This window comes from Rhododendron vialii, chromosome 6a, assembly GCF_030253575.1.
Source record: "Rhododendron vialii isolate Sample 1 chromosome 6a, ASM3025357v1".
Taxonomy (NCBI): Eukaryota; Viridiplantae; Streptophyta; class Magnoliopsida; order Ericales; family Ericaceae; genus Rhododendron; species Rhododendron vialii.
In genome coordinates, this window is record NC_080562.1 from 9,653,412 (window position 1) to 9,714,359 (window position 60,948).

The 60,948-nt window shown below is 39.6% G+C and overlaps 5 protein-coding genes and 2 long non-coding RNA genes across 7 annotated transcripts; 3 read left to right on the forward strand and 4 right to left on the reverse strand.

Annotated features, from left to right (window-relative positions):
• Positions 1–7,444: 7,444 nt before the first annotated feature.
• Positions 7,445–14,197, forward strand: LOC131328370 (uncharacterized). The gene is made up of 8 exons (XM_058361319.1): positions 7,445–7,562; positions 8,205–8,295; positions 8,428–8,544; positions 8,843–8,930; positions 10,676–10,761; positions 11,822–11,998; positions 12,868–13,511; positions 13,605–14,197. Exons 1-8 carry the CDS (start codon positions 7,445–7,447, stop codon positions 14,195–14,197), a joined length of 1,914 nt encoding a protein of 637 aa, XP_058217302.1.
• A 2,363-nt stretch (positions 14,198–16,560) lies between these two features.
• Positions 16,561–19,234, reverse strand: LOC131328371 (uncharacterized). The gene is made up of 3 exons (XM_058361320.1): positions 18,473–19,234; positions 17,757–18,357; positions 16,561–17,573 (listed from the first exon to the last, which is right to left on the reverse strand). Exons 1-3 carry the CDS (start codon positions 19,232–19,234, stop codon positions 16,561–16,563), a joined length of 2,376 nt encoding a protein of 791 aa, XP_058217303.1.
• A 322-nt stretch (positions 19,235–19,556) lies between these two features.
• LOC131328372 (serine/threonine-protein phosphatase 7 long form homolog) lies at positions 19,557–23,131 on the reverse strand. The gene is made up of 5 exons (XM_058361321.1): positions 22,625–23,131; positions 22,031–22,538; positions 20,504–20,750; positions 20,292–20,379; positions 19,557–20,075 (listed from the first exon to the last, which is right to left on the reverse strand). Exons 1-5 carry the CDS (start codon positions 22,730–22,732, stop codon positions 19,557–19,559), a joined length of 1,470 nt encoding a protein of 489 aa, XP_058217304.1. The 5' UTR covers positions 22,733–23,131.
• Positions 23,132–24,658: 1,527 nt separating this feature from the next.
• Positions 24,659–25,185, forward strand: LOC131330741 (uncharacterized). The gene is made up of 2 exons (XR_009201193.1): positions 24,659–24,812; positions 24,856–25,185. It is a non-coding gene; the product is annotated as an uncharacterized LOC131330741 (long non-coding RNA).
• LOC131330740 (uncharacterized) lies at positions 24,878–25,716 on the reverse strand. Its single transcript, XR_009201192.1, has 2 exons — positions 25,007–25,716; positions 24,878–24,957 (listed from the first exon to the last, which is right to left on the reverse strand). It is a non-coding gene; the product is annotated as an uncharacterized LOC131330740 (long non-coding RNA).
• Positions 25,717–34,400: 8,684 nt separating this feature from the next.
• LOC131330742 (glutamyl-tRNA reductase 1, chloroplastic-like) lies at positions 34,401–40,161 on the forward strand. Its single transcript, XM_058364423.1, has 3 exons — positions 34,401–35,379; positions 37,924–38,165; positions 38,645–40,161. The coding sequence occupies exons 1-3, from the start codon at positions 35,094–35,096 to the stop codon at positions 39,773–39,775; spliced, it is 1,659 nt and encodes a 552-aa protein (XP_058220406.1). The 5' UTR covers positions 34,401–35,093; the 3' UTR covers positions 39,776–40,161.
• Positions 40,162–48,482: 8,321 nt separating this feature from the next.
• LOC131330743 (E3 ubiquitin-protein ligase WAV3) lies at positions 48,483–52,170 on the reverse strand. The gene is made up of 2 exons (XM_058364424.1): positions 51,338–52,170; positions 48,483–50,725 (listed from the first exon to the last, which is right to left on the reverse strand). The coding sequence occupies exons 1-2, from the start codon at positions 51,707–51,709 to the stop codon at positions 48,842–48,844; spliced, it is 2,256 nt and encodes a 751-aa protein (XP_058220407.1). The 5' UTR covers positions 51,710–52,170; the 3' UTR covers positions 48,483–48,841.
• Positions 52,171–60,948: the final 8,778 nt, after the last annotated feature.

The following is a 60,948-nucleotide window of genomic DNA, read 5'->3' on the forward strand; positions in this document are numbered from 1 at the left end:
TGCCGTGTGTCACACATGTGGCAAGTGAGTCACACGGAGCGGTTCCGATCGGGTGCAACTCGAGCCTACGGGTGCGTTGGTTCATGGAGTTGCGATCTCAGCCATTGACCACGAATGGGCACGATCCAACGGATTGGATCAAATTCGATTTGATGTGAATGAAACAGTACACCAGTTCAGTATAACTGGGTGTGACTGTTCGATCAAGACCGTAGGATCTGATCCAACGGTCAGACTAGATCGGGTGCGTATCCATTCACAATAGGTGCGTAGTGGCCTATAAATAGACCACTACTTGACAGAATCCATACACACATTATGCCGAATTTCTCCCACATCTCTCTCTATATTTTCTAGCATTCATTCTGCATTTTGTTTTGCTGCAGAAAATAGAATTCAGTGGTTCTCGGTTCTTATATTTGTTCAGCAGGTATTCTGTCCGTTTCGTCAGTGCAAATGCAAATGGAAAGAACTTCGAGTTCGGGCTTCGATTTATCTTGAAGGCAGGTTTGCTATAACCCTTTGCATACCAACTGGTGGGGGCTGACTCGAAGCGTTTTTCAGCATTTGTGGAGGATTCACCAACAGTTCAGTATTTGCAGCAATCAATTTTCCAACAATCTAAAGACAGTATTTTGCAATGGCGATGTCTCTACAAAAGATGACGCAGGACTTTCTGAAATTGGAGCGGTTTGAAAGTGGGAATTTCAGGCGTTGGGAGAAGAAGATGCACTTCTTGCTAACCACCCTGAAAATGGTTTATGTGCTGACTACTCCGAGTTCGGTGATATCGGAGGAGCCAGATGATGAAACTATGGAGCAGGCTCGTGAAAGGGGCAAATGGGAGAATGATGACTACATCTGTAGGGGACACATCCTCAATGCGCTGTCAGATTCACTATTCGACATCTATCAGAATTCAATGACGGCGAAGGAACTTTGCGATGCACTCAACGATAAGTATCTTTCTGATGATGCTACAAGTAAGAAGTTTTTTGTTAGTCAGTTTATGAATTATCGCATGGTTGATACAAAGCCAGTCATTGATCAGTTGCATGAGATTCAGTATATCCTCAATCAGTTTAAGGTTAAGAATATGCATATGGATGAATCTATTGTTGTCTCCTCTGTTATTGACAAACTGCCTGCATCTTGGAAAGATTACAGAAAGGAACTCAAACATAAGACCGAGGAACTTACCCTTGAACAGTTAGCCCAACACCTTCGGGTGGAGGAAGAGACAAGGCGTCAGGAGGGTAAGGATAATTCTACTTCCAAAGTTCATGTGGTGGAAGAAAGTTCCAACAAGAAACGCAAGAACAAGAGTGGTGATAAGTCTTCTGGTAAGTGGAAGAAGCAGAAACTGGATCCTACCGATACTGGTTGCTGGCATTGCGGCAAACTTGGGCATCTTAAGAAAGATTGCCGATCCCTGAAAAGGAAGAACTCTGGTGGAAATCCAGGAGCATCTGGGGCAAAGAATTCTAAATTCATTGCTGTTGTTTCTGAGGTGAATATCCTCGATGATGTTGGAGATTGGTGGCTTGATTCTGGTGCAACAAAGCATGTCTGCAATGACAAGAGATTTTTTACTGACTATAATCCAGTTGCAGATGGCACCGTTCTGTTCATGGAAAATGCATCAACTGCACCAGTTAAGGGTAAAGACAAAGTGGATTTGGAGTTCACTTCTGCCAAGACGCTGACTCTTACTGATGTGTATCATGTACCGGAAGTTAGGAAGAATCTCGTGTCTGAAATGTATCAACTGCACCAGTTAAGGGTAAAGGCAAAGTGGATTTGGAGTTCACTTCTGGCAAGACGCTGACTCTTACTGATGTGTATCATGTACCGGAAGTTAGGAAGAATCTCGTGTCTGCAAGTCTACTTAATAAGTATGGTTTTAAGGTAGTGTTTGAGTCGGGCAAAATTGTTGTGTCCAAGTGTGGTGTGTTTGTTGGCAAAGGCTATGTAACCGAGGGGATGTTTAAGCTTAATATCAATAACACAGTTGTTTCTGCTTATATGTTTGATTCTTTTTCTTTATAGCATACTCGTTTAGGACATATCAGTACAAGGAAAATGGATTGCATGGTTAAATCAGGACTAATTCCAAAATCTGATAATGATATGGTTGATAAATGCAAGATTTGTTTGGAATCAAAGATAACCAGATTGCCATTTCCTAAAATCGAGCGGACTTCTTCATTACTTGAATTGATTCATAGTGATGTATGTGATTTTCATAGCACTCCTACTAGAGGCGGTAAACTTTATATGGCAACATTCATAGATGATTATTCCAAATTTTGCTATGTCGATTTGCTTCATTCCAAAGATGAAGTGCTTGATAAATTTGTTGCTTATAAGACTGAAGTTGAAAATCAATGTGGTTTGAAGATAAAACGTCTTAGGTTTGACAGGGGTGGTGAATATCACTTCCCTGATTATTGTGAATCAGTAGGGATAATTCATGAAGTAACTGCACCACCACAACAGAATGGAGTGGCCGAAAGGAAGAATAGAACTTTATCTGAGATAATGGTTGCTATGCTAAGCAATGCAGGATTAAGTAAAGGTTTGTGGAGTGAAACCATACTTACCGCTACTTATATCTTGAATAGAGTACCTCTCAAAAAGTCTAACATTACTCCATATGAGCTTTGGTCAAAAAGGAAACCAAACCTTAGTTATTTTAAGACTTGGGGGTGTAGGGCGATTGTGAGATTGCCTGGACCTAAAAGGAAGAAATTAGGTCCAAAAGGAATCGAGTATGTATTCCTTGGATATGCTTTACACAGTAAAGCATATAGGTTTCTAGTGGCTGAGCCTAATGATGTTGTGTCCATCAACACCATCATTGAATCTCGAGATGCAGTGTTTTATGAAAACAAATTTGACAGAATTTCCAGGTTAAAATCTAGTAAGGATTTGGAATCTAATAAAGATTCGGAAGAGTTTCCATCGATGTCCGAAGAGGACAGTGAGCCTTTAGAGGTTCCGGTTGAAGGAAATGAACATGAGGAACAAGTTGAATTGAGAAGGAGCAAACGAGTTCGGACAAAGAAAACGTTTGGTCCTGATTTCATAGTTTTTCTTGTTGAAGGCACTAGAGAGACTTCATGTGCTCACAATGTATTTTCACTTCACGTGGAAAATAATCCTTTGACGTTTGATGAAGCAATGAAATCGCAAGACATGACTTTCTGGAAAGAGGCTATCCAAGATGAGATGGACTCTATTATGGGTAATAATACATGGGTTTTGGCAGATTTACCACCTGGTTCTAAACCAATTGCTTATAAATAGATTTTCAAAAAGAAAATGAAAATTGATGGAACCATTGATAAGTTCAAGGCCAGACTTGTAGCCAAAGGTTTTACCCAGAAAGAGGGTATTGATTACTTTGATACCTATACCCCGGTTGCTAGAATCTCAACAATTAGAGTTTTAATTGCTCTTGCTTCTATATACAAGTTTGAGATACACCAAATGGATGTCAAGACTGCATTCCTTAATGGTGAGTTAGATGAGAAAATCTATATGAAGCAACCAGAGGGGTTCGTTGTGCGAGATTATGAGCACAAAGTTTGCAAGCTTATAAAGTCTCTTTACGGACTTAAGCAAGCGCCTAAGCAATGGCACGAGAAGTTTAACAAAGTGATTGTGTCAAATGGTTTTACAATACACCAATCTGATAAATGCGTGTATAGTAAATTTAATGGCAAATGAGGAGTCATCATCTGTTTGTATTAGACGATATGCTCATTTTTGGTACAGACCAAGAGAGCGTTCAGAGTACAAAAGATTTTCTTTCAGCTAACTTTAGTATGAAAGATATGGATGTTGCTGATGTAATATTGGGTATAAGAATTAAAAGAAGTGGTAGTCATTTAATTCTATCCCAGGAACATTACATTGAGAAGATTTTAAAGAAGTTTAATTACTTTGAAAGCAAATCGGTGTCTACTCCGTATGACTCTCAATTGCCATTAGATCATAATGAGGGGAGAACGGTGTCACAACTAGAGTATTCTAGGGTGATTGTCAGTTTGATGTATGCCATGACAAGCACAAGACCGGACATTGCATATGCGGTAAGGAGGCTTAGTAGGTATACGAATAATCCTGGGCATGTGCATTGGTACGCGGTACATAGAGTACTGCGATACCTCAAAGGTACTATAGATTATGGAATAGTCTATAGTGGTTATCCTTCGGTTCTAGAAGGATACACTAACGCTAGTTGGATTACTGAGCGAAATGATCACTCGTCAACGAGTGGTTGGGTGTTTACACTTGGTGGAGGGTCAATCTCTTGGGGATCTAAGAAGCAAACACTTATTACAGACTCGACCATGGCAGCCGAGTTTGTAGCATTAGCTTCTGGTAGTAAAGAGACAGAATGGCTGAGAAATCTGTTGCTAGAAATTCCAGTGTGGCCTAAGCCTATGCCACCTGTATCGCTGCATTGTGATAGTCAAGCTACGTTGTCGCAAGCGTATAACCAAGTGTATAATGGAAAGTCCAGGCATATAGAACTAAGGCATAGCTATGTGAGACAATTGATTGTTAATGGGGTGATAACCATTGATTTTGTTAAGTCAAGTCAAAACTTGGCGAATCCTTTTACGAAAGGCCTTACAAGGGATTTGGTGTTGAAAACATCAAGGGGAATAGGACTTTTGCCCAATTAGTTTAATCACTCCTGGCGGAAACTTAATTCAACTGGTTGATACTCTCAATCTCTTGAGTTCAATGAGAAACTACACCATATGTCGTTATTGGAAACACTTTAAAGCTATTTTATACATTCTAAGGTAAAGTGTTTTGTACCTATAATGTGAATACAAAGGAGGTTGAACTACTTAGTTCTTAATAGATTGTTTTGTGCTAATGTTATAGGAGCACGGATAGCGATCTACCTATGTGAATGTGGAGGTGGTGCCGCTTCCTATAGGTCACAGGGGCTAGACCTTAGAGCATTCATGAATTCAAGATAGAAGACCCAAGGCCAGTTCACGGGTCAACCGATTGGGATATCTGCATTATTTGGAGGATTATGTGTGAGACACGTCCGGTTGGTCGACAGAGGACAACTAGTTCAAAGACACGTCTATTATGCTGCCCTGACCAGCTTTGATATGTTTTCACTAAGTGAATAGTTGAAGTTGCAAGACACTATTTATGTATGCATAAACCTTGTAATAAGAACTGAGAATATTTTATTTGTATTTCGAAAATGGTGGGGGATTGTTAGAGATTTTCAAAATAAAAGAGTTGTCATTTTGGTTTTGTAAAATTTCCTTATTTTCTTAGAATGCTTGTTTTTCCTCTTTGTGAGCTTTGCCCCACATTGGTTAGTTGAGAGATGATGGAGTGGTATATATTAGAGAACATTCATAATATGAGTAATTAATGATCTAGTGTGGTGCAGCTCTATGGTGCTTCGCACCATACCGGCAGAACCGGTGCACCAGTACACACCCACACGCGCATGCGTGCGCGGCGTGGGCTGTGGTGCATTGTGGCGCTTTAGCGGCGTACTTTGCACGTCAGCGCTAGGCGCCTTGTAGGCGCCATTTCTTATTGCGAGTTGGCAGTAAGGTGGCGCTGACGTGGATGCCGCGTGTCACACACGGAGCGGTTCCGATCGGGTGCAACTCGAGCCTAAGGGTGCGTTGGTTCGTGAAGTTGCGATCTCAGCCATTGACCATGAATGGGCACGATCCAACGGATTGGATCAAATTCGATTCGATGTGAATGAAACAGTACACCAGTTCGGTGTAACTGGGTGTGACTGTTCGATCAAGACCGTAGGATCTGATCCAACAGTCAGACTAGATCGGGTGCGTATCCATTCACAATGGGTGCATAGTGGCCTATAAATAGACCACTACTTGACAATATCCATACACACATTATGCCGAATTTCTCCCACATCTCTCTCTATATTTTCTAGCATTTATTCTGCATTCTGTTTTGCTGCAGAAAACAGAATTCAGTGGTTCTCGGTTCTTATGTTCGTTCAGTAGGTATTCTATCCGTTTCGTCAGTGCAAATGCAAACGGAAAGAACTTCGAGTTCGGGCTTCGATTTATCTTGAAGGCAGGTTTGCTGTAACCCTTTGCATACCAACTGGTGGGGGCAAATACTGTTTTTAGGAAAGCGACATTGTCGTGACTCGAAGCGTTTTTCAGCATTTGTGGAGGATTCGCCAACAGTTCAGTATTTGCAGCAATCAATTTTCCAACAAAAATTGTCTATGCCACTACATATTTCTTTTTTAGCTGAATATGATCGAGCTATTCATTCTTAAAATGGCCTATTTTGTAGCTAGGAATTGGAAAAGCGACGTGCAACACAATACAAAGAAGCTGAAGTGATTGTTATAATGGATGGTGAAGGGGCCGGGGGTGGTTACTTAATGATACTATTAGGAATAACATCCCTAGTGATGATTTACCAAAAAAATAAAAAATAAAAACATCCCCAGTGATGCTATCACGGATATATAAGCTACTAAAACATCTTTGACAACTTATAGTGATAAACCTACTTGGGCCGACAAATCTAAAGGCCTATGACCTCATTGAGAAAGAAGATTTTGGGTGCTCTGATCATACTAGTTCTTGGCATTGGCTTTGGAAAAACTCAATTTCCCACAAAAATTATGGTCGGCAGCCCAAGACAGAGATTAATTGCTCAGTAACTCTGTCAGGTTTATTAGAGAAATGACCAAAAACTGTAATTGCGAAATATGTAACTGTGCACCTGAGATTTACCTACATAATTGGAGGGATTACCGTCATGCTTGGAAGTTTGCGAGAAATATATTCCTCGCTCTAATTGGGCTGTCCACAAAGGTTCTACCCTTTGGGGATGGTTTGTGAGGACTGTAAGGGTTCACAAGGATGGTAGTGGCATTCCTTGTGGAATTCTTTTTGCATCGGTGGCTTGGTTTGTATGGAAGGAGAGGAAAACCTAGGTGTTCAATGGCAAAGCTACTAATAGCTATGTCCTTCATAGAAACATTGCATAGTTTGTCTTGTCACTGAGATCAAGCAAGCTTTTTACGCAGTTGAGGTGTCCGTGACAAGCAAGAAGGTTAATCTAATTTATTGGCGTTTTCCTCTGCAGGTATAATAGAACTTAATACTGATGGCGATGGTTGTGCCGAAGGAATTGCTGGGCTTGCGGGATTTGGAGGAATTTCAAAACTAACCAAGGGAAGTGGTTATGCAGCTTCATGGGGAGAATTGCTGGGGCCACATGCTGATGCCAGCGGTATTATGACGGGGCTAATCAGGCATCATGAATACAAGGAAGTCATCATCGAATCCAATCCTGCCGTCGCGATTAATTTGATCAATGAGAGGTGTGTTCAAGAGCACGGCTAATTAAAGAGCTCTTCTAGAGGATATTCGCTTCTTAATGCGAAGGCATGACCGCTCTGTCGTTTGCAATCACACTCTATGTTACCTGGAACGTGGATCGTTCTGGTACGAGGAACGAGAATGGAAACGCAATACGCCACATGCTTAAATTGTGGTACGATAGAGGTAAGCTTCTATAGATAACAAAAATAGAATTTACTCTTCCAAGCGATAAACATCAAGTGAAACTAAATATTGTTGGTTAAATTATTCATACAAAACACATTTCTATGAGCTTAACGACTGGACTTTTTACAATTTATCCCACCGAAATTTCATTCTCTCTCTATTTTGACCATAATAAGTTGACATTTTGGGAAAAAACTAAGGGGATCACTTTGGATCGCTAGTATTACCGTTTTGAAATGGTAGTATACCATGTTTCGGAACATATTCGTACCAAAACGTAATTCGCTAGGGTAGTAGCGTTTTCTGGTAACATAGATCACACCTACAGAGAAGGGAATCGCTGCCTGGCTGGACTTCAAAGGAGCCCAGACCGGAAAAAAGTGATATATTTGGAGCAATCATTCTACAACTATAAACACTTATACAAACTCACTCACATTCACATTGGAGCTCACACACACTACATCTCCAGTTTGTGGGGCCTATCAAAAAATGTAAGTGTGTATGTAAAGTATTTGTGGTTATATAAATATTGTATTTGGAGACTGCTCCTACGAAGTTGCAGGTGCTGGTGGCTATTGAGAGAATAACTAGTTTAGTTCTGCGGCTTCTGCCTTTGTTTTGTTTTATTCTTTCCAGTCAACCGCAAAAGAAAAGAAAAGCAAAGCAAAGAAAAGGAGACCCCATTACGTGGAATGGTGAATGGGGCTGGCACTACCCCATTTGAGAGGTACTTTTTTTTTTTTTTTTGGGGGGGGGTGGGGAACGTCGGAAATCCGAGAGGTACTTTTGCTACTTCATCAAAACCATCAATCACCATCTGTTTTCACATGTCAGTTCTTAAAGCTTGGCTTTGGACAAGGGCATTACAACAATGCGGTTTTGGAACAAAGGTTTTAGATAGACTTGAGCTTTCTCTACTCATTGATCAATGCAACCAATTTGAACATCGTGGAGCTGGGTCGAAACTGATTCGGAGGTGTATGTGTTGCCTGGATCAATTTGCAATTTCTCTACCAGTTTCACAGACTTATTGGTTGACTTTTAAATGAGATTGGTGGGTGTTAGAATCCTTGCATATACTAAATAATATCATGATCATATCGTAATATTGAGATCGTGATTTTATTGTAATTTATTACAATTTCATTATAATTGGGATGATTACCTTTCATAGTTAGGCTCCTTCTCCTTATATAAATAAATGACTCATTCTACGGTTTCATTGTCAAATTCAAATAAATATCTGGCCAATCTTAAGCATTTTATCGTTTCAGAGGTAAAATTCCTGCTAATATTGGGAAGTTTCAGGAGGTGCACTTTCTGGGGAATGACTTCGGTGTCTCCACCCATTTTGGAGACATCGTAATTTTTGGCAAAATAAAATCATTATGAGCATAACCAAAATCATTACAAGCATAATCAAAATCATTACAAACATAACTAGAACCATAACAAGTTATGCCTTGTTATGGTTCTGTTATGCTTATAATGGTTTTGGTTATGCTTGTAATGGTTCCGTTACATCAAAAATTACGGTGTCTCCAAAAGGGGTGGAGACACCGAAGTCATTCCCAACTTTCTGACTCTCTCCAATAATAATTTACTGAGGATGGTTATGGTACACAACCGGTACAAGTGTATAACTAAAAATGTTATGCCTCTTAATGATTAATGTTATGTCTTTCAATGATTAAAGGTTATATGCCATCTCATTGGTTAAGGCTTTGCCTCTCAATGGTTAGTTATGTCTCTCAATGGTTTTGATGCATACGGTATGCACGATTACGCCTATGTTACGCCTCTCAACGGTTTTGGTTACACCTATATTGTTACACGCATGTTTCGTCTCTCAATGGTTTAGTTATGTGGGTGCGTATGGTACTTGTGATATAATGAAGGAGTTTCAAACCTATTTTCAAGGTATCTTTTCAGCAAGAGCAGATTTAGACATGGCGGACACCATTGTTAGCCCAAAGATTTCTATGAAAACCTTATTGATTTTGATGATAACAAAGTAAATTTTATTGAAGAGAAATACAATTAATATTATTTGCTATTGATTTGAATAATATTTATTTTGTAGGACTTGATTGAGTTACACAAGGAAAGACTCTACATCAAAACTCCTATCTCTAATAGTCAAGATTGAAATTAGAAGGAAGAAGATTAAGAACAAATCTTCTCCTAATTTGTGATTGGCTATGAGGACTTCTATGGAAAGCAAATATTAATCAAGGAGGACAATTGAATACTACTTGGAGCTTTATATTATTTCGGCAAATTGAAGGCTTGATTGTAGTTGATGTTGCTCAAGATGGAAGATGCAAACGTTTGGAAAAGAAAAGGATTGGAGTTCAATATTCCAACGGCTAGTGGAGCTTCCACATGTCTGAAGTCTTATTCTCCAAGAATAAATACAGTAGAAGAATGAAGACAATAGAAGAGATCTCCGGAGAAATAATTTAGTGAGCTTTTTGAATTGCAAATCTCTATCAAACTCTACGCTTACATCTTGAATATCTACACTAGCTTGAGTGTTGTTTCTTGAACCTTGTTGTAAAAGGGACTGTACACCCTTATTCATACTCTTGTGAGAGTTAATCTTTTTGTGAGTGATTTTGGAGAGAAAATCACTTGAGAGTTAGGTGTTACTAGCACCGGAGTCAAAACTAGTTGGGTTAGGTGTGACTACCACCGGAGTCAAAATTAGTCAGAGTGATTGGTGATAGATTGCTCGTTGTAAAGGTTGTCTAACACCCACGAAGCTAGAAGGATTGTAACTATTGGAGATAGTGCAGCAAATCCTGAGTTGGACACTTGGGGAGTGGATTAGGCCGTGAAGTTGCGGACTAAACCACTATAAATCCTTGCGTTCGATTCTCTCTTCCCTACTCTCTTTACTTTCAGTTTTGCATATCTATATCACATGAGTAAATTGATATATTATTGAATAATGAGTTGTGGTAGAATATCTTGAATAATTAGTCAATTAGTTTTTAAATTTCTCGTTATATTTGAGATACCCAATTCACCCCCCTCTTGGGTTGCTATTTGGACCAACAACCATTGATGGTATACCTCGCAAGATCTCTGATAAAATGAATCAGTCTCTCACAAGACCAGTTACGGCTGTGGAGGTCCATGATGCTCTTATATATGGGAATGCATCCATCCAAAGCACCGGGAATAGACGGTATGAGGGCTCAGTTTTTTCAATCCTGTTGGCATATTGTCGGCCCTGATGCAGTAAAGGCTGTGCAAAGTTTTTTCCATAGTTCGCACCTGTTACGCAACCTTAACCATGCAAAAGCTTATCGCACTAAACCCTCACATTTTCCACCCATAAGCTTGTGTAAATGTTATTTACAAACTGATCACCAAGATTCTTGCTAATCGTCTCCGACATATCCTTGTTGGTTTTAATTTAATATTTTACTTTAATGTTAATATTAATGTCGTGGGTTTATTTATAAAAGAGGTAATATATGTAGTTAAAGATCGATAAAGGAGTGTAAATACCTTTGAAGTGGTCTCCTTGTTTTACTCCTAATTATTAGTAGCATGTGTTGCATACCAACGGCAGGACAAACCCACTTCAGCTTGATTATCTCCTATTTCTTCTCCTATATACCAGAGTAGTTGGTTGCGTATATTATATATAAATCTAATACATACCAGTCGGCTAATATACAACTAACAGACTCTACCTCTGTTAAAAACACAACAGTGCCTACATAATTATACAGTGCTCTTCTTACCTTTCATACAACAGCTACTTTTGTTCGATCGAGTATTTGGTCATCTTTTATCACAAAAATTTGGTACTGTATTTATACGGATTTTGAGTGTCGGGAAACTACATGGTTCGTGAGTTTAATTCGCTGTACCGAAGAGAATTTGAAGGTCGTTGTATCTTAGGGAAAGAACGCCATCCAACCCCGTGCAGAAGGGGATGCATCATTCCTTAGGAGGGCGCCGTCATGTGCTTCGACCACCCCACAGGCTATTCTTATCTTTTCTCTAATAATATCTAGTTGCCTTATTTGGTTGATTATTGTTCTTATCTAGTTGCCTTATCAGTAATTTGGAGGACGCCAAATTACTGATAATGTTTTAATTTTCCACAAGATTATGCATAATCTAAAAAACAGGCGCCAAGGTCGTAAGGGCTGGTTTGCTCTTAAATTGGACATGGCTAAGGCTTATGATAGATTAATTTTCCACCAGTGCTCTTGCGTTCGTGGCTAAACAAGGGTGGCGCAGTTGATTCGAGGGAACTCGAGCTTATTCCAGAAGTTGTTCAAAGGGAAGTACTTTCCAAATTCTTCCTTTTGGGATGCGCCGTGCCCAGGGACAGTGTCGTGGGCTTGGCGTAAAATTACGTCGGCAGAGCAGTACTTAAAGAGGGTGGCGTTGGCGCGTTGGAAATGGTGAGTCAATCAATATCTGGACTGACCCAGAGGCGGCTCTATGTAGGGCATTGCATGGTCAATTGAACACCCAAACAAATTTTTTTTTTTGCTTAGAATATATGTAAAAATTATTTGTTAAACTTTTTTTGAACACCCAACTTGAATATTATTGAACACCCAATTCTAATAGTCTTGAACATCTAACCCAAAAAAATTGAACACCCAACCCAAAACTAGTTGAACACTCAATCACAACCCAATTATAGCCCATTAATCTATATAATTTGAACACCTAACACATTACCTCAAATAAAGCTCCTAATCATAATTAAAACATTGAAAAAAGAAAGAGAAAATGAAGAATTTATAGGTGTAAGTGTTATGTTTTTTTTTTTTGGTCTAGTTAGCTTATAGAATTACAAACAAAACTTTAAAAAAGCTCAACTACATTGCAAACCCCGTTAACTTGAATAATATTTTTCAAATTTAAGACTGCGATAGAAAATCTCATCATGTCATCATAAAGAACAACAATTTCGAGAAGGTCAGTCTCAACATACTCGCTATAATTTCTTTCAAAAGGTTTTTAGTAGATTAAAATGGTTCAATGTCGGCACAAAATATGAAAACTCATATAGAACAACTGTAAAATTTTACCCCCTCTATTCTCGAAACACTGTCTACTACGCAATACAACTACTTTCAAAAAAAATAATTGTTAAAAAAATAGTATATATTTTTAAGTTCTCATTTCGCTTGGTAGTTAATTTTTTTAGAATAGAGGTTATGTTTTTTTACCTCACACTATTTATACATGTATCATTGGTTAATAGATCAATTGATAGAGTTAAGGTAAATCGTGAACACTTTACTTTAAATTCCTGAAGCCGCCACTGGACTGACCCGTGGCTGCCTCACACACTTTCCTTTACCGTGCTTAGAAGACCACAGGTATCTAATCGGGCGGATTACCAGGTTGAACGAGTGACAGATCTTATTGACTGGGCTTCACATTCCTGGAAAGAGGATTTAGTGAAGGAAATATTTGGGGCTATTGATACGGAGGCTATTCTATCCATTCCTATTAGTTATCACGGGGTACCGGACAAAGGCATTTGGCACCACACGAGTGATGGTATTTTTACAGTTCGCTCTGCATACCATGCGGGTACGTCACTGAATCTGGCTGGTCGGACAAAGGAGAAGGGTGAATCTAGTTCGGGTAGTACACGCAATTTGGGCTGGAAAATTTCGGCTTCTAATAAAGTTGAGTTTTTCATCTGGCGTTGCTTGCATAATGCTATTGCAACTAGTAATAATTTACATCACAGGCAAATGGATGTTAATCCCTACTGTCCAGTGTGCCATAAGGAACGTGAAACAACTGAACATTTGCTATTTGGATGTAAGGGATCAAAGGAAGTTTGGTGCCTAGCTGGCCGCTTTTTCCAGCCCTCATGTGACTGGAAATCGATGGATTTTCCTTCGTGGTGGACATCATTATCACAGGGACAACAAATTGCAGTTCAAAGTGAGTAGCTACAAGCCTTGGCGGCCTATATTTGCTGGTTCATTTGGAAAGGGAGAAACGCAGCTGTGTTCGAACAACAATAGTGGGATCCAGTCTTGATATTTGAAAAGGCCCATGCCGCTTGGGAGGAATACCTTTCGGTTCTTGAAAGAAAAAGGGGTGAGCTTCACGTTGCCCAGCCCAATCAAGCTCAAAAATGGGAGCCTCCACCCACTGGTGTTACCAAACTTAATGTGGATGGTGCTATGAATAAAGACAGTGGCTTATGTGAAATGGGTATGGTTGCTCGTAAATCGGAAGGGATAATTGTTGGTGCTGCTTCTCAGTCTATGTATGGACAATTTCCCCCGCGAGTTATCGAAACCATGGGATTTAGATTTGCATTAACAGAGGCCTTGAATCATAACCTCACACGGATTGAAGTAGAAGGGGATGCCAAACATGTGGTTCAAGCTATCAAGGGTGAGAAGGCTTTTGCAGATTGTGATTCTATTATTTTGGATTGTATTAAGCTTGCTTCCCAATTTACTATATGTGTTTTTTCACCTGTGAAGCATGGTTATAATAGGGTCGCCGATTCTACGGCGAAGCATTTTCTACTTAGAGCTGATACAGAAAGTTGGAGGGAGGATGTTCCATCTTGGCTTGTAAGGACTATCGGGTCATTGGCCCCCTTTGACTTTTAGCAATAAAACCTCTCCTTTTCGAGTTAGGAGTTAAAAAAAAAAGAAGATTAGAAAACAAGATATTGATGATTGATGAGAGTTAAAAAAGAATGGGGAACTTAAATAGGGGTCCTTTTCCATAAAATACTTAAGTCCTCATCCTAATGGGTCTAAAAACTTATCTTTCCATCCTCAAATTTAAATAAATCCTAAACTACCCTTTCTCTCTTCTAATATTTATAATCTTTCACTCTCCTTATCTTTCCTAATTTATCTCATTCTTTCTCCAGTCTTTTTCACTCCTAATCTTCTCTCTCCAATTTTCTCACCTAAAATCTAAAAACAACATTTAAAAATAGAACTAACATCTACCAAACTTGAAAATGAATATTTATAAAGAAGAACGTATATTCGTACAATGACAATAAATAATCATGACATATTTCTGTATAAATATCATCATAAAATTTCATGTTATATTACCTAAAATCCTTCATGAATTTGTCATGAATACGTATTATAAAATTTCCTCCCCTACGAAACTACATTAAACAAAAATTATGACAAAATTTGAGAAATCAAAACACCGATACTGAAATCCTGACAAAATTTTTGAAATCACCATGAAACAAAAAAATCATGAATATATATCATAAAATTGTGCCGATGAAACTACACTAAATCGAAATAATGTCAAAATTCAGAAAAACTGAAACACACATATCAAAATAATGACAAAATTTATAAAATCACCATAAAACATAAAAAATGATGAACACGTATTGTAAAATCGTTCCGACGTGTCATCCCTAGATCTTTATCACCAATACGTGTCAATCCAAAGTCCAATGCTAGGATTTTATCGGAAAGTGAGACTGGTTTGGCATTTTATATATCTCAATTTGATCCAAGGATTTTATCGGAAAGTGGGACTGGTTTGGCATTTTATATATCTCAATTTGATCCAAAAAGAAATGCAATCCCCAATGTGCACATATGTAGAGTTTTTCTGTAATGTCTCGGGGTCATTTCTTCCACAGTCGTTTCATATGCTTCCGCATGTAATGTCTCGGGGTCATTTCTTCCACAGTCGTTTCATATGCTTCCGCATGTGGGTGAGATAGTTTCAAGAATTACTGGTAAATATAATCCAATATGATACATTAGGAAAAAGCGAACCCGTAATTTTCAGGCAAAGAGAACTTTAGTCAACCCGTGGAGGAGGTTGCCGTATGTAGAATCTTAAACGTGTACTAGTATTATATGGGAGCTGATTTCAGCGCTCCAAATATGTCCACCGGCGCTCCAATTTTTGTCCCCATTATCTGGAAATTCCTAATTTACCCTCAGCAGGCCCCATTAACCCCCAAAACACACACCCACTCTCTCTCTCTCTCTCTAACTTTACCCTCTCCGCCTCTGCATCTCAATCCCAAAACCGAGATTTTTATCGAACTAATCCTTTTTTTAGAACTATTAGCCTGATACTCTCGTTTTCAAACTATTTTTAAAACTGCTCGGTAGAGCCACTTCAACAAGCGCTACTTGAGTAGCGTCATTACAATTGGCGCTATTTGCCATGTGGCGCTCTGTCATGTGCTGTGTTGGTTATATGACGTGGACTAGCGCCACTTGAAGCTGCTCTACCTAATCAGGTAGCGCCACTTGAAGTTGCTCTACCTAATCAGGTAGCGCCATTTCAAGTGGCTCTACCTAAATCAGGTAGCGCCTTTTCAACTGGCTCTACCTTATTGAAACATCTTCCCATTAATTTGATCACTTTGTCTTGGTCATGGTGAAAACGAAAGTAAAATCGTTAAAATAAAAATTGCGAACCACTTAGTGTAGAATATTTGGTCATTACAACATGAATAGCGGAAACTATTGTATTTTATGCTTAAGAAAAGATAGATTGACAATAACTACTTTACTTAAAATTGAAAAACAAATGATTGTCCAAAATATAACTAATATAGAACAATGTTGATGGCACTTTAATTCGCTTTAGGGTTTTTATTAACTTCACTAGAAAAAAATTTATTTATATTTTCAGCTTTATTTTTCTACATATCGTGTATATTTATTTTGCTACTGAAGAATTCTAAATATAGTTAACTTTCTCTAATTTATTTTGAAAACCTCATTACAATGTTAACTGTCTTTAATTATGTGGTATTGATTTTGTTATTTTAAACGACAATTTAACAGTTGACACTAAAGCACTACAAAAACTAATAACCATCATAACTTCGCATTATATAGCTCTAACAACAATACTTATTCTCCAACTTCCATGAAAGAAAATAAAAACTAAACATTGCAAGTTACAGATCCATTTTAGCAATTGAAAAGTCAAACATATACATAATTTTAAACATTACAAGTTACATATTTGGTACCGAAGATGACGCTTCTCCCCTCTTTGAACATTTTCGCTTGTTATGCCCATGTCCACCACACAAGGTACAAGACTGTTTGTGTGATGGTTGTGCCTCAAGCCAGTCGTCCATCATATCCATCTCATTTCGAAATCGATTTACTTGTGGACGTCCTCGACCCCTAAGACGTTCTTCATCAGGATGAATTATTGGCCCATTGTAGGGAGGCCAATATGATTTGTCATGCAGCGGTACGAACGTTTCAGAGCTATATATGGCTATGTTTGAGTCAAGCCTCCAAACATTGCTTATGAATCGTGTAGGGTCCATGGCCATTCTATTACACACTGCAATCACATGCGAGCACGGCATCCTCCATTGTTGCATCTTGTTGCAAGTACATGTCTGCTCATTGAAGTGTACTGTGTGCCTGTGATTTCCTTTATATGGGCTAGTTGGATTCATTGGAGTTCGCACCTCGTAGATTCCCGTCTCTCTGTCAAACTCAAGCACTTCGTGCCTTCTTGCTCTCATCCTCCATTCATCGTACTTTTCCGTTGCGAATTTGCTAAATGTTTTACCTGATTCGATCCCCTCCCTTGCTTTGACGGCATAGTTGTTGAAATACGTAACACATTTATAGAATGTCGTCCTAATTGTGGCCACTATGGGGAGGTGTCTGGCTTCCTTGAGGACCCCATTAAAGCTCTCAGATAGGTTTGTAGTACGCGATCCGTATCGCCTACCCCCATCGTGTGCATAGGACCACTTACGTAGGGGTAGCTCTTCAAGATCCTTATTTACTGCACCGTTGGAAAACCTTTGAAGTTTTTGTAGCTCAATCTCAAACTTTCGAACTTGTATTTCACAGGCTGCTAGTTTTACTTGGTCGCCCACAGTTTTATTGTACCTTCGTGTGTAGTTTACCCCCAAGTGGCGGGCGCAGTATCTGTGGTATGTCGCCGGGAGTCTCCATTGTGGAGCATCTTTGAGATATGAAAGAAGACCTGAGTGCCTGTCTAAAATGAGACACAAGCCTTGACGTTGAGTAACATAAAATTTTATGCAATCAAGGAACCACCCCCAATTTTCCTTGTTCTCCTTCTAGACGATAGCGAATGCAATAGGAAAGATTTGATTCTCAGCATCTTGACTTACAGCAACAAGCAACGTTCCCTTGTATTTTCCTGTCAAAAAAGTACCATCAACACTAATTACTGGGCGACAATGCTTGAATCCTTCAATGGCTGGTCCGAAAGCCCAAAACACAGCATCAAATATAACATGTCCCGGCCTGCCTGTCTCCTTTGTTATGATATGGGTTTGAGTACCCGGATTCCTTTCTTTAATAGCTTCCAGGTATTGAGGGAATTCAGCAAATGAGTCTTCCCAGTCACCGTAAATGGCTGCTATAGCCATTTGCTTTGCAGCCCATGTCTTTGCATACGATGGGTAGTAACCGTCGCACTTATCTTTTACCATTGCTTGAAAAGCCTTGACCTTCGTACTTGGAGATGCTTCCACGGTTGACATAATCATATTTGCAATGTAGCGAGCGTCGAGCATCTGATGATCTGTGGTGACATTGAAAGCCAAGCAGCTGTGGGGTCCTGCATATCTCGTAATTTTCCAGACATCCTGATCCGGCTTCCTTATTGCTCGAAGTCGCCACGAGCATGGGTTTTGGTTTGCGCATTTGTAGACCAACAAACGGGTTGTGGACTGTTCTGTCTTTGCCACATAATTTCTGTCCATGCTATATTTTTTCACTGTATTTTTAACCTCAAGCTTCGAAAAGAACATCTGCGGAAAAAAAATCGATACATGTAAGAGAATGCAATGTTTTCAATGAATACCACATTTTGCCTATGAATTGTATGCTGGAATATAGAGTGGGAGAGTTCTCTTTTAAAAATACCTGTCCCTCGAAAAGCTCAGACCTCCCGTCCCACCTAGCGTGACTACTCGTTGGCATTGGTGGACTAGGGTCAACGAGGTTGGTCCATGTGTCTTGTGTCATCATGGTGGATGACTTTTCGAACATCCTTATTGGGTCTTGTTCACCTTCGTCGGCCTCTAATCCTGCATCAACATCTTCCTCCGAGCTCTGTGAGGCCTCATCAATGTCTCTGATATGCATGCCAAATGCTTCGATGTCTGTAATGTCATCATGTACTTCCTCATGTATGATAGGTTCCTCGGCAACGTCTTCCAAATTCTCCTCGTTTTCAATGAAAGTGTTGTCATTTCGTCGGTGTTGCGAAATATTTGGCTGCGATTGTCGTTGTGATCGATGACTCGAACGATGGTGAACGACACTTTCATTTGCTTGGCTACCTATGGCACCCATCGTTTCTGCGAACAAAACGGGGGTGTAGCCGGTGATTTTATCAGATATATCAAACATCATTCCGATGCTACTATCATCCACGACATCAACTGCGGCGTATTGGTATGTTGCATGAGGATAGCTCATAATTGGGAATGGGTAGGTTATTTTCATCATTGTTGCCGGCATACCCGCTGCATTCCAAATCATCTCTTGCAAGTCATTAAGAGTTATCCCTCTCACAATTGATAAGGGGATTGTCCTACCACCGACGTAGGACGGGCCGTTTGGTTGTTGGACAACATGCCCACATATGTAAACCAATACGTACATAGGGTTTGAATCGCTCATTTTTAATGGAAGATGAAAATTGTAGTTCACGTTGTGTCTATATTTACTTTGGAGTTGACATAAATGATTTATAGGGACTTGGATTTATAGGGGACTTGGCATTTTGTTCAGTCAAGTAAAGCCTATCTAAGTAGCTTTACTGAAGTCATTGGTCATGCAGATTGATGGCTGGCAAGATTCCAGTCAAACTGGATCGATCTGTGCATGGGACCCAGTCAGGGTAGCGCCACTTGAAATGGCTCTTCTTAAGTAGCGCCACTTGAAATGGCTCTACCGGTATGGCCTACACAAGATTCTATCGGGAGCTAAAGCTAGCGCCACCTTAAGTGGCGCTACTCCATAAGAATAGCGCCACTTCAAATGGCTCTACCATGTTATGTGATGAATTTCGTAGTGACGTACATATGGAAAGGATAAAGTTGAAGTTAATTGTTCTTACCACTCCATCTACGCCACAACCAACACGGCTAATACAACGCCTGGTAATCCTGTCATACCAAGTCACGTAAGGGTCGTCGAAGGGGTATTCAACTAAGTCGATATCACCCGGCGGTACAACTAGATTAAGTCTATTATTCCAAACTTCTATAATTGTCCGGTACTTCAAGGCCCAATCTAACGCACCACTTTGAAGGGTTTTGCCGTGCGGCGGATCTAAAGAGCGAGACGGTGGTGGGATGCATTGGCGGAAACCAAATTGGCGCATGACTCGCTCGGGCTGGTGATATTGACAAGTAGCATAGTAAATTAGGGGAACAGTAGCCCGCCAAACAGCTCTGCCAGCCCGACAATATTCTGGTAGAGACTCAAGGAGCTCCTCACTGTATGGGGTCCAAATGACCTACAAAAATATATGTTCAAAAAATACATCGAAGCAATTCAATGCAATCAACATGTTTTGTACAGAAGGGAGAAACATGGTCATGAAAACAATTAAGAGTAAAGGTATTAATTTTTAAGCAGTTCAATGCAATCAACATGTTTTATAAAGAAGGGAGACAGATGGTCATGAAAATAGTTAAAGAGTAGAGGTATTGAAGCAAACTTGCGTACGTACCTCATCCGGTCTCTGGATGTCAAGGTGGTACCTGTAAGAGCCTACGAGATGGGTCGCCAAGTCAGGGGAATGAAATATATCGTCCCACCTGAGAATTGTACAAGTTCAACATAAAGAAAGAACAGAATATCCAACAAAAATAACCTAAATGTTAAGTTTTGAACAAAATTATTTTTTTAACTCTTTTGTGCTTAAATTTGAAGTGAACTTACCGTCCAATAAGTGGAGCACCAGCCTTCGGAGCACGTTTCCCTAATCGTCCAGGGGCAAGGTAGGGCAACCGCTCCCAAGCCCAAACCTGCAATAGTATGAAGCAACCAGTAATCTGTTTTGTGCCAGCCTTACAACCATGGCATAGGTTATGGTAGAGATTGGCAAGAGCACCACTGCCCCAACTGTACGTCCCAGCTTCATCAAAGTTCTCCAAACGTTCTAGGTTAGCGAAGTGCACATATCCCCCTGTGTGGAAGATGAACACACAATTAGAGAAAATAATCTCAGAAACTGCAGTTCCATAAACTTTAACGCAAAAACTGACTTTGTACAAGAATAACTAAGACATGATCTTCATGCATTTTTTTAGATCTACGAGTCTAGGTTCAAAATCAGAAATCGGATCGCAATTTCATCACCCAACCTCAAAATTATGGCCGTTTCCCTAACACGTGTCTGTGCAATCAGCACAGTCCAAAAACTGCGCGCTACATGGTCACGAATTTTTACAGAATTCAATACTTCAAATCCGATTGCGAAATTTTTACCATAGATAAAGGACTCATAGAGGAACTCTCTATAAAAATCTCATAATTTTTGGAGTCTAGGAACTGCCTCAAAAAAAATCCACAAAATCAGGACAGATACCAAATTTCTCAATTCTGCAGTTTTCCAGAAAATTACCCACTGTTCTTCCTGTGATTTTCGACTCTTAAACCCATCCAAACTACTTCCTAGAACATTCAATCAAATGGAAACATGTTTAGACAATACTCAATGATTCTATTTATGCTCAATACAATGCCCTAAAAGTGTTTAAGTTCAATTCAATCCAAATAAATCATAACTAATTCAACTAAAACTCAAAAAGAGTAAGATCAAGACACAAAGATAGCTAGCTCACATTTGTATTCGTAGGAAAACATTAGAGATCAACCCTCCAACTAGATTCATCTCAAGAAAGCAAACCAATATTATTTTTCAGCAAGAAGCTTCACAGGACAGCCCAACTTTGAAACATCGCTATAAATTGTGCTTTTTACTTTTTTTAGTGATTCTAGTGCCGAAAGTTGCGTAACAGGATGTACTACAAAAGTTGTGAAGGAACCCAAGTCAGATTCGAACCTAAAGGATGGAAAAATGAGTAAATACTGTTGGTTCGCGAATCTGTCAGGAAACAGATTTCCTGGTTTCAACCCAGATTTCGGAAAATCACTATAAATTGAATTCTCAACGGTTTTGGGCAATTCCAGCGGCAAAAGAACAAGCTTTAAGTCTAGTTTCTAACTTGTGAAGGAACCAATACCTAATTCAAAGTTTTACAAATGAGAAATTACGTAAAAACTGAGACCCAGTTTGCTGTCAGAAAACTGCTATGTACACATGCTACATACACGAAATTCTACTACTCAAATCTAACAAAATTCATCAACTAAACATGAAATACAACTACTAAAGCGTGGAATTCAACATAAAAGCCCTACGTTGAACATTTGAAATATTTTCTACAAACGATTGCAACATACCTGAGTGGTCAGCAAATATAGTCTCCCCCATAAGCAACAACAAGTAGCCGCGCGCCTGGCGCGCAACAACCTCTGGGTCTGCCCCTTCCTCTACTTGGCCAGTGAACCTATCACTTAACCAGCTAGCCTTGACCTTCATCCCGTTTATGTCCGACTCTTCTGTAGGTTGTTCCCCCAATAGATGCCTACATAAATCATTAGGCTTCAAATTTGTATTTCCAGTCACAGGTTTACCGTCAACTGGAATGCCTAACAAAACCTCAACATCTTGTAGCGTGATTGTGGACTCACCGGGCCGCAAGTGAAACGTGTGTGTCTCAGGCCGCCATCGCTCTAAAAGTGCTGTAATGAGACCCCAATCCACGGACACAAAAGGCAATGAACAAAGGCCCTCTAAACGGGCACGCCGTATCAACTCTAAAACAGGGGGTGATGGCCATGGCAATGCTCGTATACCTTTCTTCGCACTACGAACTCTGACTTTTTTTGAATCCACAGGCCGTGTGCGCTAAAATAAATTGTTAATTCATGGATTAGATTGACAAATTTACACTAAAGTTTATGAAGTACGTACATTATCCAAATGTCACTTACATCAGCTTCCCAGACTTCTCGAGAGCGGTGCTGATGTTGTAAACATAGAATCGACCCATCTCTGGGCCCCGGGTCAGGCCTACGAAGCGCATTAAGGTTGAGGTCCATAGTATGACCTATATTTTAGATTAATTGTCAATTTCGACATATTATCCACATTGCTAAACAAAATATAGGCAAATTTATAAAGACTTGAACATGGGTTTTTGCACCTACACAATTTAAGGTGATTTCCAATTTTCCTTGACGTACACTAGCCAAGGTAAAATAATGCGTATAATGAATAGGAAGTGTATATCTTGCCATTCCATACCTATTGTATTATGTTTAAGAAAAGATGGATTGACAATAACTACTTTGCTTAAAATTGAACAAAATAAAACGATTGCCCATAATATAACTAATGACCAACAATTCATAAATTTGCATTACATAGATCAAACAATAATACTTCACTAAGAACTTTCTTTAAAAAAAAATACAACAGATTTATGAGTCATAAGTGGCTAGCTTTCCATTTTGCTTGAACTAAGCCAAAAAACTATCCTATCCTCCAATCACAAAAGATTGAAGACAAAAAAAATTAAATTCTTTTATGAACTTTCAAGATTGTAAAAGATTTTGAAGCATTAGTTTTATTTTGATTGGCACATGGTATGTCGAAGACAAAGCTAGAACATAAGAAAAAGATATGTAAATAGCATGCAGTAACAAACAAAGCTGTTTGAAAACAAATCCACTTTAAGCCCAAAGAACTTGATGATAATGATTTAGGGTGGAGCACGATTCAGAAAAGGAATTTTATATCCAAGTAGAGTTCTACTGTTGTTGACTGGACCTAAGTTCTACGTATTTTTCCCTTTCCCCAAAGCCTCACCGCCATTTTCTCATGCTCCTCCTCACTGCAGACTCCACTCTCCTACCAGGTAAAAAAGCCATAAACCCACTTCAAAGTCAGAAAATTGATTACTAGCCTTTATGTGAACAACTTGGGTGTATAAAGTGCTAAATTGCTCTGGACAAACAAATACTTGCCATATTGTTGTGGGTGTGAGTTGCATTGCAACATTTGGGTAGTTTAGCCAGCAACATGAGAGAAATGAACCCTATGCGAGGGGTGAAAATAGGTAAACGACCACAAACCCACTTCAGAAAGTCACTAGATACACATACATTCATAATCTTGGGGTGCATAATGTGCATGAGGAGAGTTATGGTTCCGATTTCACGATAGGATTCATACCAGAAAAACAGCCCCAAACCCATTTCAGACAATTCCCTAAAATCTAGAGATGTGCTTATAAAGTGGTGTATGAAGTGCTAAACTTTTATGGGTTTGAATGTAAAATTTGCAGAGATTAAGCAGCAACGGAAGAGGGATGAACCCTTTGTGGGTGTAAACCTAGGCACGGATGTGTCGAATTTCCTCTCTCCTACCGATTTGGTCGCTTTCTTACACCTACAGAAGACCACCCATCTCGCGTGTGGACTGGGCCCATGGATTTTCTTCCTTACTCCTCTCCATAAATGCTCGTAATCAGAATAGTAGAGAGTAGAGAATGCAAAGAAAGCACAGAGAAAGCCGAAGAGAGAGAGATACATACGGTGAACAGCCAGCAAGTCAGTGACGATTGTTGCCGGTTTTTGACGGCGTCCGTCGAGCGGTCTCGGCTAGCACGAGGGTGGGTATCGCAGAGAGGGAAGGGAGCAGAGCAGAGGAGAGGAGAGAGGGAGAAGAAGCGCCGTTGGAATTAGATACAAAAGCCCTAGAGCCGGATCAAAAAAAAATAAAGAAAGAGCTAGAGCCAGTTCAAGTGGCTCTACTAATTTGAGTAGAGCTATTTCAAATGGCGTTTGTCCACGTCATACAGCCGCGTGGCACAGGTGTAATTCCATAGCGCCAATCGGAATAGCGCTACTCAGGTAGCGCTTGTTGAAGTGGCTCTACCGAGCAGTTTTAAAAATAGTTTGAAAACGAGAGTATTCAGGCTAATAGTTCTAAAAAAAGGATTAGTTCGATAAAAATCTCCCCAAAACCTCTCAACAAAGGCCGACCTCATCCTCTCCCTAACCGCCCTGTCCACCACCATCGCCGCCGACATCGCCACCAGACAAACCCTAACTGCCCCGAACAACCTCTCCGGCGACTCCTCCTCCGCCTGCGCTGAGTAGAAAGTGAAAAGTGGGAGTTTTTCCTCCGCCTGCGCTGAGTAGAAAGTGAAAAGTGGGAGTTTTTCTTTATGGTCAAACGGAAGATAAAACTGAGTTTTTCATTCAATCCATATCACAAACAGTTGGTGTCCATTATTACTTGTACTCACATCTCTCTCTCTCTCTCTCTCTCTCTCTCTCTGGAATACACGTATACAAGTTCACATACACCTCAGCAGAGAAACACAGCACTACCTCACAAACTAACTTCTAACAAACTCAACGGAATATAATCTAGTGCTTAGTCAGACTCATAATAGTCGGTGTGCCTAACATGCGCCTCCACCACGAACCCCATGTCCACCGTCATCGCCGTCCAACACCGCGTTCGCAATCACCGAGCTTCCAATATCCACCTCGATATCCAAGTAATTTTCCCCACGGGCCACGGGCCCACGGTAATACCGACACGTCAGCGCTTTACCCAACAAACACGCCGAGTAATTCCCCACGGCGCCCTTCGCGATCCACAGGCCCTTCACGATCCGGTTCAAGCTGTTGCGGAAATGATCCTCTCCGTCGATAAACTCCCTCTCTCATTTCGACCGTAAGTTTAACGCTCCTGTCAACTCCTTCATCGTTCACATCACCACTGTCGCCAACCGTACAGCCACCGGTGACGTCGCAGACAGTGAGATCGACACAGAGAGAGGAGTGAGATTGTTGTGAGGGTTACATGGCCTGAGGGTTTGATCGACAACGAGGTTTCAACGAAAGAGGATTCGATCGAGAGTGGGAGAGGGTGGAGGGGTGATTTTGCCGGTGCGAGAGAGGGTGAGGGTGAGGTTGTCCTTTGTTCGGAGGTTTAGTGGTTGGGGCTGAGATGCAGAGGCGGGAGGGTAAAGTGAGAGAGAGAGAGAGAGAGAGAGAGAGAGAGAGAGTGTGTGTTTTGGAGGTTACTGGGGTCTGCGGTCCTCTGAGGGTAAATTAGGAACTTGCAACTAATGGGACAAAAATTGGAGCGCCTGTGGACATATTAGGAGCGCCAAAATCAGCTCCTTTTTTTTTTTTTTTTGTTAAAAGTGAGAAGATTGTATTGATAAACGTCCAACGGCACTTACAAAACGGAGATTATTATAAAGAATTTGGACAAAGCCAGACTAATCGTCTAACAAATAAAAAATGAGTAAATCACAAGGCAATCAATGTCTTTCATCTTAACTCAGACATGGCCTGACACAATAACAATACTTTTAGACTGCTTAACATTTAATTAAGAGTCTCAAACGAGACAAAGTGCAAAGTTAAGGACAAAAGACACTAAATACCCAGACGATCAGATACACTCCAACTAAGTATGAACGCACCAATGAACTCCCAAGAACTACAGATCTGCCAAGTCGTCACAAGTTGCTCTGTCAAAGACATCGTGTAGGGATAGAACGCTGAAGTATTAATATCATTGTGAAGCAACCTCGATTGAGAGAACCTGTTTGTCTATTTTTTCTTACAGTCGACGAATCGACTAAGAGTTGTTAAGCATGCTGGAAATGTGAGTGTTTGTGGTGATGGGGTTTGGTTCCTTGCCGTATTTCAGGACTTCTCTGGAAGCAAACTTAATGAAGTGAATGGAGATAAAAGAAGAACAACAAAATGGACTTTATTATTCCTCGAGGTAGAAGTCAATCGACTATGAGAACACAATCGAACAGACAGTTACGTTACAAGCTACTCCTAGAGCAAGAAATGTAAAGTACAGATAAAAGTAGAAGCCTTTGGGCGATTGATTGGGGGTTCTAAATGTCTTCTTTTCTTGTATTTATAGGCTGTCATCGACTTGAAATTCAAATCAGATGGAATTCCCTCCTTCGATTTGAATTAAGTGGTTCCATGCTCCCTACTCTTGCTCCACTATCTGCACGAAGCGGTTACCTTTCCATGATCTCACATGTTCCCAATGTTGTAATTGCTTCAACTGCCTGCTTGCATTAACTGTCTTACCCACGATCTACACGTAATGCATGTTCTGAAACGTGTTATGGAGTTTGAATACTAACCGTCGATCAGTCCACTTGATTTTCCTTAATAGGCTTACATTAATTAGTCTAAACGTGCTGACACGTGTAATATTTTGACCCAATCGATTACATTAGACTAAATTACTAAATTATGGTGTAAACAAAACCCAATCTGTATAGAAAATTCGTTTACAGACGAAACTAACAACTTCCGTAAAACGAGAGACAAAACTCTCATAGATCAAGCGACAAATCGTTGATCTGGAGAGCCGGAAGAAAAAAAAAGAAAAAACAAAAAAAGAGAGTCAGAATAGTATACCATGACCTTCACCTCCCGCTGCCGCATATGGGTATAACCCACGAGTAAGGGGAAGGAAGAAGAGGAGTTGTGGTAGCTAGGATTGAGAGAGAGGGTCGGCTAGGGTTGCCCTCATCTCCCAAAGAGAAGATTGCGTCATTGTTCCGACCCTCATTTTTGGGATTAAAATCCGGGAAATGTTCAATACGTTAATTATTGCTAAATCATTTGGGGGAGTTAGTTATCATTTGCTGGTTTTTGTTCATATACTTGAATCAGAATCTAGTAATAAGTCTTGATCTGGACTCTAATCTGCAAGGGGGAGACTTGACTAAGACACGACCGTTTTTAGTTTCATGTTCTTGCAAATTGCAACTTTCAATTGATTAAGGCCTCTTTGATTCAGGAATTCAAACACGGCATACTATTTTAACGGTGGGGTTTGTTTTAATTTTTTGGTACATCAAAAATTTTATTAAAGAAGTCATGCGATATATATCTACGAAAGGAATCCATAATAGAAATAAAGGAAAGAGCCTCATAACGTGGGTTAGTGAGGAATTAGTAGGTTGGTTCATATGGGGTTTCAAAAGCTATTCATAACCCTTAATCTCAAATGTCCACGATAGTGTTCAAACTCTGGCCTTTCACATGAAAAGACCATGAGATGTCAACTGGACTAAAGACCATGAGATGCCAACTGGGCTAAAGCCATTGGCGAGACTAAGAAATTGGCGGAATTCAGGCCTCTTTTTATATCTTCAGAGAATGATCGTTTCCACAATGGGACACACATTCGACTGGGCCAATATTGAATCCACCCCAAAGCCTCACGTCTGAATCCAGATATTTGGAGTGCAAATGTCTATTTAAGTTAAGGGTTGAGCTATTTGCAACCACAAATTTTCTATACGTAATCTGTTCTAAACCTAACCCATGAATCTTATAATAATTTCTTAAATGCAACCTAACAAATATCCCTAAAATTCCAAAAATACACTCTCCTTCCCCCTTCACCACTAATAAATGTCTATTTATCTCTTCCGTTTCTCTCTTTTCTTCTCCCCTGCACCACTAACAAACTCCATAACCGCCGTTGGAGTTCATCAAGAACTCACCGGCAACGTCACTAACACCACTGCAACCACCATTTTGCCCTTCTCCCTCTCTCCCCGTTTCTCTCTTCTCTGTCAGTTCACTACCACCACACAAGCCAACACTACCAACACCAGCAGCAACAAATGCTTCCTCCACCACATCCGTCGGCCACTGCTTCGCCGTATGTCACACCCTCGATTTTCAACATAAATATAAAAGGGTTTTCCACAATAAAATCTCACGATTAACCGTACCATGCCCCAAAAGGGTTTGACATTTCCATTCCCATAAATTACATTTCCTTGTCCAAATGTTTACAGAAAGTACATCATCGGCTCAACAGCCCCCAAAATATACAAAAGTGTCAAATGGAGTTACAAGTACATCTTCCAAAAATAGGTTTACAAAGATGGCTAAGTAACTCTTCAATGTTAGCTTTCAAAACCGTGTCCACATCCAAGCACTCCAAACATGTTGCTACTGCCCTGTGTTAGTACCTGAAAATGATGGAGGGTCTGAGCTACACTAGCCCAGTAGAAAGCTCTAATCTAACAACGTATGCATATGAAATGTAGGAGTAGTCACGAGATGAACAATGGCAGCAAGATCAAACGAATGGACAATAATAGCAATTTGAATCCAACACTCCATTTCAAACCAATCGTGAGTCTTATCGAACAAGCTTTGAAAAACACCATAAGTCAAGACGTGTCTCGTACATGTGTCATGAGCCGAAGCTCTAACTGGGCCAATTAAAGGACCCCAATGTCCTCTGCCAGGCTCTTTACCCTTTCGGGATGTCCTAAAATATCAATTATGAGCTTATAACTCATACCGGGCCAATTAAAGGACCCCGATGTCCTCTGCCAGGCTCTTTACCCTTTCGGGATGTCCTGATATGTTCTCGTCGTGTCCGCAAGGTTTCAAAATCCATTTTCCATCACGTTTATACCGTTCAACCCAACTTTGATTCATAAAACAATTTTCGTAAAATCATGTCCAAACGAACATTTGAGTCATGGGAATGTTCAATGAGGTCCACGGATACAAATGATCAAGTTAGGGATCGTTTGGGAGGTGTTTGAATGGGTTGAAAGTGATGGGAACCCAAAACGATGAAGTACGAAGCAAAACAGAAAATGCTGGAGATAAGCAACAGGTATCGATACCAAGGGACATGGTATCGATACCATTTGGTCCAGAATCATTCCAGAAGCAAGGGTATCGATTACAAGGGCCCAAAGGTATCGATAACAATAGATTTTCTGGGTTTTGGAGTTCAAAGATATCGATACTTATGAAAATGGTATCGATGACAACGGGTTTTCTAGGCGTGGTAACGTAAAGGTATCGATAACGATTACCAAAGGTATCGATAACATAGCTGTTCGAGCAGATTTTCTACAGATTTCAGTGGGTTTTTCAACAACAACCACAACAATATCAACAACGATCAATGGCAAGAATCAAGCTACAAGAAACAAGTCATAAACATATATTGATAGTTAGAACTCCCTACCTCAAGATTGAATAACGAATTTAAAGGGTTTTCCAAGCCCTAGCCACAATTCTTGAAACCGAAAGGAATACGTCTCCACCGAGCTCAAACCGGCGATATAAGGACGAAAATACGCGAAGGAGGTGAAGGATTTAAGGTTGCTTTGTTGGGGTTTTGGGTTGTTTGGGTGAATTTTGGAGGGAGTGTAAGAGAGAGAGATGGGAGCCAAGAGAGGGAGAGGGGACGGGAGAGTGAGAGAGTGGAGGTTGGGGAATTTTATTCCCTATGCTCACACACACATATATTATACACACTTAGCACAAATCACACACTCACCCTTCAAATGCAACACTTTAACACATTGACCCCAATCCTCAATTTTCCAAATCATTTTCCTCCTTTTATTTCTCGTAAAATATTTAAATCAATTTTACGAATTTACGGGTCTTCACACCGTAACCTAACCTCTTGGAAAGGTTCACACCCTAAGCGTAGGGCTAGGTCGTTGAAAGCATAATAACCGGTAAAATCGGAATTGTTCCCACAGAGAAATCTTCTTTAGCAAATTTGGATTAGATGTTGCGCAGAGAGTTGTGGCATTCAAGCGGCCAACTTTGGTATTTGATTTGAATAATGAAATTTAAACTTGAAATTGAACTAGATTAGAGATGGTCAAGTCAAAGGGATCGATTACCCACGACTTAGCCGTCAAACGGTTCCTTCATCTAACTCATGAGTGGACCGAAACCGTCCGGATTCCACTAGAAGAATTAAAAGCTGAAGACTACTTATGACTTAATTCAAAGCTCTAATTCAAATTGAACTCATTTAACGCAAGTGAGAGGCGAAAACGAATTGTTTGCACGCGTAGGATTATCAAGTTCGTAGCACGAGGCGATAAACTTCATTGATCAAAGAAACCACCAACCCCATGATCAAAACTAGAAATCATGGGTTTAATTCATTCAAAACCTTGAAATTAAGCTAAAGTTAAGAGAAACCATTTAATCGACTAATCCACAGGGTGAACCTCACCCCATGACCTAACCTATATACTACTCACTCATAGCATAAAGACTAGAAAATATGCTTGGAAAGGTAAACATGATTAACCGATAAAAACGGAAATAAACTTGATTTATGAGAAGATCCATACAATAGCTACAACATTAACACATGAGAAAACATCAAAACACTTAAACTTACTTGAGTTGTTGAAAATAGAAAGCTTGAAAAACTAAGAACACAACATGGAAATTCTAGAAAGCAAGAAAAAGACTTTGGCCTAAACTAACTATCTATCTATGGCCATTAATGGCTTACAAAGCTATTTATAGGCCTTACAAATCAGTCATAAAATGGACCAAAATGTCCCCAAAATATCTCAAAAACATACTAGAAGTAGAAACTTTCCATATATAGAAGGTTGAAAAAGTTAACAAAAATCTGCACTACGGGCTTTGGTACCAATACCTAAAAAATGAGGTATTGGTACCAACTGAACTGTTTTCCAATTCGGCATGATGGTACCAATACCTAAAAAATGAGGTATTGGTACCTATGTGCAAAAACTGCAGAACTGAACAGCTTGGTCCACCAAGCCTTCTTGTAGTCCGACGGCCTTCCGATGCTTCATTACATGATCAATGGGACTTGGCGGAGGTGTCCCTAGTGGCCTTGGAATCTCGGATACCCTCGAGGGCCATCCTCGATGCATATGCCTTGCTTGAAACACTTTGGCATACTCCTTGCCAACCTTGACCTCCGGCCAATCTCCGAGGCTTCTTGTGGCACCGTTAGGCTTTGGTGACAATGAAACATGTGTTGTCGGGCACTTGGACACTTCGCTACATCCCAGAACGTCTCTTGGCGTACAAAATCGCCTTATTAGCACGTTTTACTTGAAACACACACAAAAATACCTTACGTGCATTATGGGATAAAAACGACAACATATATGTACAAACACAACATGCTAGAGGACTTAAGCACCAAAAATATGCATTATTGGGTGCTTATCAGCCACAACCACCACCACGAACACATTCTTAGTTCTCTCTTCTCTTCTCTTCTGCTGTACACACCACCACCATCACCACGAACACATTCTTAGTTCTCTCTTCTCTTCTCTTCTGCTGTACACACCACCACCATCACCACTATGTATCCAAAATTTCAAAAAAATTCCCCGACATATTCGGATACACATTTCTGAATATTTCCGACAGTTTCAGATTTTAAAACTTGAAAATGTATACAAATTTCAGATTCTAAAATCTGAACACTTTATAACACATCTTGAAGATGCACCATGTATTTTTTTTTTTTGTTAAAAACGCAGATTCTGACTGTTAAAAATGCAAAAAACGCAAATCCCGAATGAATCATGCTCCGTAGAACGCATGCATGAAATGTGCGATGGAACTGGATTCGTCGGTGAAGAAATGCGAGTTCCATACGAAAACCGCCGGCGGCAGCGGCGGGAGTAGGAGGAGGGGACGGATGAAGTGGTAGGTGGGTACTGGTAGGTGGGAGGTGCAGATCAAAAACAAAGTAAGTTAAACTACCAAATGCTAAGATAGGTTTATGCTTCAATTCGTTTTTTGTTTTTCTTGATTTTTCCGAGCCCAACTGAAGTTGAGCGAGGGTTTTAGTTGAATTAGCTGTTTCAATTGATTGATTCTTCCTAAAATAACACAAACCCACCTCATCAATCTAGATCGAACTTTAATCTCAATCAGAAATCACACAAATATCCACTGAACTCCCATCAAAATCATTACAAAAGACACGTCCTTCTCTTTTTTCTTGCAAAACTCTGATATTATTTCTACAAAATCAAAAAATTTCAAACCTGGTCGGAGTAGATATTCGGGATGAGTTTTCTGGCAAAAATGAAGTCGGCCACGGGCTATCGACGTGGTCGCCGATGAGTGGCGGAGGAGACTGGTAGATGGGAGGTGGATTGGGGAAGAAGAGTGAAGAGGAAGATGACCTAGAACGACGTTGTTTTATTGGAGGTATTTTTGTCCATTTTTTTAAGGGCATTTTTGTACGAAAGTGATTAATTTTAGAACAGGATATGTATAAAAAATTTGTGGTTGCAAATAGCTCTGGCCTAAGTTAAAGCTGGCTTTGGAGTTGGGGCTAGGCTAAACCAAAGGTAATAAGTACCACAAAAAATGAAAATCTAGTGCATATTTATTCGAGAATATTAAAAAATTATTACGTTTTAAGAGAGTCACGGCACACCAAGAAAATGTTGGCTCCAAGCTGTGCAATTATCTTGGGAAGCATGCAGTATTGTACTTCAATTACAAATCAGTAGGTAGGAGAAAATTATCAAGTGATTGTCTTACATAAGTTCGCATGTTACAGATGTCAAACATTTCAAACTTTGGGGCCAATAAAGGTTTATCTAGTCGTTAATTTCAGGGCTTCATAATTAGTTAAAGCGAACACAAACTGCCTCAAACATCCTGTTATAAAAGAAAATAAATACAAATGAGCATTATTCAAGCCAAAGCCTGTCTCATTACGGTCTTCAATTCGACTTCAATCTTGCAAATTTTTATGCAAGTGTGAATATTAAAAGAAACATAACATGTACCCTGCAGCTAATTTAATTGGTGAAATCTTCAACATTAAGGCAAGAATGTCGGAATTTGATGTACTAGGTTTTCGATATTTGGTATAGCCTGCTCTTGAAGTTCTGAAACTTATTAACGTTATAGGCATTTGTGGCATGAAAGTTGCAACTTGCTTTATTTGATTTATTTCCATCAAGTACTATTTTTCTAATTTCTTTGTTGAATTACTCTTGTTTAATCTGTGGAGGCTCAATCATTCCTGACCAACCATGTTAAGTAACGCAAACTCAAAGGCACCTAAAGCGGCTATTGCACGCACTAAGATGTACAAATTTTCTGTTTACTGTTCGTAAAAAATAAATTTCCCATTTTTGTTATTTCAATTGACCAATTTTTGCATATGTGTATTCGAGAGAATTTAGTTCCTTTCTTGTCTAGTACACAGAGCAATAGGGCGCTGTATAGCAAAAGATTTTATTAGTTAAAAAGCCAATTTGAAAGTAGGAGGGAGCGGATCAAAAAAAAAAAAAAGTAGGAGGGAGGAAATAGAGAAAGGGAACAAACTACAAAATGACAGTTGGAGCTTTTTCTTGACCTTGTTCGTTTAGGGATTTTGAGGAAGGTTTTTGAGAATAATTAGTAAAGAGAGATAGATAGAGAAAATTTATTAGATACCATGCATAGGAATTTTAAGACCCCAAATGAACAAGGTATCAAGGGTGATTATATATCTATCTATCTAAGTGATTATCAAGGGTGTTGTGCGGTGGTACATAAGACTGTCTTGTGCACCATCCGAGCCGTTAGTTCGGCAATCCAACGATTCAAATCTTATCTCGGTAATGAATGGTTAGATGCTACACAGTCGAGATGAGATTTAAACCATTAAATTACCGAACGGACGACTTAAATGGTGCACAGCATGACACCATCCCCGGTTCGGTTATCAATCTCTTCCACGGCTAAAATTTGTGGCAGATGGAGACACAAAATCATAGAAATCAATCTCCATCACATATCTTCGCACCTCCCCTCTTCCCACCTTATCCCTTTAATATATATATATAATATACACACTTGCAGTGAACTGGTTCGATGCATGCCTCTATGCATCTTTTTATTTTTTTTATTTTTTATAGTATAATATTAATAAAGCATTTTTCTACAACACATTTATAGGACCCAAGTTACCCAACATAAAAATTGTTAGTCCCACTCAAACATGGTAGGTCGCACTCAAATATGAGGTGAGAAATTGGCCGGCGATCTCCAAGGTTGGGCAGGTGGGACCGTGGGTGGGCTCCCGAAATGCTGCAAGACAGCTTTCTGTAGAACGCTGTAGTGCACTATCACAAGTGTTCAAAGTATTTTTAACGGTTCGAATTAAAAACGAATTCTTTTAAAAAAAAGTTAACTTTTCTGTAACTCTTTCCCGAAAGAATTTTGTTTTCAAGCCGAACGATTAATTATCGAGATAAACCATCCGGATGAGCCTCTGCCTTGCAATATCCGAATTGGCGTTAAGATCTTCCAAGATGGGGCATGTGGATAAAACGTGCAATCCCCCCGCCAATCACAACTCAAAGAAATCTAAACCCCACCCCCCACACCCTCTCTCTCTCCACACAAAAAGTTAAATCAAACCACCCCAGTCAGTCCCAATCGCTCCAACGGCCCCTCAAACGTAGAACAAACGACCTTTCGAACACTGGACTCCCCCCCCCCCCCCCAAAAAAAAAAAAAAAAAAAACCTCCGTGCGAAGCTGATCCACTCGTTACGGTCTCGTCATTTTGTGCGATTCAATTCTCGCCGCTAATGGCTGTTTCCACCGCATTCACACGGCCGGTGAAGCTCGAGGCTCTACTCCACATCAACAATACTGCCGCGGTCGCCGCCTCATCGCCAGCGGTGGCGTTGTCGCCGTCTCAAGTTCGCATGCCCTTAAAACCAACTCGGACTACTAAACGAGCCGCAATTAGGTGCGAGGTTGCTTCCAATCTCTTAGTTGAAACCACTGATCACGATGTCAATTCTGATCAATCAGCTTATACTTCTTCAAGTATCTCTGCTCTCGAACAACTCAAGACCTCCGCCGCGGACAGTACGTCAACATCTTTCTCTTACTCCGATACAGCAATTGCCATTTCGTGTTAAAAAGAAAGAAAGAAAAGATATAGCAATTGCCATTGATTTGTCAATTGCAGTAAGTCCAGAACTAAGAACCACGCCTACGTACACACCCAATCACGTACACATGATTTGTGGTACCCCACACACACTACACTACAGTACCATCTACACCATGACACACTGCATGGTGCAGTGTGTGTGGGGAGATCACAAAATTACATGTGAGTGAGTGTGTGTGATTTTGTGTATATCGGTGTGTGGTTGTAGCATGGTTGTTGTCAATCAGTGTTGTTGTTCTCTTTCGTGATGATTCGGCAATTTGAGCATCTCTAGTGTTTTACTCCCTCTATCCCAATTAATGCATGTCTCTCAAAAAAAAGTTTAATGTGATTTCCAACATTACCAACTTATTCCCTACCTTTAAAACTACAGTAATTTATTTTTAAAAAAAAATTTCGTGAGGGTTGGTTTGTGGAAACTTCAACGTTTTTTTCTACGACTTTTCAAACAAAACGAACAATTTGGGACATCTCAAAATAGAATACCAATCAAACAAAATGGGACAGATGAGGTAATATCGATGTGAGTAGCTAGTACTACTTTATTGGAAGCTTGTAGCTAATGATTGGTGCCAGACTGCTGTAAGGGCATCTCTAATTTCTGAGCCATCATTGAAGCAAGCTCGAAAAATATGGCTCTAATGGTGATAAAGTCATCTTTTTTGTTAATTCATCACACTTACTATTGTTGGATCACTTGAGTCGTTTTATTGACATTCGAACAAACATAAAAACACATGAACATACTGGTGACGTGACAAAATGGCTGTCATTTCTTATATCACATAAATGTTATAAACAACACACAAATGCAAAATTATTCTTTTTTTTTTTTTGGTCAAGCGGAAAATCAGCAAAATTATTCTTTGACTTGAGAAATGACCGACCATTGCAGGTAATTTATTGAAGCCTCTAGCAAAATAATGACTTACCATTGAAATGCTCTAGATGCCATTTCACTTTTTTCCCTCCTCAAGAGGACACAAATGCAAGTGCTACATGTTGATTCGATGTTGAAACAAACGAACTTGCGAAATATTTAGCAACAGCAAAACCTTATTCCCAATTCCATTGAATAAGAAAACTAGAAACCCCATGTGCTTTGATCTTGGATACTTCACAGGGGCGCTCCAGGATTTTCAATTTAGCACTGACAATAATGTGCAAAAAGTTTTATATTATGTATCTATAGATGTTCTTTCTGGTTGAAAATTTATTGACTGGATTATTTTGTTTTGTTTGGGCTATACTATCCGTTTACTCATAAAGTTAGTGGGTGTTTACTTTGACTTCATACGAATCACCCAATGCAGACAATAATAATAAATAAAGAACCTCCAAATTATAGGTAGAGAAAATTGTGTTTTTGTTTGAACCTGGGGTCACTTGAACCCTCTAAATCCCAAGAAACAGCTGCCTCAACTTGTTAGATGATCATTGGAATTTTCATAGGAAGTAAAGTTTTTTTTCGAAATTTTAATTAGCCCACAGAGATGGATTTTTGTCAAGAAAAGAACAAGGACAGCAAGAAGTGACCAGTGTTTATCAGGCTTTGGTTCCTATTTTTGTTCAGGAGTAGTTAGGGAAATTTCAATTTGCTGCTAAAAGTTTAAAAATAGTCGGAGTTTTCTTTATTTTGCTTGTGCGAATTTGGATATTACATGAGATGAAACTGTCATGTCTTTCCTTTCCGTGCTGCCATTGCGACTTCAAAGCAGTGGAGTTATATTCAGCGGGCTACCTTATTTGTATTGCAAACCTGTTGAATTGGAAATCAGAAAATTGTCTTGTGTGGAGTATGTCTTATCTGTAATCTAATTTCATTGTGTTGTTCTAGACTGAGTGTGGTCCTTTTTCTTTTTTCTTTTTTGATGTTATCATGCTTTTCACTTGATACTTGGTCACATTCATCTTCATATGCTATGCTGTATGCTGTACAATTCTCAAATTTCCTTCTTCGGGGTATCTTCAGTTATTGAAATTGATATAAACAGCAATTTCAGCTGGTATGGAATCCACAGATAAATTCTCTGATGTGCATCAAACTAAGCTCCTGATTTATTGCAATTTTGTTTCTAATTCCTTATGTATTAACCCAAGTCGTTAATTTAATTTTTTATGTGCTTATCATTTTCGATAGTATGAAAATTCTCCTCCTCTTTTTGTTAACTGTCATTAATTTGCATCATCTTGCCTCCACGTAGAATGCTTTTAACTTCCTGTACAACCATCAAAATACTATAAGAAACTTGTCTGATCTATAAAAAAGAGTTGGAACTTGTTTGATGTTTATATGTTGACAACATGAACAACGAATTAACATCACAAGTTTGTTCTTTAAACTTGTCTGGCAATCTTGACAGGAAAGTTTTATTGAGGATATGGTAAATAAGCACCGCAGTCACAGATTAAGGTTTTCCAAAAGATCTCTGATATTCTATGATCGATGTTGTCAGGGTATACGAAGGAAAGGAGCAGTATTGTAGTTATTGGGCTCAGTGTCCACACTGCACCTGTTGAAATGCGTGAGAAACTCGCGGTTCCTGAACCCGAATGGCCTCGAGCCATTGCAGAGCTGTGTAGTTTGAATCATATAGAAGAAGCTGCTGTTCTTAGTACCTGCAACAGGATGGAGATATATGTTGTTGCCCTCTCTCAACATCGTGGTGTAAAAGAAGTCACTGACTGGATGTCAAAGGTACTTTTCTATTTCACTATCTGCGTTGTGTTGTCATGTTGTTTCTTTTGAGGCTGCCATTTGGGGACTTGGTCAATCTTGGGCCGCATAAGTTAACAATGTCTCGGTGTATGAGATAGCTTTGATTGCTTAGGAGGACATTTTGTTGCAACTGTCATTGCGAGTGACACATACCATGCTAGGATATGACCAGAGTCCCCTTGGCCTATGGCCTATGAATTCATTTGGAGAATAAGTACATTCTCTATTCGAAACTTCACTGGTTGCATCAAACTGTTTTTATATTGTCCTTGTCACCCTCTCCACTTTTATATGCCTGAATACTTTTTTTACCCAGAAATCAGGATGCCCAGGTTTCGCTGCCTATTTCCTATATGACAGCGGAAATCCGTGCTTCTGTCTAACTTGTGTTGTGTATGTTACAGCGAAAAAGTTAATGCAATTATCATTGTTAAGACATTGCTCTTGTTCTATGGCAGACAAGTGGGATTCCTGTATCAGAGATTTGTCAGCACCGGTTTTTACTGTACAACAAAGATGCCACACAGCACATCTTTGAAGTATCAGCAGGGCTAGACTCCTTGGTCTTAGGAGAAGGCCAAATCCTAGCCCAGGTCAAACAAGTTGTTAAAGTAGGTCAAGGGGTCACTGGCTTCGGTAGGAACATCAGCGGACTATTCAAGCATGCAATCACTGTAGGCAAACGCGTAAGAACTGAGACTAACATTGCAGCGGGGGCTGTTTCAGTTAGCTCGGCTGCTGTCGAGTTGGCCTTAATGAAGCTTCCGGAATCCTCTCACTCTAGGGTGAGGATGTTGGTGATTGGAGCAGGCAAGATGGGGAAGCTTGTGATCAAACACTTGGTAGCAAAAGGATGCACTAAGATGGTGGTAGTGAATAGAACTGAGGAGAGAGTAGTTTCCATTCGCGAGGAATTAAAGGATGTTGAGATAATTTACAAACCCCTTTCGGAAATGCTAGCCTGTGCTGCAGAAGCAGATGTTATTTTCACCAGCACTGCATCAGATACACCCCTTTTTTTGAAACACCATGTAATCGATCTTCCAACGGCTATTCAGGAAGTTGGGGGTGTGAGGCTTTTCATTGACATATCTGTCCCTAGAAACGTGGGTTCTTGTGTTACAGATGTAGAAACTGCTAGAGTTTACAATGTGGATGATCTGAAGGAGGTTGTGGCCGCTAATAAGGAGGATAGGCTACGAAAAGCAATGGAAGCTCAGGAAATCATTTCGGATGAGTCAAAGCAATTTGAAGCGTGGAGGGATTCATTGGAGACTGTTCCCACAATCAAGAAATTGAGAGCATATGCGGAAAGAATTAGAGTCGCGGAGCTAGAAAAATGCTTATCGAAGTTGGGCGATGACATCTCAAAGAAAACGATGAAGGCTGTCGATGATCTTAGCAGGGGGATAGTTAACAAGCTCCTTCATGGCCCAATGCAGCACCTAAGGTGCGATGGGAGTGATAGTCGGACTCTTAGTGAGACCCTTGAGAACATGCACGCGCTAAACAGAATGTTTAGTCTTGAGATAGAGATATCTGTTTTGGAACAGAAGATTAGAGCCAAGGTGGAGCAAACCCAAAAGTAAAGCTCCTATTCCAAACTTCTTTGTCTATACTTGTCTTCACTTTAATATGAATAAGATGAAAGCTTCATCACCCTGTTGTTAGCACTTGTACTGTATGTAACTTCATTTTGGATAGAAACCAGTATGAGGTCCCTGAGCGTGCGTGATCTTCTACCTTTCCCTTTCATTTATTGGTGGTCGTCACTTCCTCTAATATGGAGTTCTTTCATGTGGTTATTGTGAGCCTTAAAGTGTCCACTCGGCATTGTAAAATGTAGTATATGGTTGAGGCTTGATCTGTGTACCAAATGATTCGTCTCAAGTCTGTCTGTGTATGAAATACTATCGATCCTTGTACATTGTAACAATTTACTGATTAATTGAAGATTGAGGCTTGCTTATGACCATTCCATTTCTATGAGGCTTTGCTTTTTCCTTTCTCTGTTTCTGTATGAGACTTTGTTTTGGAAGTTACTCTATGCTAGCATGCTTTACTGGGGAGTGTGTTTGTGAAGCTAAAGAAAGGGGTAATAGCAGTTCATATAAAATACAGAAAACTTGATATTTGTCTTACAGTTGGTAGTGGAGGCCTGGTTTAGAGAAGCCGTAACTTTAGTTTCTTGGCGTAATTCGAGCAACATGGATCTGTAACTTTTCTACGAGGAATCTTATTCCCTCTAGGATTGGCAGAGCTGCAGAGTTAGACATGTTTTCAACTAAAAGCAGGTTAGGAGGTGCTTATGGTCACGCCCAGGGAAGGAAACTGTGCCGGTCGCCCGTCGCTGCCCATTTTGTCCTAGCCACAAAATGGGTTTTGGTAAGGTACATCAGCTGGGTTAGGGATTAAGTTCATCTATTAGCATATCTGTTAGTACCCTAGAGCAATCCTTCTGCCTGAGAAAACCTTCTGTTCTAGTAAAGGTATCCTAATCGGATTGAATTTCCGTTGCACCAAAAAAAAAAAATCCTAATCGGATTGGATCTAAGTTGTCAATGCATTGCCACCCACTGACAATTCTGAGGAGGAATAGTAGGGATCAGATTCGAAGGATATTTCTTTGAGGTGATATTGAGGTTACTGAAACAAATATTAGGTTTCAGAAATTCTTGTGCAATTGTCAATTTGGTGTGAATGGAGCAAGATTTGCTGCATTTTTTATGGTCTTATTACATCCTTTACTGGTCACGTACATTCAGGAAAACTGCAGGTTGTGGTTTTGGTAATAGTTACGGTCCTAAACTTGGTGTAGTGGGCCGCGATACTAATCATAGCTCAATGGACCTGATGTGCCTATAGTCCCTTGAGCCCGCATGTATAGGATAAGGATAAAGAGCATAGAGATTCCCTATTCGTTTGGGGGATAGCCGGATTGGAGCCCTGATCCGGGTCATGTACAGAGACTGCAGCGAGCCTGAGGTGCTCCAGTACAGAACAGAACGGTTCGGCCAACTAGCACCAATCTGGTTCGGCCGCGTGGCATGGACAAATGGTAAACGACGGGCTCGCCGCACAATACACGTACGGGCCGGCCACCTGTCATCACCCAACACCGACATGTGGTGCGGTCCCCGGTGCGTATAGGTCCAACCCTGTGCATCTACGTGCTCGACAATGCGCCGGCCGACAAGCTCAAGGCTGAATTACAACCCAACTCTGCGTTCAGGCAGGTGTTGGTGATCGGTGACGTCAGAGCGTTCTCCCCCTCCAACTTGGCCTCCAAGGCAAGTACTCTATAAATACTACAGTGTTAAACCCTAATAGATATGTTTTTTTCTCACCAAACGAAGTCCGATCAAACTGATTTTTTGGTCATTATTTTTCTCGATGATTTCTACACAATGAATGATTTCGATTATTTTTTTTTTGGAGGGTCCATAATAAACCCAAAAAATACGAAAAACTGGAGAGGACTAGACAATAAAAAACTGGAGGGGAACTCGGTCCACATAACCCCCAATTCAATTGCAGCTAGCTAGCTAACCTTCCTCTTCTTTCTCTTCAGAATTTCACAAAAACATGTCCTAGTTCGATTCAGGAAAACGTGGACCTATTTCACCCCCAACTGATAAAACTTGTCCCCCCCAAGAAGGAAATTCTGCCCTCTTCGTACTGTATGCTGCCTAGAACGTACCCACAAAGTCACATGTGATTACTTACTCAGGCATTTCTGCCTTTCTGGAATTTGATTTTGATTTTGATTGATCCATGCAGTGTAATGTCATGGAGACAACTCTGTGTGGTTTAACGTTGTGGACCCCAAACCAACATACATATGACCTCGGCTAGCTAGAACTAGTAGATACTCTCAATCAGTCACTATTTCTGTAACTCTGTTGCAGTTTTTTTGGCGAATCTGAAGCAAGTGATTCAATTCAACTTGCCATGGGATGGGAAACAGCTTCAAATTCATTACGCCTTTGTATTCGTATGCACGTGTTTTTATTTTATTTTATGGTAACCCAGGCGTTCAAGCCTTCTTACGCGCATTTATATATACACATGCATATCACGAGGAGATATTGTAGCAAATATCATATGATCATCGGGAGGAAGCTCGATTAGATCGTGATTGATTTGAGTAGTGAATTTAGGCGGGGCTGTTCAATGCCATTATCAATCATGCTAGTTAGTGACACTTAGCCTGTTTACACTAGATTTTAGCAGGTTTTTTTCCTGTCGAGGGAAGACATGTCGATCGAAGAAAATTGGTGCAAGAAGACGTGTCGATCGGAGATGAAGACTGGTTACGTACGACAGTTGTCTCAATTCAGATAAGTTTGGATTAAATCAACTGCCCCAAGGAAGAAGTCCGGCCGCCAAAAGCAATTATTCAAGCTCAAGAGGGAATTAAGATTCAAATATTTGAAATTCGAAGAAATTGAACACCTATAAATACTTACAAGGGTCCTCAGAAAAAGTCTCCTCAACCATCAAACAAAAAATCTTTTTTATTTTCTAAGTTATATATTTACGTTTTAATGTCATTTGCATGCCTTTCCCGCATTTAAATTCCAGGTTTAGGAGTTGTTGTAAGGTTAATGTTCTGTCGATTCTACTACTTTAGACATTAATAAAGTTCTATTATTCTTTCAAGTTGTGCTTGTTTCCAAAGAAGTCTTAAAAACGACAAGGAACCGTTCATCCACTTAGTAACGAACCACATTCCAGCATTCAAATATTTGTTTTCCTCACAAACCCTGTCGATATTGGCTGAGGAAAAAAATAGGTAAACACACACACAAACAATAAACACAATCGTACAAATCACATAGTTCTTAGAATTCGTTACGTTCAATGGTTTTTTTATTTATTTATCAACACCATAGCATAACTATGTAAACAAGCGAATAAAACCACGACTAGATATGCACCCTAGTTGCGGTGGCAAGAGCGTGAGAATCTTGCACGAGTTCACGATTAACTTCACAAATACAAAAATTACAAAAAAGAAACTAGAATTATAGAAGTTAATTCAGAAAGAAGATGAATAATTTGCCATTCAAATGCTTGCTTCCTCTTCAATAAGCTGGATACCAAACGAGCCCTCGTGAATCTGGTCTCTACGGTTATTTTCTAGATATTTTTCAGGAGTGTGCAAAGTTAAATTTCAATAGTTGCAGTTGGCAAGAGTGTGAGAATCTTGCACGAGTTCACAATTAACTTCACAAATACAAAACAAAAAAAGAAAAGAAAAGAAAAAGGAATTATAGAAGTTAATTTCCTAAATAATTTGTTAGAATCTGGTCTCTACGGTTATTTTCTAGATACTTGTAACGCCCCGACTTTTCGGAAGCAATATAAAATAAAATCTTAAGAAAATTTGCTAAATAAATATAATTTTTCAAAATAAAGTTTAGCTATTACAGTCACAAGATAAATTTACTGATTCAAAATACATTAACTTCAGAGCTGACTCTAGGCTTGATACAAATCTGAAGCATACTAGATCTTCGTTCTTGATATTCTTTCCGTGTTGAACTGCACCATCTTTGAATCATCTCCATTGAATCCTGTGCCCACTGGCAAATTGATCGCCGAAGCAAACGATTTGCCAGGATACAGACGTATCCGTGAGTGATAAATCACCCAGTAGAATAATCCAACCCAACCACCCCTCTTACTTTACAATTAACAGGTAACAAGATAATATTGAATCAAAGAAGCCAAACAAATATTCTCCACATAAGCCAGTTCATTACTATTCATAACCTAATGTGAAATCTAAGATCTCTCCGCGAGATCTTTCCTCCCCAACCGCTAGCTATGCCCTGTCCCATGAGCTCACTTTCTTTTGTTGTCGCGGATTGCACTTCAGTTATGTACCTAGCGTGTATCCCTCTCATTACAACAAAAGAAAACTTATCATGCCCGAATCATAACTAGGGTTCGCTTATCTTATATACCACTTCACAATCATCACTGGGCTTACTTTGCCAGTATCAATACATCATTCATCATTGGGCTTACTTTGCCAATCATCATTCATCAATCAACACTGGGCTTACTTTGCCAGTTTCAAACCATCACATCCAACTCATCACATCTCAAAATTCCGCCTGCAGGCATTCTAAAGAAAACAAAACTTTCCAATTCATTCATTACCTAGCATCGTCTAAGTGAACTCTATTCGCATACCATCCCATGTCTCTAGGGTCTAATCTAGCATTTAAATAAAGTATCGGCACAATATGCAATTAATCAATAATAATTAAAACGATTAATAATTAATGAAATCACGCAACTTTTTATGGATGGGCCGTTGCCCTTAATCTTGTATGGTCAAGAAGTAAATATTATTAACAGAAATCTTTATTAATAAAAAAAAAATAATTTTGTACAATTACTAGTAACTCTAGGCTTATTTTTTTATAAATTTAAATCAACATATTAGTGATAATATAACGATGGGGTCGAACTGGACAATTAAGTAACCTAAGGGCCTAATTGTTTTAAGTCTATAACTCAATTGGGCCAAATTTCTATACTAAACAACCTTAAGGGTGTAACTGCAATAAGATAATCAATTACATTTAATGATCTGGGCTGAAACGTTACATTTAAAAAGAGCAGGGGGATAAGTGTAATTACAGTGTCAATTTTTCTAAAGCTTCCAGCGGCGAACAGTTCCAAAGGAAAAGAAAAAAAAAAATTGATCAGCAAGCGCGGCGACAAACAGTGCGCATTGTTTTTTTGTTTTTTTGGAAAATCTGGGTTTCGTTCGTTGAATGCCAATCTCGATTCTTTTTTTGTTCTAGTCATAAAAACTAACATCTTAGCACATTAATATACTTAGAGAAGAGATTAGAATGAATTATAATACATTTAATCGGATCGAATTGATTTAGAAACGAATCTTGAATTTTGGGGAAGAAGACTTCGGGTTCTTTGATCGGGAGACGTTGGGATCAAATTGGACGATGCTTGGTGATGCTAGGAGTTGTGGGAAAAGTTTGGAATGATCGAATAAGATTTCGGTCGGGTCTTGGTACAAAACCCACTTTTCTCTCTCTAAAACTCCATGGATTGAAACTTGGTTTTCTCTGGTTTTTCTCTCTTTTGGACTGGTGAGGCGTAGGGAATATTGTGGTGTAAATTTCGTGGGTCAATGGGGTGGGGTATTTATAGGAGAATTTTGGTGGAAGAGAATAAGAGTGAATTTAATGGGGTTGGGTTCATGGGATTTAGAATAGACGAATTTGGCTTGGTTTTAGGGTTAGGGAGGAAGTAGAGACTGAGTAGGAGACGGAGAGACGGAAGGAGTTTGTATTTATGAATGCATGTAATTTGTGTGTAGGAAAATTTTAAAAGAATACATGTATATATTACATGCATAATTGTATTTTAAAAAAAAGAATTGCATTAAGGAAAATAATTCTAAATAATATTATATTTAGGAAAAAAAATTGGGTCAAAAATCTGGGTCGTTACAATACTTTTCAGGAGTGCGCAAAGTTAGATTTCAATAATTGTGTCCTATATGTGTTTGAATGGAAAAGATAGAACTGATCGATATTTGCTCCTTGTGGTATAACTCAACATATCCTTCTAAACCCCAATCACTCACGGCTTAATCACCCTATTGTTTGTCAGATTTCCAACACTCCTTGCTCACAAAATCAACCTTCCTTTCTCTTCCCACGGTAGTTAATTTTGCACTCATCACTACATGCGGGTAAACCCGACAGTACTAATTTGGACCTCTATACTCGACCGAGTTCGATCTCTTCGATCCGTTGATTAACCTACTTATGGACAGTAATATACCGCTTCGGCCTCCCAACCATGGTGGCCGGGAAGACACTCTCATGCCAGAGTTAATATATAACCAAAAAAAGTGAGGGGAAACTAAGTAGAATTACGATACCAGATAGTACATGTTTTCTTGGGATAGCCTCTCTATTTATAGAGATTTGACCTCGGTGCCCATGAAATCTAGAACACGTTATTCAATTCCTAATGGGGAGAGGAACGCAAGTTCGTAAGAAACCCGTATATTCCACAAGATCCTTTTGCACATGCACGATCAATCTGTCCTCCTCTTAACAATATCATAGCGAAGCATGAGATGGTTTGGCCAATACGTACCCTGTGCCAGGTTATTCCCCGGTAACAACCTGGCTATTTGACGAAGCTCACGGAACCAATTCAGTTACTCTGCCTTGTTTTCCAAATGGCATCTTGGCCCCTCATCACATCAGGCTAGCTCTCTCCTTCGGCTGACCCATGTTTTTTAAATTCACGTGACCCAATTCATACTTGTTACCGGGATCAGAATAGGATCAGGTATTCTGATCCTGCAATTCGTACAGAAATGATGAAGCGTCAGTTTTGCCGGTGCCGGTGCCGGTGGTGGTGGTCGCCGATCACCCTCCTCCTCCTCCTCTCTCTCTCTCTCTCTCTCTCTCTCTCTCTCTCTCGGATCGGTGGGGTAAATAATTTCAAGATTTTTTTTTTAAATTTTCCTTTAAGGGTATAATAGAAAAGGGTATCTTGGTCATTTTCTCAATTCCGTTAACGGAGTTAGCATTTTTTTCGTTTCAGTAGTTGAGGGGGTCTCTATGGGCGTTTTTAAATATGATAGGGTGTTTACGATAAAAAATGATAGTTGAGGGGGTATTTATGTACTTTCACATTTTATTAATCAATAAAGATATAGGGACCAACGGTCCCCATACCGACTGGGGACCGATAGCCGCGCCGGGCCCACTCTACCTACCAGACGGCCGATCCGAGCTGTCCAAAAATTCTAAAAACAAAAACAGAGGGGGTTTACGCGAGAATCAACGGTATCCGATGTGTGTAGGTGCTCGATTCAAACACCTCATTTTTTTGTATATATATGTACGGATCAACCGTTCGGTGACCGGAGTTAGCCCGACGAGGCCGTCGGTAGCCGGTTGGTGGGGTTTTGGTCGGTGCACATACCACTACTCTTTATTAATACTGGTAAAACTTTACAAAGGCAAAGTTCAAAAACAGAAGAAAGATCTTCATCTCTTAATCATTTTTTTACTCAACCATCATCCCTTAATCATTGCCACTACCAATGTTAATCATGGGATCCAATACTACAGCCAAACAAAAATTAGGTCCCTCCAGGGTGTGATGATGATGATGATGATGTTCTTCCCCTTTTGCTGAAATTTAGCCTAATTTGCTTCAATCACCAGTACTTGTGTTACTACTTATTATATCAAAATCAGCGCATCCCACTTATTAAAGTACATGGGTACAGAAAATGTAAGGTATGGAACCCAGTTATAAGTTCCATACAAATGATTCAAGACATTTATGTTGTATAGAATAAATTTTCAAGCGTTTCTATACAAAACCAATTAAATTGAATATCGGTAAGTGCTTGGTTAATACGTCTAATCAAGTTGCCAAATTCGATGAACGTATTGACCAAGTGTTAACTACACGTATTGACCAAGTGTTAACTAATATCCAACTCTTTCTCTCTCTCTTTCTCTCTCTAACCCTAAAGACCCTGAAGAAATCGCCGCTCTCCATCTCTCTCATGCCCCTCCCCCAGGGTTTTATGTCCCAATGGGTGACAAGAGGGGAGGGGGAGGGATTTCTCCCCCTCGTGGAATTTTTCAATCTTCCGATTCTAGATCTCGAAAGTTTTCTCTTTTTCCCCCTTCACCCCCATCCTCCTTCTCTCCAAACCACCATTATTTTTCTGGTTCTTTTCCTTGGTGTCTCCTGTGTGGGTGTTTCTGGTTATTTGTTGCAGTGCTCCGTCTGTTTGGAGCGATGAGTTTAGTTAAAGTTGGGTGTAGTTTTTGAACCGAGTCCCCTCCTATTTGGTTTTTTGATCCCTTGTTTAAGGGTAGAGTTTCCTCTTGATGTAAATGTTTCTTGGATCTATAATATCACATGTTATTGTTGCAAGAAAAAAAAAAACTACTTTATTACCCAATTGAACTTATTTTATGTGTCTTGTTAAGACATTGTTCTCTACACATTAGGTGTCTACATTTTCTACGCTCAGGAATAGGTTCTGTAGAATTATCGTACTTTCCTGTTCTGCTAAGATTTTTATTTTTTGAGTACTTATTTTTTATTTTACGAAACAAGTCATTCTTTCATAATACATCACCTTTAATTAATAAGTACTTATTTTAGTTAGTGTGACAAACCTTATTAAGAGATCCCAATAAAGAACGAAACTTGAAATTTTAACCTCAAAAATGCACCTGTCATAAATATAACATATAGACAAATCTAAAATTGAACTCCATTTTTAAAGTTGCATTTACAAGCTTACTTTCATAACTTAAAGTTAAAACACTCTGATAAAAATAAAAATGGACACCTCTCTCTCTCTCTCTCTCTCTCTCTCTCTCCTACCTACTGAAATGAAAGGTTGATCAAAGATAGGGCAGGTCCCTTCTCTCTCTCCTACCTACTGAAATGAAAAGGCTGATCAAAGATAGTCCAGGCCCCTGCTCACTCCATTCCGTGTATCTCTGCATAAAGGACTGAACCGTCGGGTACCCCATTTTGTTTTTGTCTACATCCACCCAACACTAATTTCCAAATAGTAAAAACATCAAACATTTCCAAATTATTTACTTTATTTAAAATCTAGCATTTTCAAAGCCGTGCAAATCGCTGACTCTATTCAACGATTTTTTCATAATCGCCACCTTAGCCAGCTGCTCAGCCGCTCTCCAGGCTGAGGTCGGCGTTAACGGCTCCCCATTCTCATCCATCATCACCACCGCCTCCTTCCGCCGCTGGACCGCCTGGTTCTCCAACTGCACCTGATACTGCCGCCACCACTGCACCTCCGCCAGCTCAGCCTCCAATCCAGCAACGCACTCCGATACCGAGCTCGACTGCACTACCAAGGCGCGAGCCGAAGCCAGCAGCTGATGAGCCCGGGTCAAGTCGTTGTTTTCAATTAATCGCCGAGACTCGGCAATTGCTCGCGTAGTAATGAAAAGATTCCTCAGCCGTTCGATGGTTGGCGCCGAGGATCGAACGGACTCAGCGCGTGGGACCAACAGAGCCTGTTCTCTACCGTTGATCATTTCTTGAGTCGCCGGGTCCCTATAACTGCAACGAACCGAAAGCACGTGGTGGGACCCAACGACAGGTGCGGGGACTCTCAACTCCACGAGTAATTCCCTCTCTTCTTCGGCGTAGAGGTCGCCAAGCCGAATTGATTTCGAGCCGAGAGCCGCAGGTTTCCCGTTACAAGAATAAACGGCCGCGATCTCCGCTGGGTCGGAGCCTGAAGCGAAGCCAAGCTCGATACGGAGATCTTGAACCACCACGCTCAGTAACCCGCCGACGCATTTAGTAAAGGCGTCCTCGGCTGGCTCACGATTACAGCCAGCCGACGCTTTAGCTCCGAAGCCGGACGAGTGTACTGGAATTTCGACATGAGCAAAACGCGTCGATGACACGTGGGCTGATCCACGCCGTTGAGTTGAACTATTAGATTGAACCTTCTCGTCCTGACCATCCGATAGCAACATGATGGTGGCAACCGGGTTTCTCTCGCGGCGGTCTTCGAGAACCTTGGCGGCTTTCCTCAGCGCATCGGCGACGCTAGTCCCTTGGCGGCATCCAAGCCGATCGATTATCCGCCGAGCCGTGCGCTGGCCCTGAGCCGTCATTTTCCTCAACGGCATAAGCCGTTTAGGGCATGCCGAGAAGGAAATAATCGACAGCCGATCAGCTGAGCCGAGAGACGATATCACCAACCTCATGGCTCGCTTCATCATCTGCAGCTTGGCTCCGCACATACTCGCGCTGACATCAAGAACCGTGACCAAATCAATCGGCGCACGGCGCACCGCGTCGAGAAAATGCGCCGAGTTGCTATTCTGCGCTTTCACCCGCTGCGGCAACGGCGGCGGAGCTTTCACTTTCAAAACCACCGCGTAGGCCTCGTAACTCCGCCCCACGGAAACCACCGCGGCCTCCGGCATCAACGAAACCTCCACCGTCCTCGAATCCCCGCCGCGGATTGCGACCTCATCGCTGGACGAATGAACCGGGTTCACGAAGAACCCCTGAAACTCCTCCACCTCGTCATCCTCCTCGTCCTCCGCCTCCGGTATCGGGACGAACCCTCCCCCTCCTCCGCCTGTCGCCGGCGACAGCAGCGGCTCGTCGTCGTTGTAAGCCCTTCCGTTGAACTTGTCATTACGCTGCCTGAGGTCTACAGTTGGAGATGGCGGTTGCTGCTTCGTTGGCTCTGGTTTTGTGTTTTGGGTTTGGATTACTAGGTCTTGTTTGGCTTGTTGGGATTGGGAATGGGGTTGGATCTTGTGGACAGCGAGGAGCGGAACGTCTCTCCAGTGGGCGCAGCAGACAGGGCAGACGAGGGAGGCGTTCTTGCTAACGTGGGCGGCTATGCAGGGGAAGTGGAAAGAATGCGAGCATTCGGCTGTGTATATGGCCATTCCTTGCCCTGTCTTCACACTCTGTAAACACACTCCACAGCTATTCTGCAAAAATTATAGCAAATCCCATTTAATCCAATTTCTCCTCTATTTCGCCAAATAACACAAGCAAGTACTTTGACTAATTTTTTACTTAAAGATGATGTATTGTGAGAGAATAACCGATTTAAAGTAGAAAATAAATACTTAAAAAATAAGAATCTCAGCGAAACGGAGCATGATACACATTCATTTTCAAAATTTACCATTGCTCTTGGATTGGGAATCCTATTATCGATAACAATTTAGTTGTCTTATTCGTGTGCGGTAGGTCTTTTTTTCAGCTGTATTATGTGCGAACGGTGGCTTGTAATGTCCTAATCAATATCTTTCTTGCTTTTCCACAAAAAAAAGATGAAAATTTTCTCTTGCAAGAAGTACATCGAAGATAAAGGAAAGACAAATATGACAGTTAGAATTTTTGTTGGTAAAATCTGGGGGAAATGTAGCCAAATCAGTAGGCAGAGCAAAACTGTAGTCGTTCTATTCCAACTCGAAAAAAACAAATGAAGGAATAATTGAAAAGAGACTTTCTAAAAGACACAGAGTTTTACAGAATAGAAAGGTACACATACAAAACAGGCATCATGTTTTTGAGTTGAAAAATGGAAGAATTACTCTGGAGAAGCGCAGACTGTTCTTGAGGATTGAGAAGGGAGATCTCGGAGAAGATGGGTTGGAACCCAGAAGCGGTTTCGGGCTTTTCGAGGTGGATTTCGCAGATTTAGGAGTGTTGGCTTTGCGTTCGAGCTTAGGGCTGTCGAGGTCGTCCGAGCCAGAGGATTTCAGAACTGCTTCCGCTATCGTGGTCCTGCAACGCAAGCTTGGAGTCGATGAGTTGCTCATCAGAAACCCCATTTTGGCGCAGCTTCCGGGGCTCGGGCTCGCGCTCGGGCTTTGACTTCGGCTTTTGGACTGATTTTCTGAAATGGCGGTTTCTCGATCTCTCGGGGCCGTCGTGCAAAAAGCTCTTCTCCAACCAGTTCCCATTTCTCGAAAATACCCAGAAGTTCTTTTTCTTCTTATCTACTTTATGCTTCTCTGTCTCAATCTAGAAAAGGGGAGAAACGGCAATGGTGGTGGAGGAAAAAGGAGGGTATGTTGGGATTTATGTAAAGAAGTTGACAGAGAAGACAAAAGGGTATATGATTGGGATGAGAAGAAGAAGAGAGCGATTTTCGAAAGGAAATAGTATAAAGTTATAGAAGAGGATCGGTCATGGGATCAGACGAAGCAAAAACGATGGAGACAGAGCTCTCTCTCTCTCTCTCTCTCTCTCTCTCTTCTGTGTGTTTGTGTTGTTGCTATCAGTGATTATGGTGTCTTGTTTCTCTCTCGTGCTTTGTATCGAGAGTCCCGAAAATATCACTTTCGGCTTTCGACTAAAAAAGGGCCTTTCAAGATCTCGGGTTCTCTCTCCCTCTCCTCCTGCCTCTCCCTCCCTCCCTCTCTTTCTTAATTCTGGCTTCATTGGACGAATATATATACACACAACAAAAAAATAAGAAAATAAGAAACATTTATCCTCTCAGTTTTGACCTGTGCAGTTCTGTATTTTTGGGTCTCTAATTTGTTGATCTAACTCATAATTTAACACTTCCTAATTTTTTTTTACTTTTCAAAATAGTTTCACACGCTTTTATATATGCGTTTTTTTACGCACTTTCATACACTTTTCCAACATCAACAACAGTCGAGTGAGTTGTTTTTAGTATTTTTCTTTTTTACGACTGTGTGATCGTTCATTTGTGTGATTTGTCTTTGATTTACATAGTTTTCACAAATTTAAGTACTTATTTTTTTCTTCTGATGATAGACTGGTACGCTTGGATCTTTTTCCTCACAACTATGTCCCAAATATCTATTGATCGCACTATTGATTTGATTACAATTTTTTTTAAAAGTGCTAGCAATTTGACTCATCAAAGTAAATATGTTCCGAATATCTGTTGAGTGGATGATTGAGTTGAATTTTTTTTTTTTTGTTGCCAAAAGATTAGAAATTTCATTGATATCAGAGAAAGTACATTGAATGACACATCTTTCTTTAGACAAAGGAGATAATAGCCAAACAAGCAAAATAGGCTCAAAAGAGGGAAGGCATACACCTCAAACCCATCAGAGAGCAGCAGTGCAACACTACCACACCACTACTACATCTCATAGAATCTAATTCACACACATTGAAAAAAAACATGCTAAAACAACGACACTCGTGGAAGGTGAGGAAGAGGAAAGAGACAACCAAAACAGAATAAAATTAAACCAGAAAACCCCATAAAAATCTAACCCCGGAAGGATCAAAACACCACCACCGTCACACCATAGTAATCACCGTCCAAAGCCACCACCACCAGTTGGTGCAGATCAGACCATCACCACCAGCCGTAGATCCGAGCTCAGACGGCAAAATTAAACATAAAAGAAATCTTACTAGAGTGGACCGCATTGTTCAGATCCATGGGTCCAACTTGGATCAATTTCAATTACTATTCCTCCATGCCTTTGCATGTAGTTGATTATTAGATATTTACGATCCATGATTCGGGAAGGGGTTGTCCTTTTAAAATTATGGTCGTCCATTCTATATTAGAAAATTCAATTTAATTTTTGAAAATAAAATTAGTACATACTTTTAGATTTAAAAAACTAACAAATCATACAAATGATGCCAATGGGGATCATATAAGTAAATAAAATTATTACTCCACGTTAGCGTATCAATGTTTTTCTATAAACTCGAGCATAATCTCAACGTAAGTGTTAAAATTACTACCCAGATCTTATTACATTACCCAGGCACATATAACTTCAATATAGCATAGTTGGACTTTCTATAAAACATTTTTATTATGACTTCTTCTTCTTCTTTTTTTGCATCACTTGCGCTCCACTCCACTCCACTTGTATTATGACTTCTTCAATTGTTGATAAAAATTTGGGGTTTTCAAACACTACTACTTACTGACAAGCTTTTTTTTTTATTTTAAGAACGCTTGTCGACAACCCTAGTTGAAACCCCCAAATTTTTTTTTACCAACTTTAATAAAGAATCAAGATGAGCAAGGTAAATATTCAACGCTGCTAAGGCCACAGACTGGCCAGCACCAATAGGCACACGAGGCCCAATACAAATCCCGCATGGATGATTCGAGCCGTTCAATAATTTTTAAAAGAAAACACGAGTGGGGCTGTGAAAATCAGCTCAATCCGATATGTGTAGGTGCTCAATCTAATCTTTCATTTTTTATATTCAAATTTCGAATCTGCTAATTTTTCTCAAGCCCACTTGGGATTTTTTTATAAAATTATGAATTGCTCGAATCTTCCATGCAGGCCAGTAACATTTAAAAAGAAAAAAACAAACTCCTCCCGTCCCCATTTTTTAGTCTTTTTTGGAAAGGGAAATGCTAAAAACAGCTCATAGTGTAACGCCCTGCTATTTTCTATAAATAAACTTCAAAATACATTGTATTTTCAAATGCTTCTAGGCCCCTATTTTCTCCATAAATAAATTACATCATCAAAATAAACTTAAGCCGCCTTCTAAATAATCTTCTAGATGCTTCAAAATTATCAACATCTTCCAAGACATCTCCAAATTAATCCTTAAATGCTCCGATTCAATTTCGACTAATCCCACTCCACACCTGAAAAAGAAATTATCCGGAAAGTATACGATACAACAGAATAACAAAGCTCATAAGTGGAATCAAGAAACGATAATCGACCAAGTCGAAGCAACAATCACAAGGAACCTTATACCATGTCCTCCTCAGTACATGACCTGTGATCCTCCCCCAACTCCTTCCTCACCGGGTCATCCTCGACCCATTCTGGTTATTGGATAGGCTATTGGTGCATGAGTTCACTCGATCCATGTACGAAACAATTTCATAGTACTCAATCAACAACATCATATTCAATACCAATTATTCCACTTTTCAACAATATTCCACGGGATTGAACGAAAACGAAAATCCTATTGGTACCGATGGTACCGTAGGGAAAATGCACCGACGGCCACCGGACGGCCGATCCGAGCTCGGATCAAGTATCCTACATACCTCGGATGCCATTGATTCTCGCATAGGCCCACTCGGTTTTATTTTTTAAAATTTTTGGACGGCTTGGATCAGCCGTCGGTGCATTTTCTCTACGGTATCATCGGTACCAATAGCAGTACTCGAACGAAAATCACGAGATAATCAAAAGGAGTACAAAGGTGAGAGTGAAGAAAAGATTTCGGAAGTAGGAAGCATATCGTATACTCTCCGGATTACCTCAAATATAACCGGCCGTTTTGTCCATGAATCAATGCCTTAAAAATATTTTTCTATACCAATATCCACCCTTCAAAACATAACTAACTATTTATTGACTTCCAAGATTATTTTTCCCTCTTCTCTTTCTCTCCTATTCTCTCTTCCTTTTTTCTACTTACTTGGTGATGTGTGTGGGGTGTGGAATGGAGTGGAGCCTATTTATACTCATGAAAGAAGAATCTAGATCATATATAAAGAATCAAATCAAATCTAGATTATAATCTTATAGAATCTTATAATATCCAAAAATAATCTTATATAATCTAATCATATCTTATACTTCCTCCGTCCCTATTTTATAGTCCAGTATTTCATTTTGGGCTGTCCCTTAATAAGTGTCCATTTTGTAAAGTTAGTGGGTAAAAGTTGGTGAATTTTCCATTTTGCCTCTAAAAATAGATTTCATTTTGAAAAGTTAGTGAGTAAAAGTGTAATGATGATGGGTAAGTAGGAAAAATGGAAGAAAAAGTTGATGTGAAAGGTAGAATGATGATGTCTTTTTAATAAGTTGGAGTTACGAAGCAGGACACTTAAAAAGGGACGGAGGGAGTATAATCTAATAATATCTAACAAAATCTATATAAAATCTAATAAAATCTAATCTAGTCCAATCTTATCCATAAAATCCAATCTAATCAAATCAAATCAAATAAAATCCAAAATTCAATCTAATCTTATCCTAATCATATCTAACGCAATCCAATCTAATCTTATCCTAGATTTTTAGGATTATGAAGTAGGGTAAAAAGTAGGGCTAGGGTATCCTAGAAAGTCTTGGTTTAGATCTATCAATTAACAAAATCAATTATAATTACAAAAAAAAAAATACTTCAATAAAATATTTAATTTAATTCAAAAAAATATTGGCCCGAATTTCGGGTCATTACACATAGAGCTGTCGTTAAGATTTAAAAAGTGTGTTGAAATATGAGAAAAATGTATTAAAGTGTGTGAAAGTGTATTGAAAAAAGTAAAGCTGCATTGAAGTATCTGTTTTTCTGTCTTTTTCTGAGCTTCTCGACTACCCAATACCCAATGGGTGTCAATAAAATGACTCTTTTGCCTATTACTTTGAAACAAAGATACTCCATACGTTCCAAAAAGTTGGAAACTTTCACTATTTCAATCATATAAAAAGATTATCTATATCTTTAATCAATAATATATTTTGTAAGCGGTATGGATTTTTTTTGATCGATTTCAATTATTTCTATTATACAAAATTTTGAAAATCGCATAAAACATTATGTATTGAAAGATACTCTTTTCGTCTCCTTCTTTAAAGTCCAGTATTTTATTTTGGGATGTCTCTTAATAAGTGTCTATTTTGTAAAGTTAGTGGGTAAAAGTTGATACATTTTTTATTTTGTCTCTAAAAAAATATTCTATTTTGAAAAGTTAGTAAATAAAAGTGTAATAATGATGTATACATAGAAAGTAAATAGGAAAAGTTATAACTTTTAAAGTATAATGATGATGCCTCTATAAAAAATTAAATTTACGAAGTGAAATTCTTAAAAAGGGACGGAGGGAGTATAAGGACACACAATCCCGAAAGTTTCTGACATTATGGACGGGAGATGGAGTAATATTTTTGGAGGATTGGTGTGCAATGAATCTGGACCATTCATTTACTTTTATGGACAATTTCACGGTCTGGATATCATGGATCATATCATTTTTAATATTTTTGTGGCAGTAAAAAGTGCTAACTAGGATTAAAAAAAAAAATGGGGACAAAGGGTGTACTTGCCGGATCCGGATCCTCTATAAGGATTTGCATTTGAGGATCGTGTGAAGGTTTCAACGAGACGGCGCCACCTATTAGGGATGGCAATTTGAACCGAACCGATGGGTACCCGAACTGATAACCGAAATTATCCCCGAACCATAACCGAAATTTTCCCCGTGGGTACGGGTATGGTTTGCACACAGGATAACCGAACGGGTTTCGGTTCGATTATGGTTCAGCCGATACCCGAACCGATACCAGAACCGAACCGAACCCGAACTGAACCGAACTAGTAAATTACAAAATTACCCTTGCCTATATATATACACATTCATGAGTTACTGAGCTAGGGTTTTCAGTCCTATTTTCATTTCTCATACAGCAGCCAGAGAGGCTCTCTCTCTGGTCTCTCTCTCTCTCTCTCTCTCTCTCTCTCTCTCTCTCTCTCTCTCTCACACACACACACACATCAGTGAATATGAGAAGAATCAGAAGATCTTTCTCTGGTCTCTCTTTCTCTCACACCTCATCCCTCTCTGTCGTCTCCAATTACTAGAAGAATCAGTCCGATCGACCGATTTGAAGCTCGACAGTCCGATCATCTCTTGCCGTCTATCATCCTTAACCCTCTCACCGTCACTCATCATGTCGTCAGTCATCATCACTCCTCTCGCAGGCGATGGTGATCTCCTCAACCAACCTTTCCTCGACAAAAGCAAAACCCAAGATCTCACCCAGTTGCAGTGGTTCTTCCAATTGTTGTCTGCTTTTGTCTCTACTAATTAAGTATGTACAAGTTTTAGATTATGGGTTCCTTATATCAGTTGAGAATGACGGATTTGTGGCAAAAATCTTTTGGTTTGTTCTAGATCGTGGTAGTTTTATGTGTTGATTTGCTTCGGGGTTTTATTTCTATTGATTTTTATGGAGTTCAAATTTGATCGAACCCTAGATCTGTATTTCTCTTGTTGTCTGCAAGACTGCAACTGCTAGTGTTTTTATTTCGGTTCATTTCGGTTCGGTTCGGGGTGGGTACAACTTGGGTAAACAGATTTTTTCATCCAATTCGGTTACCCAATCGGTTCGGGGATTACCCGAACCCCGATTCGTTCGGTTATGGTTCCTTCTTCCTCTCCCCGTTCGGGTATCGGGGCGGATATGGGTAGGTATTTAGCTTCGGGGATCGGGTACGAAAATCCCCATATTCGCCCCGAATGCCCCGAATGCCATCCCTACCACCTATTAAATGAAGAGATCCAATGATGTAGAATGGACCACTACGTTTTGTTGAACAATACGACGCGGTTTCGTGCAAAAAAATCCCAAACGGTGAGATAACATAGCTAACTCTTCGTTTCTCCTCCATCCATCCCACGTTCCCTTTCTATTGACCCATTTTTGTCTCTACAAAGCTCACGAGGGGGTGTTCCGGTTTTGTAAAAAAGTACTTTTTGGAAAAAGAAGGTAATTTCAAACTCAAATATAATGAATATGAAAAATATTTTTTCAATAGTTTTTGCACCGTTTAAAAGATCTTAATGAGATCTATCAAACAAGATCCATATTGATGGAAAAATTATTTGCGTAAACACATGATTTTTGAGTTTAAAATTATCTTTTTTTTTCAAAAAGTACTTTTTCTCAAGAGTGAAACACTCCCGAAATTCTCTTGTTCATGTGATCCCTTTTGCAATTTCAATTTTTTTGTTTCTCATTCTCTGCTAAAGGAAAGCACGGTGGTGGCCTAGAGCAAACTGCCAGAAGATACGCCAGAAAAAAAACCCTAACTTTTTTCCTCATACCAAAATCACAAAACCCAAAACGAAAAATTAAACACGAAACCAAAACTTTGGCAACGATCAAGGTTTTGTCTTCTGAGAACCGGGTTTGTTGGTCTTGTGATTTCTGTGGATGGCGTGCGAAGAAACGATACGTCTCCGTTGAAATCCCTCAAATTGAAACGGCATCGTACTCTTAAAACCTAACAAGGGGTGAGTAAATTGCTTTTGTTTTGCAGCGTTGGATCTCATCATTTAATAGGTGACGCCGACTAATTGGAATCCTAGCACGATCCTTACAAAGAAATCCTCGCACAGTATCCATATCCTTATTCGCCAGCTACAAACCTAGTACTGTTATAAAAGTAGGGGATAGGGAAGTCATTTTCGGTTAAAATCTTTGATGTCAGTACTGTCCAGATTTGCTTATCCCTAGGTTTGTCATAAATTCCAGTGTGGAAACCATTTTAGTAAATTCACAGCATAAAGTGAAAATAAAAACAATTACAGTAGGTGAAAATTGAGAGAATAATAAATGCATGGTACTCATTTATGGTTACAAAATTAATGAACAGTACTGTTCCAAAAGTACAGCAGGCACCCCCAATTCTTGAAAGAAGAGAACATACATAAATGTAGATATAATGCGCATAGGAAATTGATTTTAAGCACTCTAAAAATTAATGAAGAGGCTCCAAAACGACATCATTTTTTATATCAATATAGTTCAGTTTTGAAGCACCTCCATCAATTTTTGGAGTGCCAAATCACTATCCATGCATGTATACCTATTTTGGACCGTTTTGGGTCACACAAAAAATAATCCGAGCCGCCTAGTTTGTTCAAAAAATTTCCCTTAGATTCCTCCTAGATTCTCCTTACTCTTAACATTTCTCTCTCTCTCTCTCTCTTTCTTCACTTATTACCCCTACTATTTTTCAAAAAAAAATTTCAAATTACAATCCAAACAAAGCAAAAATCACTATCCATGCGTGTATACCTATTTTGGACCGTTTTGGGTCACACAAAAAATAATCCGAGCCGCCTAGTTTATTCAAAATGGTTTGTTTAGGGTTTCTAAAAGAAATTGACTCAACCAGACATCGAGTAAGGCATTTAACTAAATATCCAAATTTGCTTTAGAATCTAAGACTAAATTTTCAAGCAAAGTTGGATATTTTGTAAACGCATATTCCAATGCAATAAGCACATCTGGACGATTTTTTTTTCCTCAATAAGCAGATCAAGTCTTAAAGATGGACCAAAAAAAAAAAGGGCATAGAATCGTTCAAGTTTTTTTTTTGTCAAGATTTGGAAATTAAAAGTTTTTTGTTTTTTGTTTTGGCAAATCTGTCTATTCTTTGTTAAATTTTCTGTCAGCAAATTGGGCCAGCGATTATTTTAAACAAATAGAGTAATTCTGATCATTTGTATGGGACTCCAAACGCGGTGTACATTTGGTGTAACTGTAACGACCCAGATTTTTGACCTAATTTTTTTTAATACAAATTTATATTGTTAAATTTCTAATTCAATAATTAATTAGATTGAATAATTAAAATATATTATTACGTGTACAATTGATATTATTTGAGCTATTGTTTAAGATATATATTTAAACTTTAGATATACAGGGAATCAGTGATTCATATTCATCTCTTATCTTTTCTGTCTAAACCCTAAGTAGAACTCTATTCAAACTAACTCTCTACTTCTCTCTCTCATCCTATACATAAAAGCGTCCAGATACATTCTCACTATATACATACATGCGTCCACATACATTAGAATTAAACCCCCCCCCCCCCCCCCCCCAAATGTGGCACTTGTCCCCTATCTTTTTATCATTATCAGTATCACTCTCCTTCCTCATTCCACCACTTCTACACTTATCCTCTCACATTCTCACTACCTTATTCTCTCCCATTATACATACTCACATAAATTCGAAAATTGAACACCAATATATTATTTCACTCACAATTCTATTATTAAGTCTAGAATAGAGGGAGAGGGAGAGGGAGAGGGAGAGGGAGAGGGAGACGGAGACGGATTTCTACATAAAATCCCTCCGTACATCATATTCATGTTCTCAATCAACCACTACATCACCAAGTATCCACAAACCACCTTCCAATTAACCCCGAGTCCCTTGCTGCCGCCGCCGTCTTTTTCATTTTACCGAAATTGTCCGCAAACTAGTACCCGCTCTTTCGACCGGATTTAAGGTAGAATAATTGCTTCTCTATTTTCTCTTAAGTATTAAATAATTTCTTTATGATGAATTTGAAAAGTTATAATGGGATTTGTCATACCCGCGAATCAAACCAGAAGTACTCTGTTTCTTGAAAAATTGAAAATCAAAGGCTACTATAGCATGGACGTTTTTCTTTT

Coding starts and splice junctions, on each gene's coding strand:
- LOC131328370 (XM_058361319.1), top strand. CDS start 7,445: ATGACCGCTCTGTCGTTTGCAATCACACTCTATGTTACCTGGAACGTG. Junction 8,296..8,427: donor GGCACTACCCCATTTGAGAG/GTACTTTTTTTT, acceptor GCTTTGGACAAG/GGCATTACAACAATGCGGTT. Junction 8,931..10,675: donor CCACCCATTTTGGAGACATC/GTAATTTTTGGC, acceptor AAAATGAATCAG/TCTCTCACAAGACCAGTTAC.
- LOC131328371 (XM_058361320.1), bottom strand. CDS start 19,234: ATGAGCGATTCAAACCCTATGTACGTATTGGTTTACATATGTGGGCAT. Junction 18,358..18,472: donor CTGAGCTTTTCGAGGGACAG/GTATTTTTAAAA, acceptor TTTTTTCCGCAG/ATGTTCTTTTCGAAGCTTGA. Junction 17,574..17,756: donor CCCAGTAATTAGTGTTGATG/GTACTTTTTTGA, acceptor GTCTCATTTTAG/ACAGGCACTCAGGTCTTCTT.
- LOC131328372 (XM_058361321.1), bottom strand. CDS start 22,732: ATGGACCTCAACCTTAATGCGCTTCGTAGGCCTGACCCGGGGCCCAGA. Junction 22,539..22,624: donor GAGAAGTCTGGGAAGCTGAT/GTAAGTGACATT, acceptor AATTTATTTTAG/CGCACACGGCCTGTGGATTC. Junction 20,380..20,503: donor GGTGCTCCACTTATTGGACG/GTAAGTTCACTT, acceptor TACAATTCTCAG/GTGGGACGATATATTTCATT.
- LOC131330742 (XM_058364423.1), top strand. CDS start 35,094: ATGGCTGTTTCCACCGCATTCACACGGCCGGTGAAGCTCGAGGCTCTA. Junction 35,380..37,923: donor CAAGACCTCCGCCGCGGACA/GTACGTCAACAT, acceptor CGATGTTGTCAG/GGTATACGAAGGAAAGGAGC. Junction 38,166..38,644: donor TCACTGACTGGATGTCAAAG/GTACTTTTCTAT, acceptor GTTCTATGGCAG/ACAAGTGGGATTCCTGTATC.
- LOC131330743 (XM_058364424.1), bottom strand. CDS start 51,709: ATGGGAACTGGTTGGAGAAGAGCTTTTTGCACGACGGCCCCGAGAGAT. Junction 50,726..51,337: donor ACAGTCTGCGCTTCTCCAGA/GTAATTCTTCCA, acceptor TAATTTTTGCAG/AATAGCTGTGGAGTGTGTTT.